General features: G+C 39.2%; 5 protein-coding genes across 6 annotated transcripts; all 5 read right to left on the bottom strand.

Annotated features, from left to right (window-relative positions):
- Positions 1-960: 960 nt before the first annotated feature.
- LOC107527038 (olfactory receptor 11H4) lies at positions 961-1,935 on the bottom strand. Its single transcript, XM_016199654.2, has one exon. The coding sequence runs from the start codon at positions 1,933-1,935 to the stop codon at positions 961-963; it is 975 nt and encodes a 324-aa protein (XP_016055140.2).
- Positions 1,936-8,155: 6,220 nt separating this feature from the next.
- On the bottom strand, positions 8,156-9,100 carry LOC107527002 (olfactory receptor 11H7-like). The gene has a single exon (XM_016199629.2). The coding sequence runs from the start codon at positions 9,098-9,100 to the stop codon at positions 8,156-8,158; it is 945 nt and encodes a 314-aa protein (XP_016055115.2).
- Positions 9,101-19,509: 10,409 nt separating this feature from the next.
- On the bottom strand, positions 19,510-27,194 carry LOC107527037 (olfactory receptor 11G2-like). Of its 2 annotated transcripts, XM_087815019.1 has the most exons (2): positions 26,198-27,097; positions 19,510-19,557 (listed from the first exon to the last, which is right to left on the bottom strand). In XM_087815019.1, exons 1-2 carry the CDS (start codon positions 27,095-27,097, stop codon positions 19,510-19,512), a joined length of 948 nt encoding a protein of 315 aa, XP_087671145.1. The 2 variants fall into 2 exon arrangements, with proteins under 2 accessions (XP_087671145.1, XP_016055139.2); XM_016199653.2 differs by lacking the exon at positions 19,510-19,557 and having other exon boundaries at positions 26,171-27,194.
- An 8,498-nt stretch (positions 27,195-35,692) lies between these two features.
- Positions 35,693-36,664, bottom strand: LOC107527036 (olfactory receptor 11G2-like). The gene has a single exon (XM_016199652.2). The coding sequence runs from the start codon at positions 36,647-36,649 to the stop codon at positions 35,693-35,695; it is 957 nt and encodes a 318-aa protein (XP_016055138.2). The 5' UTR covers positions 36,650-36,664.
- A 6,501-nt stretch (positions 36,665-43,165) lies between these two features.
- Positions 43,166-44,107, bottom strand: LOC107527001 (olfactory receptor 11H4-like). The gene has a single exon (XM_016199628.2). The coding sequence runs from the start codon at positions 44,105-44,107 to the stop codon at positions 43,166-43,168; it is 942 nt and encodes a 313-aa protein (XP_016055114.2).
- Between the last annotated feature and the right edge of the window lie 16,841 nt (positions 44,108-60,948).

Genomic DNA, 60,948 nt, shown 5'->3' with positions numbered 1-60,948 from the left:
TGCAGAAGAGGTCACTGGAACTGAAGGACATGACCCAGGGAAGGCTGGCCAGGAATGCAGCAGACATGATCAGGGCAGGCGGGGTGTGTGTGTGTGTGTGTGTGTGTGTGTGTGTGTGTGTGCGCGCGCGCGCACGAGCACAGTGGTGTCAGGTCACAGGGTGAGGGAGAGGACAGCCCCCCTCACTCCCGATTCCTGTAGCTCTCCAAGTGAGACAAGACCCAGGCCGCAGGCAGGAGGATACACAGGAAGCAGGAGGGGAGCCCAACAGTGGTATCTGCGGTCCAGAGCTGCTCCTGCAGGGGCTTGGAGTGGACCTGGGCGCGTGGCACCAAGGGTCCCCCGGCCGGCCCGTTAGGCCCCTCAGCTGCAGCAGTGTCAGCTAGACATGACCACACAGAATGGCCTGTAGGCTCTAAATAAAACTTTTTAAAAAGTCACTGCACCTTTAATGACAGGTATCCCCCACATTTTAAAAGTTCACGTTACACCACTTCGCTTTTATGAAAGACCTACATCAGTACCTGTTTTTGCTAACTAAAAGAAATCTGAAGATTTTCCCTTTTAAGTTAATGGTAATTGCTGCTTCCCTTTATACCGTATCGCCTTAAGAAAGGTTTCATAGAAACACTCTACTTTTGGATAGTGAGGGATACCTGTACTAGGTAAAGGCCATTAGACTTGTCCTAAAACTGATGATAAACCTTTCAGGAAAGTCTAACTTCCCTCATATAGGAGTCCTGTTTTGTTATTTCAATAAGGAGAGCATTTAAAAAAATTTCACTGCATGTTGCAGTCCAGTGAATTAAGGCTTTTGTAGTCAGCATAGGTTTTTAAGCTGGGTACACCTCCAGGAAAAAAAATATGGCCTCTAACTACTCAGAGTGAGACCATTGAAATAACTTACACATCTCCACCTTATTGTTTATTAGAACTTGGAAAGGAAGGCACATTTTTGGCTCATGAAATTTGACTAATTCTCATTCTCAATAGAACATTTCTCAGAGCAAGTTTCATGTCCTTATTACGAAGACTATAGATCAGGGGATTAAAGAGAGGAGTCATTACTGAATATACCAGTGTGAGGATCTTCTGCATCAAAGCTGGGATGCCATAGGTAGGGCTCACATACATTACCATGACTGTCCCATAGAAAAGAGACACCACAGCTAAATGAGAACCACAGGTAGAAAAGGCCTTTCTCCGGCCAGCTGCAGAAGGGACCTTAAAAACAGCCCTGAGCAACAGACAATAGGATCGAAGAATATACATAATAGTGAAAAAGAGGACAAGGGAGCTCTGAGTATAGAAAATAAATTCGGTAATGGGGGCTGGAGCACAGGACAGAGCCATCAGTGGGTCCATGTCACACAGGAAGTGATCAATGATATTGGATGCACAGAAGGGGAGTTGGGAGATGAAGAAAATGGGGACTGGGTAGCCAAGGAACCCAATGAGCCAGCATAGCGACACCAGCATGCCACAGAACTTCCCAGTCATGATGGTGGGGTAGTGCAGCGGGTGGCAGATGGCCAGGTACCGATCATAAGCCATTATTGCCAGGAAGAGACATTCTGTTGTGCCGAGGGAAAAGAAGAAATAGAACTGGAGGAAGCAGCCAGAAAATGAGATGGCCTTGGTTTTGGAGAGAATGTTGGTTAGCATGTTAGGAACAGTGGAGGAGACATACCAGATCTCAAGGAAGGCAAAGTTGCCCAGCAGAAAGTACATGGGCGTGTGCAGTCGGGGGTCCCACCTCACTGCACAGATAATGGCTCCATTCCCCAGCAAGGTCACGACATAAATCACCAGAAACAGTGAGAAGAGGAAAATCTGTATCTCCCAGCAGCCAGGGAATCCGAGGAGAACAAACTCAGTCACAATGGGGGTTGCTGACCTGTTCATGGGCCTTAAATCTATGAAGAAGAAAGACATGAGTGTTAACCCAGGCTGCTTTGTTTCCTATACATATCTTAAGGACTTTACTGAGAAGGAAACTTAAACTCTACAGGAAAATATAGGAGATATTTTGAGAACAGGTGGGAATAAATCCCTTTATTTTGAATTGATTGTGGTTCTAAATAAATCTCAGTATTTGCTAGAATCCAAGTGTATCAAGAATTTTCCACACCAGTGGGATAACCAGACAAATTTATTTCTTTTATGCTTTAATCCTTAAGAAGACCTTTTCTGATTTTGGTTTGTTTTCCTGAAGCTGATTAAGGGTCTTTATGCACAAACTCACCCATTTTCTTTTACTCAGCTTACATTGTTTAAAAAAAAAAAAGATGACACATATTTTGAGGACAACCGGTATAATATTGGGTTAAATCTTTGGCAACCAAACAGAATTAGTTGAATTACACATGGTTATAAAACTTACTCCAGGAAACTGGCTTTTAAGAATAGTCTAATCAACTGAACTGTCACAGGTGTCACTACACTCAAGACTCAAGGCTGTTCTTAAATTTTACTTTAAAGATTTTCTTTTAAAATATCACTTTAACCAGTTGAGTGACACCTAAAAAAAAAAAAAAGACCCAGCATATCAAATATCTTTGCTCTAAAGGATAAGTGAGAATATTATTTTTTGAATATCTCTATTTGCAAGTGTTTATTTTCATGTGTTTATCTACAAAACAAACTGTTTTACTTTTCATATTCAGATCCTACCTAGATAAAATAAAGAAAATGGTGTTTTCAATACAAAGGTTTAGTTCATTTACTAAATATCTTTAGGTAATAAGAACAAAGGGATCTGAGATCAAATGGGGTTTTATCTGCAGTTTTATCTTATAAAATTAATTTTGTTCTCTGAAAGGGAAGAGAGGACATTTTCAAATATTTGGACAAGCAGGTACTTTTCAGTAGTATTTAAGAACTTATATTTAACAATTGAACAAAAATGTACAAATCTTTGTGTTTAAAGCAACAGAGTAATCTTGCAACTGATTAATATTAAAAAACACATTGATTATGAGTCTTAAAAAATGGTAGTTTCAATATTGAGTTTTCTTGTTAAATTCAGATTTCTTGCCTTGTATATTGGAGGTCACCAGTCATAACTCTCTCAGGAAGGGAAGACAAAGAAACTTGAAAGACAAAGAACAGAGAAGAAACCGAGATTTGAATTTCAATACAGTATCACTAGTCCGCTGTTGGTGGTTTCTAAAGAAGCATTAAAAAAAAAAAAAAGAGGTTTGAGCCCTGGCCAGCGTGGCTCAGATGGTTGGAGTGTAGTCCGTGCACTGAAGAGTTCGATTCCCACTCAGGGCACACACCCGGATTGTGGGTTTGATCCCTGGTTGGGGTGCTTACAGGAGACAACTGATGGATGTTTCTCTCTCACATTGACATTTCTCTCTCCCTCTCTCTTCCTCTCTCTCTCTCATCAATGAAGAAGTTTTCTTTGGGTGAGGATTAAAAAAAAAATAGGAGGTTTGAACATCCAAATTCTAAAGTACAATTTTCCAATCAACGTTGAATTCAAAAGACTTTTTTTTGACATTTTTTAAACCATCTTCACTGAATAAGTGCTCAATAAATGATTCCCAGACTCTTATTTGTGAAGTATAAATAAATCACTTTCCCTGCCGCGGGCCATGAACTAAGTGCGGGCTCACAGAGTTAAACCAGGAGGCAGATCCGCCAGACCCGCGCTGCTGGTCCCTCTTTCTGACACACGGGCCGCGCTGGCTTAGGGTGAGCAACAGCTGAGGACGCCCCGTGTACACTGACAACTTCACACCTCATTTCATCTTTCCTACCACCATACCCCGTAAGGTTTATTAGTCGCAACATTATTTTTCCTGTAGCTTGAAAGTGTAGATAAGTAGTGAGATGATCAAAGGGCGAGGGGCTTCATGGACAAGCCAGAGTAATCAATTTGCACTTTAACCACTGATAGAATAAACCGACTCTATCAAGTTTTGCATAACTCCACCCTCCAAAACCTCCAAACTTACTTTCTGGGAATAGTTAGGGTATTAGAATGAAATACCCACCATTTTATGCCATAATCATACCGTTTCTCATGCTTTTGAGATTCATAAATTATCATAAGAGCTACAATCCTAGGGGACCTGCTTTTTCAGATATTCCTTTCCAATATAAGAAACCAAGCAAGCAAGCAATCAATTTACCAATGTACTCACCTCAAAAGTAATATCTTGATAAAATAGTCTTCTTCCAGCTGTCCCTCACTTGGTATACTGTCTTCTCAGGTAGTCTGAGAGAAGAATGTACCCCCTGATTGCTCCTGGAAAGTGTGAGATTGTTTTCAGAAAAATGTCCCTAGTAATCAAAATCATAGAATTTGGGGGAAAATGGCGCAGACGATCTATTTTAACTATTCATTTTACAGACAGGCTTCACAGAGGGTGCACAACTTTTTACCCAGTGAATATTGTGTCCTGTTTTCACATATGGAATGTTCACACCATCCCACTACAGAGAAACAATGACTAATCAGGTTTATAAAGGAAAAGGCACCCTGCAGTGCATCACAGCAGGGGTTGTAATGTGGACAATTAGTCTTTTTTCTCTTACATACAGCAATAGATTTGCTGGCTCAGCTTGGAGAGAGGGACAGGCACGGTGGTGCTGAACATCAAGGCATCTCCTCCTCGTTGGCTCTGATGAGGACAACTCCAGGTGAGGACACGCTGTGCGGTTCATAAGACGTCCTTCATTTCTGGAGGCTCCAAATGCTTGTGCTCTAGGAGTTTGCTGAGGCATTTAGCATGTGAAGCCGTGTTTAATATATATCTCCTCTAAGGGATTACTCTAAAAGTCCATGTCTCTCCCCAAGTGGTGTCAGTGGCTTCTTCAAGTGTCCCCTGGAGTGCATTCTCTCCAATCTTTGGGGCTCATCTAGTTCCTAGGGGGTGGCCAGAGTTAAGAAAACAAAAGGCAGGGGAAACACTAGGTAACTTTTAGGAGGCTTTCTATTGCAGAGATTGCATTCCATTGAGGAATCACCTCCTCTGGGGATCAGCACAATAAATGGAAGTTTTGCCCATGACTCTTAATTCTGAAACTGAGACATGTTTGTGAACATTTCCTCTCCAGCTTAAATGAAATGCTACAACACAGAACAATAGGAAATTATATTCTGTCAGTCACTTTAAAATTAAATCCATTAAATTTTCCTAGACTCTTTTACTGTGATGACTAGGAGGTTGGTACTAGATAAGAACTGCCTTGTGTGATCTGATCATGATGTGGAGTGACAATAATTGGTGTGGAAAGAAATCCAAGATGGCAGAAGCCATTTAATTAACTAATCTAGTCAAATTGTTGGTTTCTACTCTGATTTCACTTTCAAAGAGTGAGGAATTTGAAACCAGCGCAAATGTGAGAATTTTTTTTTAATCATTGATCTTTTGTTTTAATTCGAAAAAAAATGGGGTTGCTTCCAAGGGTCCTCTTAAACCACTTCTTTAAATTATGACTCCTAGGTTTCCCTAGGAGTGAGGTGACAGTGAAGATCAATGAGAAAATCTTCAATGATGGTTACTGGGCCACTTATGAGTGAACTGCTAGTGGTATTCAGTGACACTCACTGCCATTTCCCCATTGGCGTCCTTGTGAAATATTAGTTGACTATATATGAAAGGGTTTATTGCTGGGCCCTCAATTCTGTTCCATTGGTCTGTGTCTATTTTTATGCCAGTACCATACTGTTTTGATTACTGTAGTTTGTAGTATAGTTGAAATCAGGAAGTGTGATGCCTCCAGCTTTGTTCTTCTTTCTCAGGATTGCTTTGACTATTTGGAACCTTTTGCGGTTTCATACAAATTTTAAGTTGTTTCTATTTCTGTGAAAAATGCTATTGGAATTTTGTAGGAATTGCATTGAATCTATTGAGAGCTTTATGGACATTTTTTACTATATTAGTTCTTCCAATCCACAAGTATGGACTATCTTCCCATTTATTAGTGTCTTCTTCAATTTCTTTCATTAAAATCTTATAGTTTTACCTCTTTGATTAAATATATATAAATGCAACTGATTTCTATGTGTTAATTTTTTAAATATATCTTTATTGATTTCAGAGAGAGAAAGGGGGGGGGGGAGAGAGAGAGAGAGAAACATCAATGATGAGAGAGTCATTGATCGTTTGCAGCCTGCAACCCGGGCATGTGCCCTGACCGGGAATCGAACTCCGATTGCCTGGATCCTAGGTTGATGCTCAACCACTGAACCATGCCCGGCTGAGCTATATGTTAACTTTATTTCCTGCAACTTTACTGAATTTGTTGATAGTTCTAACAGTTTTTTGGTGCCATCTTTATGATTTCCTATATATAAGATCATGTCATCTGCAAAGACAATTTACCTTCTCCTTTTTAAATTTGATGCCTTTTACTTCTTTTTCTTGACTGATTGCTCTGGCTAGGACTTCTAGTACTGTGCTGAATAGAAATAGTGAGTGTGGACACACTTGTGTTGTTTCTGATCTTAGAGGAAAAGCTTTCAACCTTTCACCATTGAGTATGATGTTTAGTATGGGCATGTCATATTTGGCCTTTATTATGTTTAGGTATGTTCCTTCTAATCCAATTTAAGAGTTACACAACACGCCAAGAGCAGCCCTGGCAGGAGAGGAGCGCAGCCCCGAACACAGCGTGCGGTCCCCGCCGGGCTGCGCCATCCCTCGGCTTCCTCGCGGTGGCGCCCGGGAGCCTGCGGTTGCCGAGCGCGGGTTCAGCTCCACTCCCTGGGGGGCAGAAGAACCCCCGTCAGAGACACGGGTGCGCCCAGCGAGTGAGGAACTTGCTGTTTCATCATTAATGTGATTTGAACACTTTTAACGTTTCCTTCTCTCTCTGCCCCTAACATTTTCTTGAGGGCGACGTGGCAAACCCTGCCTGGGTCGGAGAGTTTGAATCTTTGGAAGCGCCGTGGAAATGCTCGTGCTGGTGGTTTTGCGTCTCTTCCCCCGCATTTATTTTGGGGGGGCAAGGAACTCCCTAAACTGCAGTTCCCTGGTGTGGGCAGTGCTTCTTTGGCCGGCTACTTAGGACTGCCTTCATCCCTGACTCTGGTGCCTCACTCCATATAGGCTCACTTTTGGGGGGACCTTACTTTACTAAGCGGTACTTTTGGGTGGAATCCCTTTCAAGATGGTGCAAAGTGATTCTCTTCCTTGAGCTCTAACTGGGCTGGCCAATTGTGGGTATCCTATATTTGCTCTGTTTTTGGTGGGAGCTCAGTTTGCTCCTTTATAGGCCATTCTGTCCTACCCCCAGAGCCAGCTCTTTTATAGTATTTACATTTTTTTCCAGGTGTCAATCAGGGACAGTGGAGGGTCCTTAGAACTCCAGGGAACAAGGTCCAACCTTCTAAGTGGTTCTCGTGATGTAATTCTCATTTACCTTAAGGGATTACATACTAACAACTCATCAAGGATACTTTACTCGTGGCCTCAATCAAACTTCCAGTCTCCCCGTACACTGTTGATGATGACAATGAGCTAAGGACTGTAAAACTGGCTCTACAAGCTCTTAGTGTGTCCAATATCCATGTGTGGGGTTTCTGCCAAAAACTTAGAACAACAAGCATTTTATCTGTTATGTGTCTTTGAAACAGAGTGTTAGACAGCCATGTAAGCAAATAACCAATTTGATTTATATCTCTTAATAAAGTTGTATAAACAGATTGCACATTGAAAAAGTAAAAACCTTCCTGGAAGTAAATATTGAGATTTTTGAGAATTATTATTATTTTAAATGTCTTTATTGATTCAGAGAGAGGAAGGGAGAGAGAGTTGAAACACCAATGATGAGAGAGTTGTCGTTGATCAGCTGCCTTCTGCACACCCCTGACTGGGGATCAAGCCCACAACCCGGGCATGTGCCCTCACTGGGAATCTAGCCCCGATCTCCTGGATCCTAGGTTGATGCTCAACCGCTGAGCCATGACCGCCTGAGCTAAGAATTATTTTTTTACCATGTGCCTGGTGGCAATCTCTTCCCATGGAAATAAATTTATGAAACTAAAAGTGTGTCAAAAACGATCAAATACACGATGAATTTTGCTTTGCACAAAAGGACTGTGATGGTTATAAGTAAAGCCAAGTCAACTGAGGTGGAAGAATACGATTATTCTTCCACTTGGAGACAGAGAGCCATTGGGTTTTACAAAACTTATTCATGAAGTTTGGAAAATTCTCATTCCACAAAGGACCTGACGGAGGGCGAATTTCATGTCCCTGTTACGTAGGCTGTAGATGAGAGGGTTTAGGAGTGGTGTCACTACAGAGTATATCAGTGTGATGATCTTATGCATAGTAACTGAGTTGCCAGATGTGGGACTTACATACATCACCATTATGGTTCCGTAGAACAGAGAAACCACAACTAAGTGGGATCCACAGGTAGAGAAGGCCTTTTGCTGCCCAGCTGACGAAGGAATCCAAATCACAGCTCTGAGCACCAGGATGTATGATCCTAGGATGTACAACATGGTGAAAATGATGATAAGAGAGCTCACAGAATGGAATACATGCTCTATGATAGGTCTAAGGGTACAGGATAATGCTATCAGTGGGCCTACATCACAGAGAAAGTGGTCAATGATGTTGGGACCACAAAAAGGTAGTTGAGAAATGAAGATAATGGGAATTGAATGTCCAAGGAAACCAACGAACCAACAAAAAGACACCAGGATGGCACAAAGCTGTCCAGTCATGATGGAGGAATAGTGCAATGGATGGCAGATGGCCAGGTATCGATCATAAGCCATGACACAGAGGAAGAGGCATTCAGTTGTGCCCAGGGAAAAAAAGAAAAAGAATTGAATGAAGCAACCAGAGAAGGATATGGTCTTGGTTTTGGAAAGAAAATTGACCAGCATGTTGGGGACTGTGCAGGTGACATACCAAATCTCTAGGAAGGAGAAGTTAGCCAGGAGAATGTACATAGGGGTATGGAGTCTGTTGTTCCACCTCACTGCACAAATGATGGCCATATTCCCAGTCAGAGTCAAGACGTAGGTGAACAAAATCATTGAGAAAAGGAGGATTTGCATTTTCCAGGGACCAGGAAAGCCCATCAAGACAAACTGTGTCACAGTAGACATTCCTGACTTATTCATTGTCTCCAGACTGTGGAGAGAAGACAGATAATGAAAAGTCACTTTGCTGCTAACGCATTTGAAACTTTTCTTAGGATAGGGAGCTTGGTTCATGCAGGCAAATGTATTGAATATTCTAAAACAAGTCTTGAATAAATCATGCCTTGTTCTGAATGAGTTCTTTGGCCCTGATTCTTTATTATCATACAATTCCAGACTGCTTTAACTATTTTTGTCAGTGGACATCACCAGTTAAATTTCATTTTCTTTTGGTCTTAAAGAAATCTTGGAGTGACCTCAGAGGAATGGTAGTGTGAGAGATCCCCATTGGTCTCTCCTCTTGAAGTTTCAGCAATTTGAACAGTTACAATTCAGTTGCATTTTTTAAAAAAACAGAACAACATATGGTTTTAGAGAGAGAGGAAGGAACAAGGAAAGAGAGAGAGAGAAACACTGATGTGAGCGACAAACATTGATAGGTTGCCTCCCATATGTACCCTGACAGGGGTTCGAACTCACAACCTGGGTATGTACCCTGACCGGGAATCAAACCAGGGACATTTTGGTGCATGGTACAATGCTCAACCAACTGAGCCACACCAGCCAGGGCTGAACAGTTATAATTCAACAAAGGGTTCCCTGCTCAACACACAAACATATCTGAGAGACCTATGCATTGAAACATCTAAACATGGGCAAATGGGAGTGAACTGGGAAGGTGAGAAGGGAGAAGAGTTCAAAGGCGCCATGGACACAGCCCTTCAGCCTGGAGCTCACTGTGGGGCTCATCCCAGAGAGGGGAGGAATCAGGTTGTGGATGGCATGCCCATCACCCAGGAGGAGCAAAGAGATTTAGCAAGGATTACTGCAGGAGTAGGTAGTATGAACTGTTGGTGGATTCCAATGACTTGAGCAGGGACAAAGCACAGAGGCGAGGCCAGGGTGGTCTGGTAATTGGCCTTTCAGACAGAGAAACAAAACCATGGAGCCTGGCCACCTTCCCTTAATCTCGCAGAGCTTGCCTCCCCTCACCCTTTGTGTCAGGTTGCACAACATATTATCTGCAAATCAAAGAACTGGTACTAGAGAAACACTTTTTTTTCTGAGTGAAGAGCACACTCTGTGACTAATCCCAGGGCCACGTGGGGGTTCAAGGGGAACACTGTGGAGGTCCACTGGCTGCCATTGCTGGGGGAGCATAGCAAAAGAAGGCAGCCAGTTTCCCCCAGCTCACCCTACTCCCACACATTGCACCTGAACTGCTAAAGCAATCTGGCTGCAGAAAACAGAACTGGGATTTCATGGATTTGAAGCCTCATCTCCCACCGTATTCTCCTAGAGGTTGGTACCCTGGGACTGCCGGAATGACTGGATCACAGGGGTGGTGCCCACCTTCCAGGGAACACAGGCCATTTTCCACCATGCTGTGGAGATCTGGAAAGCCAGAGAAGTGCAGGAGAGCTAAAAACTTGTGATTTAGCACCAGCTACTGGAGACTAGAAAGACTCCTTATTGATATACTAGAGAGATGCCACTTCTACATAGATGCCTAGACAGAGAAGGAATTCATCAAATACCATGAGTAACCAAGGTAATGAGGCAGCTCAGAAAGAAAATGAAAAGTCTTCAGAAAAACAACACTTAAAGACATGGAAATATGTGATTTAAATGACAAAGACTTTAAGATAGCAGTTCTGAAAAACTCAACAAGATGCAAGCAAACACAGATAGGCAGTTTAATAAACTCAGAAATAAAATCAGTGAACAAAATGAGTACTTTACCAAAGCTGAGGGAATTTACCACCAGAAGTCCTTCATTGCAAGAAATACTGAAGGGAGTTATTCTACCTGAAACAAAGAACAAAAGGTCACAAAACTATGAGTAAGATCACCAATGAACTCACAGCATAAGCAGGGATAATTTGTGACAACAAACACATAGAAGGGGAGGGGTAAGGATCTGAATTTGCAAAGGATGAAGAAGATCAAATGCATTCAAAAGAAAAAGAATTAATGGGTATATGAAACTTTCCTTTTCATAAACTTAATGGTAACCACACACTAAAAGCCCCAAAACTGAGACACACAACTTAAAAAAAGCAGAAACAGAGGAAAAAAGTACGGAATACTGACAAACAAAAACAAGAGACAGAAACACAAAAGAAAAGAACCAATGGATGCACAGAATACCAGGAAACAAAAGATAAAATGGTGAGAGGAAATCCTCATACATCAATAATTACCCTAAATGTAAATGGACTGAATTCACCAGTAAAAAGGCACAGAGCAGCAGATTGGATCAAAAAGCAAAACCCAGCCAACCCAACCATTTGCTGCCTTCAGGAGACAAATCTAGCTGCAAAGGCTAAGTTAGACTCAAAGTGAAAGGGTGGAAAATGACTCTTCAAGCAAATACCCACAGAAAAGCAGGTGTAGCCATACTTATATTTGACAAAATAGATTTTAAGAGACAAAGGTGGACATTTTATAATGATAAAGGGGACACCACCTCAAGAAGACATAAAACTTATTAATATATATGCACCCAATCAGGGAGCACCGAAAAATGTACAGTAACTACTAACAGAACTAAAGGGAGAAACAGACAAACACACAATCATAGTTGGGACCTTAATATTCCATTGACAGCTCTAGACAGTTCATCCAAACAAAATATCAGCAAAGAAATATCAGCCTTAAATAACACATTAGACCAAATGGACATAGTTGACATTTACAGAGCCTTTCATCCCAGAACATCAGGTTATATATTCTTTTCCAGTGCACATAGAACATTCTCAAGGATAGACCATATGTTGGGTCACAGAACTAGCCTCAACAAATTTAAGGAGATTGAAATTATACCAAGCACATTGTCTGACCACAATGCTTTGAAATGATAAATAAACTGCAAAAGGGAAGTAAGAAACCCCATAAATATGTGGAGATTAAACAACATACTACTACTAAGTGACTGGGCCAAAGAAGAAATAAAAGGTGAGATCAGAAGATATATAGAGACAAATAAGAATGATAGTGTGACACATCAAAGCTTCTGGAATGCAGCAAAAGCAGTAAACACAAAAAATTTTATCATTACAGGCCTATTTCAAGAAACAAGAGAAATCTCAAATAAACAACCTAACATCACATCTTAAAGAACTAGTAAAAGAACAAAAGCAGCCTAAAGTCAGCAGAAGAAAGGAAATAATAAAAATTAGAGCAGAACTGAATGAAGTAGAGAACAAAAAGACTACACAAAAATTAATACAACAAAGAGCTGGTTCTTTGAAAGAGTAATAAAATTGACAACCCCCTGTGTAGACTCACTAAGGAAAAAAAGAAAGAAAAAACTTTATGTAAACAAAATCAGAAATGAAAGAGAAGTTACCACAAACATCACAGAAGTACAAAGGATCATACCAGAATACTATGAAAGACTGTATGCCACTAAACCTAGAAGAAATGGATAAGTTCCTAGAAATATATAACCTTCCTAGACTGAATCATGAAGAACAGTACAATTTAAATGGGCTGATCAACAGTGAGGAAGTTGAAACAATCATAAGAAACCTCCCCCAAAATAAAAGTCCAGGACCAGGTGGCTTCATTAGTGAATTCTACCAAACATTCAAAGAAGATTTGATACCTATCTTTCTCAATTCTTCCAAAAACTTACAGAAAAGGAAATATTTCCTAATACATTTTATGAAGCCAATATAGTCCTGATACCAAAACCTGGCAAGGATAACACAAAAAAAGAAAACTACAGACCAATATCTCTGATGAATACAGATGTGAAAACCCTAAACAAAATACTAGCAAGTCGAATACAATACATTAAAAAGTAATACATCATGATCAAGTCGAGTTCATTCCAGGGGCACAGGGATGGTTCAACATATGCAAATTGATCAATGTAATACATCACATTAACACAACAAAGAATAATAATTATATGATGTTATCAATAGATGCAGAAAAAGCATTTAATAAGATGAAACATTTATGATTAAAACACTCAATGAAATAGGTTTAGAAGGAAAGTACCTCAACATAATAAAGGCCATACATGACAAACCTTCAGCTAATATCGTACTCAATGGTGAAAAACTGGGGGCTTTTCCTCTAAAATCAGGAAAAAGACAAAGATGTCCACTCTCACCATTCTATTTACCACAGTACTGGAAGTCCTAGCCAGAGCAATCAGGCAAGAGAAAGAAATAAAAGACATCCAAATTGGGAATGCAGAAGTAAAAGTGTCCCTTCTTGTAGATGACATGATTCTGTATATAGAAAATGCTAAAGATATCACCAAAAAACTATTAGAAACAATAAACAAATACAGTAAAGTTGCAGGATACAAAATTACTGTACAAAAATCGACTTCACTCCTATGCACTAACAATAAAATTTCAGAAAAAGAAATGAAAAGCCCCCCCAGAATTTCTTTTGCAATTGCAACAAAAAGAGTAAAATATCTAGGAATAAACTTAACAAAGGATGTGAAGACCTATATACTTAAAACTATAAAGCATTATTTAAAAAGATTGAAAAAGACATAATAAAATGGAAAGATATTCTGGGTTCATGGATTGGAAGAATCAATGGCCATATTACCCCAAGCAATATACAGATTTAATGCAATCTCCATCAAAATCCCAATGACTTTTTAAAGAGAAGTAGAACAAAAAATCATCAGATTTGGCCCAGCAGATGTGGCTTAGTGGTTGAGCATCCACCTAGGATCCGGGAGATCGTGGTTTGATTTCCCGTCGGGGCACATGCCTGGGTTGTGAGCTCGATCCCCAGTTGGGGGCGAGCAGGAAGCAGCCGATCAATGACTCTCTCATCATTGATGTGTCTATTTCTCTCTCTCCCTCTCCCTTCCTCTCTCTGAAATTAATAAAAACATATCTTAAAAAAACATCAGACTTGTATGGAATCACGAAAGACCTTGAATAGCCAAAGCAATTCTCAGCAAAAAGAACGAAGGTGGAGGTATCACACTCCCTGACTTAAATTATACTTCAGAACTATAATAATCAAAACATCATGGCTTTGGCATAATAACAAATACGCAGACCAATAGAACAGAATTGAGAGCCCAGAAATAAAACCACATGTATATGGAAAAATAATTTTCAACAAAGGAGCCAAAAACATACAATGGATAAAAGAAAGCCTCTTCAATAAATCATGCTGGGAAAATTGGAAAGCCACATGCAAAAGAATAAAACTAGACTACAGTTTGTCCCCATGTACAAAAATTAATTCAAAATGTATCAAAGACTTACATACAAGATCTGAAACAGTAAATTGCATAGAAGAAAACATAGACACTAAACTTATGGGCCTTGGTCTTAGAGAAGATTTTATGAATTTGACTCCAAGGACAAGGGAAGTAAAGGCAAAAATAAATGAATGGGACTATATCAAACTGAAAAGCTTCTTCACAGCAAAAGAAACTGCCAAGAAAACAAAAGGCAATCAGTGGAATGGGAGAAGAGGTTTGCAAACAACAGCTCCAACAAGGGGTTAATATCCATAATATATAAAGTAGTCACACAACTCAACATCAAACAAACAAACAAACCAATTATAAAATGAGCAGAGGACCTGAACAGACACCTCTCCCAAGAAGACATACAAATGGGCAACAGATACATGAAAAGATACTTAACCTCACTATTAGGGAAATGCAAATCAAAACTACAATGAAATACCACCTCACAGTTTTTAGAATGGCTGTTATCAACAAGACAAGCAATAACAAGTGTTGGAGAGGTTGTAGGAAAAAAGGAACCCTCATTCCCTCCCTGATGGTGGGAATGCAGACTGGTGCAGCCACTATGGAAAACAGTACGGAGGTTCCTCAAAAAATTAAGAATGGAGTTACCATGTGACCCAGCAACCCCTCTTCTCAGTATCTACCTGAAAAATTTGAAAACATTTATTCACAAAGATAAGTGCACCCCTATGTTCATTGCAGCATTATTTTCAGTAGCCAAGACATGGAGAGAACGTAAGTGTCCTTCAATAGATGATTGGGTAAAAAAGACGTGGTGCATACAGACTATGGAATATCACTCAGCCATAAGAAAGGATGAAATACTGCCATTCCCAGCAACATGGATGGACCTTGAGAATATCATGCAAAGTGAAATAAATCAGTCAGAAAAAGCTAAGAACCATATGATTTAATTCATATAACACTGAAACTCATAGACACAGACAGCAGTGTGGTGGTTACCAGAGGGAAGGTTGTGGGGGGCTAGTAAAGGGTAAAGGGGCCAAATGTATGGTGATGGAAGATGATTTGACTTTGGGTGGTGGGCACGCAGTTCAATCAGTATACAGAGCATGTATCTTAGAAATGTATATTGGAAACCTATATGATCTTATTAAATAATTTTGCCACAATAAATTTAATTTAAAAAAGGAATCTGGAAATGAGGCAAAAATGGTTTGTCTTATATCTAATTTTCTTCAGTGAAAGCTGGTCATATATAGCAATTAGTGCTATTCACTTCACAATGTGAGGACACATATGCCATTATTTAAAAACTGGTTTGAATCTGGCACTTTTTACAGGTTTAAATGATACGAGCTTTGACACTATTTCAAATTTTCTTCACGCCTCACCCTGAGCTATTTTCATTAAGATAATTTCATTTCTATCATTTTTTTTGAAAGTCAACAAGGAGAAAGTCAACAAGGATATTTATTTATTTGAAAGGTGTAGTTTTATTTGTTTTTATTGATTTTTAGAGAGAGAGGAAGGGAGCAGGACAGCCTGAAACCCAGGCACGTGCCCTGACCTGGAGTTGAACCAGCAACCTTTAAATGCACTAGAGGATTGGATGACTCCCAACCAACTGAGCCACAACAGCTAGGGCTCAACAAGGATATTCAGATAAATTCCTTATACATATTTCTCTTTCATATTTGAAAATATTTATATTGTACTACAACTCATATATAGTGTGGTATTGAATTCTTTGTCTTTAGAGCTGAAAAGTCACAATTATTTACCTCATGATGATTAATTTCACATGATAATCTATCATGCTTCATATGCATTTAAAATATATGTAATTAAAGATGAACATAACATGTGAGATGTACGGAGAAGAAATCACCAGGAGATTCTCTTCTATAGCTCTCTTTACTGGTGTCTCAAGTTTCCATTAAAATTCACTATTGGGAAGATTTAACTTTAGTCTATTTAAAAAATAGGCCTCCATTTAAAAAATAACACAAATCAAGGGAATCAAAGATATTTAAAAAATAATTATTCACCCATATTCCAAAATTTGCCTTTATTTCCTTTAGAACACTATCACCAATGAAGATCTCTTTTTAAGAATCAAATACAACTCAGATAAAAGAGCACAATGATAACTTTAACATATTAAAATCCCTAGAAAATTTTTAACAGGTGCTTTTAACTTCTTGACTGATAAGAGAAGAATTTTGCTTAAAAATAATTTTTATTGAAGTGGTGTAAATAGAATATTTATATACTCACTGAACATAAATAGAAAAAAACCACCCTTTTATTCAGTGATTTTTAAAAAAATCCTCCCCTGAGGATGTGTGTTTATTGATTTTTAGAGAGAGAGGAAGGGAGAGGGGGAGAGAGAAACATTGATGTGAGAGAGAAATATCAATCGGTTGCCTCCCATAGGTGCTCTGACCGGCTGATGTGACCCACAACCTGGGTATGTGTCCTGACAGGACAATGTTCCAACCAACTGAGCCACCTGGCCAGGGCTTTGGTGATTTTATATTGAACAAGATAAATGTATTTATAATAATGCAGCTGTTATGGGATCACTAAATTAAAAATGCATAAAGTGAATGACAAACCTACTCATCTAGAAGCAAACATAACCTTCCTATTGAGATGGTTATGTTAAAGCAGGTTGTAGTCTTTTGAACAAGAAACCAAGAAGAGAGGAAACTGAAAGATGGGGATAAGTTCTTTTAATTTTTCAACGGAGATGATTATGGAGAGCTAAACTGACCTGCATTGGTTGTTTTAGTGAGACATCACGGAAAAGTGATTCCCCACTGTGGGAACTCTGTGCTTTACAAATAAGAGACCTCCCCTCAAGCAGACAAGAAAGCAGTGAGGCAGAGAGCAGCCACTTACCCCCGGAACAGCACCAACAACGACTTAGACTCAGGTTCACAGACTGACTTGGACTCAAAATCAAAATACACAAGACTTAGCTCCATGTGTTTGAGCTATAGACTACTCTATTTGACAGTAAAAAACAAAGACCCCACAGAAAAACTAATAGGGAAAGCATGGTAAATGAATTTCACAGATGATCACTTCCAACATAATTGTAAGAAGCAGTTCCTAATATATTCATGACTAAACCCTGTGTAAATCTTAGTTTCTCTAACACACTGATTTGATTTTACCCTAATTTTTAAAAATTTCACATCTGCTAAAGGTGTAGATGAGTAATAGAATGAACAAAAAGGAGCCCCCCCCCCCCAAATCTGTATTTTCTCCTGGTTCCTGTCACAGTGGATAGAGCTAGTTCCAGACTACTTTATTCAAAATATCTTTAAAAGTCATACCATTCCTGGGGCCCCAGCTACTTTCTGAGAAGGGGAAGACCTGTGGATGACATCGGCACCGTTTAGTGCACTGATTTTGGAGAGCATGAGTTCCGTGGTGATCTAAATACTCTGAGAGATTTTTCTTTTGTTCTTGAGCTGAAAGAGAAACGAAATTTTTGATACTCAACCTGTTGAGCATATTGAGTGAACAAGGATATAGGGGAATAGGCCCACCTGTGATGTATAACAGCAGCACCGCCCATCAGAGAAGACGCCTCCTGTGTACCATCAAGCTCTGCGGGGAGGCCTTGAAGATACTCTTCCGCTGGCTTTCATGTGGAAGCCCCGCGTTAGCACTTCATGATGGCTTATTTTACTTCCCTTGCACCACAAGATCCTAGTGACCTATTTCCTGTAGGGTGTGTTGAAACTATGGGCTCGTCTTAATTTATGCCATTATAGCCACTGTTGAGAATTCTCTGGTATCTCTTCATGTGATCCTATAACTTTCCATGCTTTCCCTAGGTACCTTTTTACTTCTTGCCTGGGGGGGGGGGGGTGTTATTATTATTTATGATAAGTTGCCCCGTAGGGATTGTTAAAAATAATGTGCTACATTGACTGTAGGAGGATTCCCTGGTCTCCCTAAGTTTGTGTTTCTCAAGCAAGATTATGTGATTTTGTGCCACACGATACGCAAAACCCCTGATAAAATGCCTCCCTGAAGGACAATTTCACTGAGAGAAGATAATTTTGTATTATACCAAATATATTTGTATTATGGAAGAGAAAGTATAGTCTGTGATAATTTTTAAGATAAAACTTAGATTTTTTAACAAAAGATTGTCCCCAAGTGCCCCATGTTTTCTGACCACTTGTCAAACGTGCTACGGTAATGGGAAGGTTTGAGAAACACGGTATTTCATCACTTACCACCAGCAAGCCTGTCTTCCCGGCACATGTAATTTCATTCTCAGTACGGCCATACTTAAAAGGGTCTACTCTCATTTTAACCCAGCTGATGGCTTTTTTCTGTTTCATCATGGGGTTTGGCCACAAAAAGTGGAATTCATTCTTGGGATAGTTTTCTTTGAATACTTTGCTGAGACTTTGCCCTACAGCTTTCTCAGGGGCATAAAAATATGTTTAGAGCATCGTTATTCCATATTGCAAGCAGTATTGGGGCTGTCACAATTGATTTGGGGAGGAATAACTATGAGTAAAGAAGCTTAATTGGGAGAAAATATATTTAAGGTAAAGTAACAAGAGTGATCATTGTGAAGTGCAGGGCTGAGGCAGTGGATCAGTAGGAGAGAAGACTGCATGGAACAGTCTATTGAGGAAAGGTTTGAATGGCAGAAAGAAGAGTTTGTACTTCCTCTCTAAGTGATAGAGGTATGAAACATTCTGATTTTGGTGTGATAGCCTCAAACAATGCAAACTATCCACTACTGGGTGTTTTGTTTTGTTTTGGTGGCTTCTTGACCCCTTGTCTTTAAGAATATTTATTTTTTGAATTTAGAAGAAGGCACCCTCTCTTGAAAGGATCCAGGTATACATGCATTTGATCCCTTCTACCAGCTAGGATTAAATCAGAAAAGATACATCACCGATAAAGAACATATATACATATACAATAACATCATATAATTACTTAGTGAGGTCATACATGTTTAAAATGTTTTATTGAGCATTTATCATCAATAAGTTGAACTTGAACTGCCAAAGAACTGTGAAAAATAAGTCTCTCCCCTTACTTAAGTGTGAGCCAGAACATGACTTGTAGCCGTTCTCAATTGTTATAAATAACTAAGGTCAGAAGTGACAAATTCTCCTCTTTCAAAGGCGTCTCAGTTTTGGTTAATCCTTAACCCCAGGACTTTCTTTAGGGCATCATTCTTGTCTTTGTTTCGGGGACTGTGGATAAAGGGATTGAAGAGTGGAGTCACATGGTAACTCTATCTTCGGTAATATAATAATGTTGCAAGAATGTTTCAGGGATTGTTGGGCTGAGGGAGATCTGAGTAGTAAACGGACACTGGAGTCAGCAGTTCATATAACATAACATTATTATATTACTGATGATACTGTGGATGAAATCAAATGTCCAGAAACAAAACCCACAAAAATTTGCAAAAATATATTAATATAAATGATATCCCACTGGAGCTAGCATCCCTTTGTCTTAGAAAAATGCAGTGATGCCTAGACAGGGAAAAAAGTTACCCTTCATTATGGGGGCTAAGGGTGAACAAAGCCTGTATCTTCTCATTGATGGTTTTCTTTCCTTCACTGGAAGGCCTGACCCTGAGAAAGCTAGGATATACAAAGTTAAACTGCTGAAACTCCCTTTCCTCCCGTCCCGAAATGCTAAAAAGAAACACTTATAGCAACAGGTCACTTCTGTTGGGCAGTATGATAGCCAGTGAAAAAGAAGCACAGCCTTATATTCAGTCGTTGAGGTGTGGGCCTCATTTAACATTGATACTTTCATCAAAGGTTATATAAGAGGCTTCAACCACCCCAGGCACCCAGATATTTCACCCAGAAGAATAAATTCAACAGATGAATTTTATATATTGATTACTTTAGCTGTAGGGTAGCTAAAAGAAATGAGGTATGAACCTCATGAGATTTCTAAAAGGGGGTGCAGGTGAATGAAGAGGAAGGGAGTAATGTTGAGACTCTCAAGGGTGCAATTAAAACTTCATCTTGGAGATTATTGGGAAGTCTTCAGTCTCCCCTTGGGCTATGACCCCCTCAAGATACCTTGGTGTAACATCTTTTTCTTACTGTAATTTTTATATAATTTAGGTTAAATTGGCTCCTAAAGTAAAAGCAGGAATGATGTCTTAAATACAATAGTGAGATGCCTGTGCAGATTTCCAGGGAACTTCTTTTTTCTTTTTCAGGACAAGTCTTTTTCACTGTGAAATATGTACACAATGTACATTGTTTAGTGTGTTTTCTTTACATACTTGCCATTTTTGAATTTTTGCTTCTAGTCCTTAATTACTAATAGACTATTTGTTTTCTATTTGTCCTGTTGACTCTTTGTTTTCTTATTTTATTTTGGATTATTCAAGTATTTTTATTATTTCATTTTTCTCTATGACCTTTTAAATGGTTTTAAATATGTATTATTTGTGTTTTATACATAACATAAAAATGATCATTTAAATAATTAAAGTGTACAGTTCTGTGGCATTACGTACACTCACATTGCTGTACAACCATTACTGACATTCATCTCTAGAACTTTTTCATTGTTCCAAACTGCAGCTCCATACCCATTAAACAGTAACTTCCCGTTCCACTCTATTCCAGCTCTTGAACATCACCATGCTACTTTCTGTCTCTAAAATTCACTACTTTAGGTACCTCATATAAGTAGAATCACACAAAATGTTTCCTTTTGTAATTGGTTTATTTCACTTAGTGTAATCTCTTCAAGCTTCATTCATGTAGCAAGTATCAGAATTTCCTTTCTTTTCAAAGGCTGAATAATATTTCATTGTTAGTTCATTAGAGTCCATATATGAGTGAAATCATATGGTATTTGTCTATCTCTGGTTGGCTTATTTCACTTAGCAAAATATTCTCCAGGTCCATCCATGCTGTCACAGGGGAAAATTTCCTTCTCTTTTTAAGGCCGAGTAGTATTCCGTTGTGTAAATGTATCATAGCTGTTTTATCCACTCACCTACTGATGGGCACTTGGGCTGCTTCCAGGTCTTGGCTATTGTAAATAACGCTGCAATGAACATTGGGGTGCATGTGTTCTTTCAAATTAGTGTTTCAGGTTTCTTCAGATAAATTCCCAGAAATGGAATCACTGGGTCATAAGGCAGTTTCGTTTTTAATTTTTTGAGGTAACTCCACACTGCTTTCCACAGTGGCTGCACCAGCCTGCCCTCCCCCAAGCAGGTCTGCCTCAGGCGGGCCTACCTGCAGTGTGTGGGTGTCGGAAAGATTTCCCCACACGAGTCCAGATGGGTTTGAGAGTATGTTTACTAATGCTGGGGACAATGAAACAAAGGAAGAAATTAGGGTAAAAGAAAGAATAGGGAGAGCCTAGGCAGTGCTCCGCTTGTCTCTCTAGAAATGTTATAGGAAAGAAGGGAGCCAAGGCGAGGCTGCTGTTAGCTCACTGGGAAGTGAAGGTCACGGTGACAGAAGTGAGCCTGGGCCCAGTTGCTTTCGCTCACTGGGAAGTCAGAGAAAAAGGGGGCCTTGGAGGCAGGTTCAGGTGATCAGCCTGGGTCGAGCTGCCTCTGCCCACTGCTCCCCTGGCTGCAAGTCTCAGAGGGACTCTTAGAAATGAAAAGTTCATGCGCAGTAAGGGGCATGGGCGAGCTCTAGAGAGAGCCTGTATTGAGTTTTGGCCTGAGGGCTTTCTTTCTTTCCTTTTTTTTCCTTTTTCTTCCCTGCAGGTGAGAATCTTAGGGGAGAGTTTCAGTAGAATATTCATCAGCTTTTCAGGAGCATTTTTATTAGGCTGATGCATTAAAATGAGTGTTTAGGGAGTTTTGGATAATTCTTTGGTCTGTTTTACTTTTATCTTAGGTCTGTCTGGCTTTCATTTTTTTTTTTTTTATTTGTTCCCCAACTTCCTCTGTCCTTGGGTTTAGCTGGCACAAATGGCACTAAGTGGGTCTTTGCTCTCTATCTGCCCAGGCCAGGGTGATTTAAGCTGTGTATTCTCTGGTTAGGGAGGAGGGTATGAACCATTTGCTCTCAAGCGTCCTTGGTGGGGGAAGATAAGTTCTTGTGATTCACAAGCCGGCTGCAAGCTGCCCAAAGTGTTTGGCCTTATTTAATTTTCTTGACTCAGTTTCCCCATTTCACTTGCCTATGTATTTTCCTGGTTTCTTACTGTCCTGCTACAAGGTGGCAGAAACACTGCCGTACAGGCAGCCATTCAGCAGAGGCAGGTAGTTCTGTGCAGGCTTCTCCTTGAGGTGCATTTTGTGGGAGAATCTCCTGTGGAGAAATGGCTGCTAAGCTCTGGGTTTTGTTTGATTTTGAGCCCAGCAGCCACCAGGAGACCCTCTTCCCTTCTTAGAAGGCGCCTTTCTCAGGGCTCGCAGTGCTCACCACTTAGACTTTGATAAAAATTTTGACTTATGAGTTTCCTATTATCTCTTCAGATTGTTAATATTTCAAGTTTTGTTGTTTTTTAAATTTAGTATGTTTCTTTATTCTTAGCAGGATGGTAGATTGAAGTAACTCAGTTTTCTATTACTAAAACCTATGTGTTTGCCTAAAATTTTATATGATATTTCAGTTTGGACTTTAATTTACCTCATATTTTATAGTCATACTTTTTGGGCAACTCGTTACTAATTTCTAGGAATGGTTAGTTACATGGTGGTTTACAGAGAATTTCTAGAAGCACTTCTACTCTGTAACCTGAGGTGCACTTACAAAGAGACAAAGTGCTATAATTAGCTATACTTGAGTCCTTTCCACATGACACAAATCCATGCGACACACGTGCCGCTTCTTGTGATCTCCCATAGTATTTAGTCTTCTCACTCATTGCACTTGGGCAGTTTAATAAACATAAAACCCTTGCAATTTATTGTACATTTCTACCATGAGACTGTGAGCCTTAAGAGGGAAGAAAATAAACTTTTGTATCAAATTCATTTCCTGGCTCAGTGTCTGGTAGCGTAGGTACTCAAAAGCGTAGGTACTCAACAACAACCATAAAAATGCATAATTGAACAACAAGGGAGAGGATATCTAAATATAAGTGTGACAAACTAGTTACAGTTTGTAACTGTATTTGTACAAGTCTTAAGAGGAGAAGGACATTTTTCATATTTTCTCTAAAAGCCTGAATGAAATAAAGTTCAGGTACTCTTAGGACCCTGCTTCAACTTTTCTATAAACGAACAGGCTCCTGAGGAACCCTGCAATTGTGCAGGGCTGGGGAATGATTTTTTACATCTAATTTTCAGAAAAATTTTATAAACTTATTCTAAAAAAGTTATTCTTTGTTTAAAAACGACTGTATTACTACTTATTGTTTAAACAAATAATACAGGCCCATGGTACAGAATTTTCAAAGCTCATAAGGGGGAGTATGAAGAAAATAAGTCTCTTTGACTCTTTTGTTCTTTAGACACCAATCTCCTCATGGCTTTCAGGAGCTAGTCTACACATTTACTTAAAAGTTAGCTACCCTCTGCTACTCACCTTGCTCTTTTTACTCAACAATATATCTGGGAGATATTACTTAACATTACATATAGAGTGATTTCATGTTTTATAAAATTGAAGACATCCCATTGTATGACTGAATCATGGCTTGTTTGATTAGTCTTCTATTAACGGGAACTTACTTTTTTCCCCCAACATTTTGATATTACAGCAATGCTGCAAATGAACATTCTTGTGTTTTCATCATCTCCCACATGCATGAGAATATCTATGGGCTAAGCACCTGAGAAGTTGAGTTGCTGGGTTACAGGGTTATATTTTGATAGAAATTGCCTATATTGTTCAATATAGTTTGTAAAACTTACACTCCCACCAAGTAAGTGTGACAGAACCCATGTCACCATCCACAACCATAGTGCTATCAAACTGCTCGATCTTTGTTATTCTAATGGGTGAAAAATGAGATACCATTATAGACTTATTCTGCCTTTATCTTTATAAATGAATTAAGGCTCCTTCCATATGCTTAAGAATCATTTCTCTGTGTTATTTGTGTATATCCTTTTGCTTATTTCCCTATTGGGATGTTGTTTTGTTCTTACAGTTTACAGAGTTTCTGTCTATTAAGGAAACAAACATTATTTAACTGGCAAATAATTGAAAAATCCTGAATTATTGATGGGTAAATAATTGAGAAGTCCTAAAGATAGGAATATAGGATTAGTTAGTAAAGAAAAAGCAACTTGGGCTAGTAAAAAGGGTGGTGGGTAGGAAATTTTTTTTTTTTTTACCATTAGAATTATTAGCCTCAGCAAATCACACCTGATTCCCAATTCGTATTCTTCATCTGCAGAGTCAGGTAGCTGAATTAGTAAAGATGCTCTAATAACAGGATGATGTTTTCTTCAAGGCCTAGGAAGCAGTTCAAGGAGAACTAGCTTAAGTTACTAATGCAAATCCTGAGTAAACATTTTACTGATCTGCAATTGCTGAGCACCTCCCATTAAAAAAAAAAAGGACTAAATCTGTTTTCTGTGGCCCTGTTTTAACCTTTCATTTACCGTAAGAAGCCTCCCACCCCCATCTCCCAGCCTTGCTTGCAAGGTGGAATCCTAGGAATGAAAAGAAAAACAGGTCTACGTCCCAAACTTGTGTTCATACCAACCCCTATATGCATTTGTCGCTGATTTGTGGCTCTTACGTGGTTATATTTATTCTGAAAGTGAGGAAATAAGTGAGAATGTATGGCATTTTGACATAATGGAAAATAATTTTTTGTTATGGTCATGACTAAGCAGATTGTATTAAACTGTTCTATAAAAAGTAACCATAAAATCTGGACAAAATACATAAAACAACCATTTGAAGGCACTGGAGAGCAGTCAACACAGGCAAGGCTTCAGGGGCTACAGTTCCAAGAAGGGAGGGGCAGGAGACGAGTTCCACGTTTCCCTTGGGTGGCCTTCCTTGAGGACATGCCAGTTCACTGGGTGTGGGGAGCATGCAATCTGGAGACAGGTGGGAAAGAATGGGAAGAAGGAAAAATAAAGTCTCAGCAGGAAGCAGTAGTTTCGCTGAACTGAGGAGATAAAGGATTTGGGGTTTGCGCTGCCGGACTAGCAGAGTTTGAGAGACAAACCCTGGAGAGTGAAGGACCACAGAAAAGTGAGGCTCAAAATATGATGCAAGCTCTTTTCAAAGCATTTTTGGATTTCTACATCATTCTTGTGCAAAATGAGATTTCAAGAAATCTAGCAGGAGGCAGAATTGGGGGTCTGAAGAGTTGAGCAGAGTTTTCAGGAGTCATGGGGCTCAAGGAGCACAAAAATAGGAAGTGAGGGGCCGCTAAGGTGGAGGGATCCTAAAAACAGTCTACCCTTGTAGTTGGATCTCAGAAAAGCTATGTTCTTGGAGTAAGGATTATGTCCCAGAAGTAAGAAAAAAAGTGCATAGACCATTTTTATAACACCTGAAAATAGTACTTAAATGAGATCAAAGTCACCTGCCTCTACTGTATCTACAGCTAGAAGAAAACTTAACTTTTGTTGAGTTACTACACCCATTATCTTCACCATTTTTAAAATATAATGTCCAGTGTTCAATTAAAAAAAATTGAGGAATGCTAAGAAACAAGACAAATGATCAAAAACCAAGAGAAGAAATAAGCAACACACACATGTTCATAGGTGATTGAGATTTTGGTCAATACTAAAACGAACAATTATCTGAATAAAACAATGTTTTTTAACCTGAAAATAAGCTAAAAGCCCCTTTTAAAAATGTTTGCAAATAAATCTAATACAAATTTGAGCTCTAATTGCCTAAGAGCCTTGTTAACACTTTTTATATTCTCAGAAGTTTCTGCAGGGCCTTTTTCATATCTTTGTTCCTAAGACTATATATCACAGGGTTAAGAAGCGGGGTCACGACAGAATAAAACAGAGTCACAGTCTTCTGCATCCCAGCTTCATGCTCCAGTGTAGGGCTCCCGTACATGACCAGCACTGAACCATAGAACAGTGAAACCACAGCCAGGTGAGACCCACAGGTGGAGAAAGCCTTTCTTCTCCCAGCTGCTGAAGGGACTTTCAGGACAGCTCTTAGGACCAGAGCATAGGACCCCATGATGAAGAGAAAGGGGATGATGAGGGGCAGAGGACTTAAAATGGAGAAGACACGCTCCACCACAGGAGCTTTTTTGCAAGTGAGTGCTAGAAGAGGAGCTGGGTCACACAGGAAGTGGTCGATAACTCTGGTGCCACAAAAGGACATTTGGGAGATGATGATGATGGGAATCAAGAACCAGAGGAAACCAAATGCCCAGCAGCTGACCACAAGATTGGTGCAGAGACGTCCAGTCATAATGGTTGGGTAGTGTAGAGGCCGGCAGATGGCAAAGTAGCGATCAAATGCCATAGTCGCCAAGAAAAAGCATTCCGTAGAGCCCAAGGAGAAGAAAAAGTAGAACTGGAGAAAGCACCCAGAGAAGGAGATGACCTTGGTGTCAGAGAGGAAGTTAGCCAACATGTTGGGGACAGTGGAGGTGACATAGCAGATCTCCAGGAAGGAGAAGTTGGCCAGCAGGACGTACATGGGGGTGTGGAGTCTCTGATCCCAGCGCACAGCACAGATGATAGAGCCATTGCCCAGGAGGGTCAGGAGGTAGGCAACGGAGAAGAGCGCGAAGAGGAGGCCCTGCCCCTCCCTGGGGCAAGGGAATCCCAGGAGAACGAAGCCAGTGCCGGTGCTGGAGTCGTTGGAGATTTTCATGGGTCTGTGAGCTGTGAAAAGGACATCAAATCATTGAATGCCTGTGTGTAGACAAGTGGGGACCCAAATTTATATTTAAACTATCTTGGGAAAGAAAATAAAGACACATATCAATAGTGACTTTTTTCTTTTAAGACTAAATATTTATCTGGGTTGCTTCTTTCTTTTCATTCATATTTTCACTATGGACTCAAGAAAATTTTTTTGTCAGAATTTATAAGCTCTTGAAGAAGCGTGATGTAGAGATGTTTAAAGATTATATTAGATGTTACACTTTAGTAGAGTCTCTATTATTTCTCTGTCCTCACAAAATGCAATTTCTTTCATTATCAGAACAAGTGACACCAATTGCAGTTGTGGCAGAAACTGAGTCTAATTGTGTAGCCACGTAACATGAACTGATAGAATTTTTTAAATTACTTCTTTTGCGTGACTTTTTAAAACTGGCCTTATTCAAACTAAATGATTAACTTGTTAATTTAATAATATTAGACACCAACTTCATGTGTAAAACAGTGAAATCAACTAGAGGAAATTTGCCTTAGTTTCTATGTGTTAAAACAGCAATTCTCGCAGAGAAGTGAAATAATAATTATTTTTTAAAGTATATCTTTATTGATTTTGGAGAGAAGAAAAGAGAGGGAGAGAGAGAGATAGAAACATCAATGATGAGAGAGTCATTGATCAGCTGCCTAGTCCGCATTCGGGCATGTGCCCTCTCTCTGTCTCTCTCGCTTTCCCTCTCTCTCTCTCTCTCTCACACACACACACACACACACACTCTGTTGTGCAAAGGTGCACACACACTCATAAGCACAGCAAATGTAAAGTAGGGTTCAACAAGCAGAGTGGTAGCAGGGTGTACCCCGTTCCCTGTCCTTTCCTGATCCCACCGGGAGATGTGTATATTTGGACAACACCCACACTAGCCAGCATTTCAGTGGAGAGGGACCCACTTCTGTAATTCTCTAAGAGGTCAGCAAACTTTTTCTTAAATATTTTAGGCTTACAGACTGTATAGTCTCTGCCACAACTACTTACCTCCACTGTTGGGTGAAAGCAGCCATAGGCAAATGAATGCACATGGCTGTGTTCCAATAAAACTTTATGTCCACTGAAATTTGAATTTCATATAACTTACATGTGTCGCAGAATGTCAATCTTATATTGCTTTTTAAATTTAAATTTACAATGTAAGACACTTCAGTTCATTGGCTGTACAAAAACAGGGAGCTGGCCAGATTTGGTGCATGGTTTGCTGAGCCCTGCCCTACACATTTATAGGGACAGGAAAGCAAGGACCATCTATTCAACTGTGGAACAATGGAAGCTTCTTGTCTAGCAAGTGACCTTGTCAGAAAGGGAGGAGACCTCTAGAGGTCAGTAGCTGAAATCAGCCTGTTCTGCTGAGCTAACAAACCTTTGGGGCCAGATTTCCACTAAATTACAAAAATAATTTTCCAAAGCCATCAGGATTTACCTCTTTCTCTCTGTCTTTACACACACACACGCACGCACACACGCACACACTCATATACATCTTCCCTCCTCCACACAACACTTTAGTAATATAACATTGGTCTTTTTTCAGTTTTCAGAAGCAACCAAGTACTTTCCTGACTCAGGGTCTTTGCTCTTGTCCTTCATGTTCATTTTTTTATCCCCAGTGCACAGCACAGTCTGAGGAAGATAGTAGGAAGTTTGCAAATATTTGTCAAAGAAATGATTGTCTACACTGTTACAAAGATAGGAGATATAGATAATAGATATTTGCTAATTACTTCATTTGAACTTCAAAAAACATGTGACATGACATTTTAGGAAATGAAATATACAAGAGAGCCTCCAAAGGATGTGAGGCTACCAGAGTGTTGGCCCAGACTTGAGAGGAATTCCACTGAAAGGAAGTAGTGGGAGATGGAATGTTCTGGGTGGCAGAATATGTCCCAACCCACCCAGATGTTACCTCTCTGACTGCTGAAGATAATTATGGTCTCACATCTCTGGATGTTGAAGTAGGACAGAGAGCAGGGTGGAAATTCTAGATTCAGCATTGCAGCAAATTTGCTTAGTGGCTCTAGTGGGGTCTTTAAATCTCTATAAGCTTTGTTTTCTTTCTATGAAAAGGGAATAGGATTGTATGGTTTTGTTTTTTTTAAAATAACTTTTCATAATAAAACGCTTACTCTTATTGTAAGTATGCCACAAGTACACATGGCATCAAGACTTTGCAGATCTATAGGCAATCTTTTTGTTACAGTTATGTCTCAGATGAAAACATCAGTTGGATAGTTTGTCACTTATACATGAAGCCAGCTCCCTCTCTGTAATTCTTCAACTTTGAGAGTCTGACAAAGCTGTTCTAGAAAACAAAACATGTGTGAAAAATGATTCTCTATGTGCCATCACCATTTATGTTGGACATAACTAAATCAACAGTGGGTGGAAAAAAATTTCCAACAAGTATTGTTGCTCACCCAGCAGTGGTGTTTACTTGGTACAAGGGTGAGCCGGAGCTGTCCAAAGCCACAGTTCTGAATAGGCCGCAGGAAGCACTGTGGCAGTTTCAGTACAGACACAACGGTGTAAAAGCCGTGTTTATGTACACACAGGACACTTGGGCTGACTTACTTCACAGAGGCAAAAGAGCCAACCGCATCCTCACCCCCATTATATCTTGGAGACATTGGAGTAGGTCCAATCTAGGTTAGCCCTGTCCTGAGCTATAAAATATAAGACGAGAGAAAGGTATTTCTCTGATTTTTACTTTTTTCCAAGAAGACCCAGTGGTGTGGAAGTGTGATCGACCTGCTCCCACAGCAGCACATCTGCCTGCTTCATTTGGCTTGGACAGGAGGTTTTCACACCTGTCCCATTTCTGCAAAGCCCGTGAAAATAAGAACAGTTTTCTCGTTTATGACAAGTGGTAGGCAGCTAAAGCATAGTAGAGAAACAAAGGATTTGGAATAAGGTTAGGGTTTGAGCCTAAGGTTTGAATTACAAGTCATACTTTGCAAATTTTGGAAACTTTTTCAGTCATATAAGCCTTCCCCCAGTTCCTTCAACTGTAAAATGGGCACAGTAACACTTTCACCACAGGACTGAGGACTCTGAATGAGATAACATATGTGGAAGTGCTTGTCTGGGGCCTGGCACCCAGCAACGCTTAGGAATTGTCGGCCACGTGGTATGTAGCTGGAGCAAAGTGAAAAGGAGCCTTATTTGCAGGGTAGTGGCTTTTCTAGCCCTTCAATGTTTATTTTCTTACCTAAGCGTTACATCATCTCCTTTCATGGATGAGAGGGGAACCCAAACCTGAAGTTTCTCTGACGGTGTCAGGTCTTCCTGGGAGGAGAGGTGGTCTCTTCTACAATAACTGTAAATGAGTGAAGGAGTAGAGAGAGAAGGTGAAGATCTCTCAGAGTTTGCTGCAGGATGGAGGGATTATAAGCAGAGCCTCCAGGGAGTGAGCCCTACTCCATGAGGATCAACTTATCACTTATAGAAGGACTGTGTCAGGAGACTGTTCTGTGTTAGCTCTTCCCTTTCCCTGGGCCTGACGTCTCTGGAGACCCTGATGACTACTGCTTTTGTTTTCCAGTAAGTAGAAAATATTACCCTTTTCCTGCCCCAAACTTCTCAGGGACAGCATGAGATCGAGTCAGTCTCTAAGCTGCCCCAGAATACCTACCAGGTGTCCAAGGGACTAACTCTAGGGAAACAAAACCAATTGTAAGGAAGCAAAATTTGTCACCCCAAAAGGTGTCTGTCTGGCATGAGAATGATTTTATTTTTAAGAAACAAAAGACTAAGGAAGAACCTTTGACCTTCCCCCAAATCACCTAAAGGAATTTAAGATAGGCCCTTTCCTGCCTTAATTCCCTTTGAAATCCCAGACTCTTATCTCTCCCCCTTAGTCCAGAGTGACATATATACCTCATTTTCCCTTATGTGTCTTTGGAATATTCTTGCCTATGTGAATTCCCCATGAATAAGTATTAAAACTTGATTTTTCTCTTGTTAGTCTGCCTTATATCATGTTAATTATTCAACCAGCCATAAGAACCAAGAAGGGAAGGGGTAAATTTTTCCCTCCCCCACAAAGCACAAGGTGTAGTGGCTCCAATGCAGGAGGCTATTCACTGGGCCTCTAGTGAGTGGTGTCAGTTATGGGGTTGGGGACAAAGCTTCCTCTGATTTTCCAGAAAGAAGAGATGGGCTGGAGGTATGATAAAACCTCAGGAGTAGAGGGTTGTACAGTTACAGCAGGAATTAATCTCCTTCCAGGATCATCTTGGCTTTCTTATAAATCTTTTCCTTTCTTGTTTGTGGTGGCCCCACGAGCCTCACGCAGCTCAGGGCTCATTTCCCAGGTCCAAGGGGGGGCAGAGCAGGGCATTCCATACTCCACTCCCGCAGCTGCATCTGGGAGTTGGGCTTTTCACCTTCCTCATTCCCATTTTCTGTCTATCACCAACTGTGCAAGGACTTTCAGAATCTCAAAGACTTGCCAGTCCATTTCATTTCCTTGTTTGAATAGCTTTGATGTTTCCCTCTGTCCACAATATAAATTCACAAATGGCAAACAAGGGCCCCTGTGATTTAGCCCTAACTTAATATTATCATTGTTACCGTTGTTGTTTTAAGTTTTCCCCACCATTTCTTGCAGATGTCCTGTGTCACAGCCACATCACGTTACTTAGTCACACAACGGAAGATCATACATTTGTGCTGAGTGGATGATTTGACCCTCTGAAAAGTTGACAAGAACACTCTGCATTGATGACTGGCAGTGGGAGAGTTAAGCCCTGTGGAGTGAGGAACCCAGGGAGATTAATTTACTTGGGGACGTAGAGAGGTAACTTATGAAATGTCCTCTTTGCTTTCTTTTCTTTTCTTTTTTTTTCTTCTTAGCGTCTTTCATTGCTCCCTTCAGCCCAGATATATTCTCCCAGAATTCTTGGAGGTGATGTTAGAACAGAGGGCATTGCTTCCCTGTCCATATCTCCTCTGTATTTCCTCTTTCTTTCCACTTTAGTGCAGTGGCCAGCACCCACATTTATTTCTCTGAGTGGTTTCTTTTTTCCTAACTGGGAAATCTGTCTTGCCTGCCTGCTCTTTGTTTCTCCAGGACAGGAGCCCTGGGAAGTTAATGACCTCCTCGCTCCCCAGAAGCTCTTAACAATGGACAGGTGGGAACTGGGATATCAATACTCCAGCTCCCTGCCCTTGCATGTGTAGGATAACCCTGGGAGGTCTACTTGAGCACCCTGGCATTCCCCAGAGGGATTAGCTCTAGTTACCCACAGGGGTAGCTGGCTTGACAATGCACCCCTTGTTGGAAGACTTCCCCTCCTCATTCCAGTCTTCTCTAACAGTGTTCCCTTCATTACCCAAATTAACTACTTGCGCTGGTCTCAGGATTTACTTCTGTGGAGACCAACAAAGTCACAGGGCCACGGGTATTATGGCCAAACCACTATTTGTAACGCTGCTGAGATGAGCAAATTTGTTTCAAGTTTCAAACAACAAGTTAAACTTTTTCCCCCCAGTTAAACTTTTGGACAACTTATTGATTTTGTCAGATGGGTGTTATTCATGATAATGTTTTTTTTTAAACTTTCTTTTTATTGCATTTTTCTTTTTAAAAAAGATGCATACATTTATTAAAACTTCAAAGACATTTAACAATTTATTGAAGCAGAAATTGAAATTTTAAATATTAACTTTAGAAAACCGAGAAGTCCCAGGAATTCAATTTCAAAGGCTTTAGAAAGAATTCCCTGTAAAAGGTGTTAATATTACATTCTTAGAGTGGTACTTGGAACACCTTTGATTTAATTTCAGTGTTTCACTCCTGACCCATTGCCTTGATAAATCAGCGGCAGCAGATGAAATTAAGGATATATGAAAGTCTCATATTCATATTTATCTAAACATAGCAAATAGCGCCGTGAGCCAATCACATAGCAAGGCCACCAGGCTTGGCAGTCCTGGTCAGCGCTGGCCTCCCTTCCTTCTGTTCTTGCCCTGGCCTCAGTGTGCTCTCTCCAGCAGGGTCCCTGTGAAAGTCAGGAGCGCCACCACGAGGCCCCGGCTGGGACTCCGAGGTCCTGGAGATTTTCCTGCGGCCACCTACTCCACAAGCTCCATGGGGTTTCCCTGATATCCGTGGTGGGGAGACCAGACAAGCTGGTAAGGCTGCTGTCTGGGACAGGAGCTCAGCACGGCAGCCTCAGGCGTGGGGGCGGCCTTGTGGGAGCAGCCGGCCTGGGGGACTCCCAGGCGCAGCACTCCAGGTAGCAGGTGGCTCAGCAGCCGTTCAACGCGTCCACCAGTGCCCGGCCTCTTTTAAATTTCTTTTTCAAATTACAGTTTACATTCAATATTATTTTGTATTAGTTTCAGGTGTACAGCATAGTGGTTAGACGAACATATACTTTACAAAGTGTTCCCCCTGATAGTTCCAGTACCCACCTGGCACCATACATAGGTATTACAATATTATTGACTGTATTCCCTATGCTGTAACTTACTTCCCTGTGACTATTTTGTAACTACCAATTAGTACTTCTTTTCTTTTCTTTTTTTATTGAATTTATTGGGGTGACATTGGTTAATAAAATTTACAGGTTTTAGGCATGCAATTCTATAATACATCATCTGTATATTGTACTGTGTGTTCTCCACCCCAAGTCAAGTCTCCTAACAGACATATAATGTGGGTTTTTAATTTTTATTTTATTTTTAAAAAATATATCTTTATTGATTTTAGAGAGAGCAGGGGAGAGGGAGAGAGAGAAACCTCAATGATGAGTCATTGATCGGCTGTAGCCGATGTAACCCGGGCATGTGCCCTGACCGGGAACCCTGATCTCCTGGATCCTAGGTCGATGCTCAACCGCTGAGCCACGCCCGGCTGGGCTGTGGGTTTTTTTAAAGAGTACTATTCATTCTGTTTGGAAAGGTGAATTATGAAAGTTTGTGAAACAAAAAAATCAAACAATTTAGCCCTTGAAGAATGTCTCTAAATATCTCATCTATACATATTCTTCATATCCCTTTCCCCTCCCACTTTTTAGGAGAAAGTACAAAATATGTTTGTTTTACCTAATTCTGCTCTCTTTTCCATTGGTCATAATGGCTGGAAAAGATTAGGTTGTGGGTAAGTTTTCTGTTTTTCTTTGTCCTATTTATGAAACTAAACTAGAACAGCCATTCAGTTTAGTGTCCACCAATAAGCTGTATTCAGGGTAATACCTGAGAAATACCTTGTTTTATTTTCCTTACAAAGACAAACAAACAAAAACTTTTGAGTAGACTTTGATGAGTATTTGACAGTTTGGATTCAGTTTCTTACTCGATTCTGCAACTCATTTATGCTGCACAGCAGCCTGTTTAATTTTCAGATGTCAAAGATTTTTTTATTTTATTTTAATCCGAGAGAGAGGAGAGAGAGACACACACATTGATTGGTTACCTCCTGCATGGGGTTCGAGCCTGCAACCTAGGTACATGCCCTTGGCCAGAATCAAACCTGGGACCCTTCAGTCCATAGGCTGAGGCTCTACCCATTGAGCAAAATTGGCTAGGGCATTAAAGGTATTTTAACAGTAGAAATTAACTTTCTTATAGAATTCTGATGGTTTTACATGTTCTTGAAGGAGTGATTTGGCTTTTAGAAAACTACTTTAGAACATTGAGTTTGTCACTTTACTTTTGATGCCTTTTTGGCATCAAAAACAGTCAGAGTACTTATATTTATCAAGAGGTTAAGAGCTTTCATTTTTAGTGCCTCAAGATCACTTTTAGAATCAGCTCTTAAACCAGAGCAGATCTTTTGTGGCTTATGCCCAACTGAGCCTACAACTTCCAGAAATCCATTAACAGCTAGTTTATCAACATTTTCTATGTATCTACCACTCTTCCGGGTTGTGAATAAATATGAAAATTGAAAAAGTAGAGAAATGCAAAGAACTGTAAAAAGATTTGTAAGGGCAAATACAAATAAAAAATAAAAGGCATAATTATCTCTGTTGAAAATAAGGGAAAAGACTTTCCCTTCTCACTTTAAATTCTAGGAAATAAAAAAACACTATAGTATATAAAGTTCACAAACAACATGAACAATTTTCTGTTTTAAAAATTTGATTGATTGATTTATATTGAATTTATTGGAGTGACATTGCTTCACAAAATCATATGGGTTTCAAGTATGCAACTCAACAAAACATCATCTGCACACTGCATCATGGGCCCACTGCCCAAAGCAATGAATAATTTTCTGAATGATGTCAGTCATTTTTTAACCAAGAAATTAAAAACAGATTATGTCCCCCCAAATCTTTTAAATCAAGACTCTTACTTTTATGCCCCCAGTAATTTCTTTTCTTCTTTATTCTTATTGTTGACACTGTTACGGTTGTCCCCATTTTGCCCCCCTTTACCCTCCTCGGCCCAGCCCCCACCCCCCTTCCCTCTGGCCATCACCACACTATTGTCAGTGTTCATGAATTATGCATATATGTTCTTTGGTTAATCTCTTCACCTTCTTTCATCCAGTTCCCCCCACCCCTTCCTCCCTTCTGACAGCTGTTAGACTGTTCCGTGTATCCACACCTCTACTTCTATTCCTAATAATTTCTTTATAGCACGTTCCATATCTTTGTTCCTCAGACTATATATCACAGGGTTAATGAGTGGAGTAACCACAGAATAAATCAAAGTTGTTATCTTCTGCATTCCGGCTTCATGTTCTGATGTGGGGCTTATATACATGACCATCACCGAGCCATAGAAAAGAGAAACCACAACCAGATGGGACCCACAGGTGGAGAAAGCCTTTCTTCGTCCAGCTGCTGAAGGGACCCTCAACACAGCTTGTAGAACCAGAGAATAGGACACCAGGATACAAAGAAAGGGAACAAACAGGAGCAGAGAACTTAAGGTGGAGCTAGTTAACTCTATTACAGGGGTTCTGGTACAGGTGAGGGCTAACAGAGGGCCTGGGTCACACAGGAAGTGGTCGATAACTCTGGTGCCACAAAAGGACATTCGGGAGATGACAATGATGGGAATCAAGAACCAGAGGAAGCCAAATGCCCAGCAGCTGACCACAAGATTGGTGCAGAGACGTCCAGTCATAATGGTTGGGTAGTGTAGAGGCCGGCAGATGGCAAGGTAGCGATCAAATGCCATAGTCGCCAAGAAAAAGCATTCCGTAGAGCCCAAGGAGAAGAAAAAGTAGAACTGGAGAAAGCACCCAGAGAAGGAGATGACCTTGGTGTCAGAGAGGAAGTTAGCCAACATGTTGGGGACAGTGGAGGTGACATAGCAGATCTCCAGGAAGGAGAAGTTGGCCAGCAGGACGTACATGGGGGTGTGGAGTCTCTGATCCCAGCGCACAGCACAGATGATAGAGCCATTGCCCAGGAGGGTCAGGAGGTAGGCAACGGAGAAGAGCGCGAAGAGGAGGCCCCGCCCCTCCCTGGGGCAAGGGAAGCCCAGGAGAACGAAGCCAGGGCCGGTGCTGGAGTCGTTGGAGATTTTCATGGGCCTGTGAGCTGTGAAAAGGACATCAAATCATTCAATGGCTGTGTGTAGACAGATGGCGACCCAGGAATATACTGAAGCCACCGCGGGGGCTGCAATAGACACATATCCCAATAGTCACTGTTTTTGTCTAAACCTGAAATACTGTCCTGGTTTAGTTATTGGACTGTAAAAGCACTAGAAGCCAGTGAATATCAGAGAATATGGAGATATTTCCTTATTATGAAATGTATAGTTAATACATGCTTAATATATAAATATATAGCATATTAAATCATTATAAATAAAATTCCACAGTAATTACCACTGAGGTCAAGAAATAGAATACACCTAGGGTCTCCCCTCACGCTTCATCCTAGTCACCGTCTCCTGCCTCTCTGTTCCTCCAAGTGTTAACATGCTCCTTTCCGTTTGGTAGCTACTTCCTTGCTTGCCTTTATTTTTAATAACTAAGTATGCAGTACCAAACAAGAGTAGCTAGTGTTGCTTGTTTTTGTACTTTACATAAGTGAAATCATGTTACGAATAGTAGTTTTGGACAGCTTCTTTTGTTCAACAGTAGTTTTGTGAAATTCATGTTGTATTTGTAGTTTGCCCATTTTTAGTGCTCTACACTTTTACATTTTATGAATAAACCACCACTTATGTAACCATTCTACTATAGGTAGACATTTTGGTTATTTCCAGTTTGGAGGAATGTTGCTACAAACATATAGTTCATTTTTCCTGACTTACACATGCACACATTTTTGTAGGCTGGATCATAGAGCATTCGTATCTTCAGTTTTAATAGATTATGTTAAAGTGTTTCATCCTTACTGCTCGATTTTTCACTGCCTCTGACAGTATATGAGAGCTGATTGTCAACATTCTTTCCTTTTTTTATGTTCAAAGTGATTATTTACTTTTTAAAATATTATTTTGTATTAGTTTCAACAACATCCTTTTCAAATGTTAATTTGGTATTTACCAGAGCCTGGGGAATGACATAGAGGCTGCATTTTAACAGCTTTGCTCTCTCTCTCTCTTTTTTCTTCTGGTAATATCAGCTTGGGTAGTTCTCTTCTTGGTAGTACTTTTTGGTTTTTTTTCGTATAGGTGGTTATAGCAGAGCTCTTCTGCTCTCAAAAGAGAGTATTCTGGAACTAATAAAGAAAACTGTCCCCAAACTTGACATTAAAAAAAAATTTTTTTTTTCTTAACCCTCATCTGAGGATATTTTTTCCCATTGCTTTTGAGCTTCCCAGAGAGAGGGGAGGCAATCTACAAAATTCAGGAGTAAAACATTCAAATTAATTATAGGAAATAGCTGCCACTCACTTCTGGTCCCCAGCTGTCCACGGGAGATACAGCTGAGGGGTCGGATCGGCATTAATCTGGTCTTGGTGAAATAGGCCTGCGGTTGTCTGGACTGGGAATATGATGCTGCAAAACCCACATAAACTGTGAGATCTGATGCTTTGGATATAATGTTAAGATACATGCAGCAGAACACTTGTAAAGAAGAGAAAGCTTACATTTTTTGCTGTCTCCCCCAGTCACGCTTGGGAGCACCTCAAGGCAGAATGACTTTAGACGGTTATACATTTGCATAATGGCTTTGTTTTTCTGAGTTTAAAAAACCCCAACCTTTGTTAAATAATTCTACATCTAGACCTTGGTTTCAGTCATTATAGTCTCTGTAAATAGGGCATGAACAGAAACATAAAAAATAATTTATTTTCTATTATTTGGAATAGAGCATCAATTGATCTGTAATAAATTATTTTCAAGTGTTGGCATCGTTATCCAAGAAGTCTGCCAATGGTCATTCTGGAATATTCAAAACCAGTGAGACCACCCCGGGTAAATGGCAGAAAGGGTCAGGGGAGAGCTAGTTGAATATAATGTATTTTTTTGTTTGTTTTTGGAGAGCAAGAAAATCTGTGACAGGGGACTAGCAAACTGATTAATATTTTGGAACTTACATGTAAAAAAGCTTCCCTCTCTGAGTCAGATCTAGTTTTGGATTTTATATTTCTATGACATGGGGGACTCAAGTGGCCAATAAAATTTCCCATGATCCTGCTAGCTTATGTCTTAACTTATATTACTTCAGGTCTTTTAGTGGCTGAGCTGTGGGATGAACAGGTTTTGGTTCTTGTACCATAAACTTACATTTTCTAAAAGTCCTCTCCTCTTTGATTTTAAGGGTGTGTGACTACGGTCTGAGATTAAGTTTCAGACATCAAGTATTCATCTTTTTTGAAAGTGAACTTAAACCAGACATAAAATATCTAATACATATTTCCATTACTTTACACTAGCCTCCTTTAGGATGAAAATATCCAGAATGTGGTCTTTTCTGGAGGCACCATTTTCCCAAATGCCCTGTTCTTTGAATGGGGCTGTTGACAAATATGGGCCATGAGAACACATCGACTGTTAATGACTTGTAGGAGTGACTCAGGAGAAAATTTGCTATAACATGTGAAGGTCACTTATGGACTTTAAATTCCACAATGTTAAAAAAAAAAGCCCCTTTTAGGCTTATAACACTAACTCAGAGGAAAATCACTCAGTTTTCATAGGTCAAAATAATTTGTTACTAGCTGTGGTCAGGGCATTTAACCAAAGTGTTCTACAAGATGTTTCTAAAAGGTTATTTTGTGTGATAATCGCTTTGTCCGTCATCTCAAAATATTTTTAGTACTTTGAATGGTTTAGTTAATGTTCAAGGACTCATTTTTCCTGCTCTAGTCTATTTTAATGTCACATCTCTTCCTTTCTTTTATCCCATCACATCCAACTCATCAGCAAGATGCTTCTGTTTCTAAAATATGACTAGCATAATGTGCTTTTCTTTGTCTTCACTGTTATCTCTGAAGTTCAAATTCTCATCCTTTCTCCCTTGTACTCCTGTGGCGGCATCCTAACAGAGCTCCTTACCTCCGCCTACCCCTGCCCCCTCCATTTCCACACAGCAGCAGAGTACTCCTTAAAAATGAAAAACAAATAAAAAAAAAAATCCACAACAAAAAATTATTGTGTTAGACTTTTGAGTAAAACCATTCCCTCTCAGAACGATTCTGTCAGACAGTCTTACAAAGCTGTTTAAGAAAACAGGGAGGTGTTCTAGAAAACAAGAATGGCCATCACCATGTCGTGTTCCCTCTAATGTATTTAACCAGACTGTTGTCACTCACCTTAGGCTGGTGGAGTCACCCCGCATCGACTGCAGAGGGCGCTGTGCACATCTGTACAAGGGCATCTGTGTTTATGCACCACCTAGGCTGCTTGGACTGAGTTTATTAACAACAATCACCCTTTTATGGTTTACTTGTTAAACTGTCAACTCCAAAAAGGTTGAGATAGACTATGTTTGAGTGAGTCAGGCCATGTCAGTGTGAGGAAGACATTCCCTGACATTTTAATTTTCCCTCAAATTTCAGTATAGTAGAAATCTTAGTATGTCCATTTGTTGGCCCTCTCTCCATAGCCAGTCCAGAGATGTCTCTTGACAACTCAATTCCTTCCTTTAGCTAGTTTGCATAGTTGCAGCGAGGGGGCTGCCACATCTGTAACACTGGGAAATCTATTTCTGGAAAATACTTAAAAGTAAGGATAATTTCCAGATTGGAATGAGTGGTAGGCAGCTGGGCATAATACAAAAAGCGTTGAATTTAGGGTTTTCTAAGCTATAGAATGGGCATAATTATGTCTTCTTTAAAGGGCTGTTGTAAAGATTATTGAATGAGATAAATGTCTGTGGAAGTATCTTGACAATTGCCTGACCATTGCTGAAGAAGTATTGGTTGTATGTGTATGGCCATAGAAAATTCAAAAAGAGCTGTAGGTAAAAACTAGTATATTATATTTTTTTACTTCTAAACACTATATAACCTTATTACCTGGATCAGCAAAGGAAAGTCCAAACTGAAACTTCCCAAATGTTTCTCTTTTATTTTCATAGAGAAGAGATAGTCTTCTTGCCAATAACTGGAGAGGAGAAAGAGGTGGAAATGGTTATGACAAGGATCCCTGACTGAGTTTGCTGAAGGATGGAGGGGTTATAAGCAGAGCCTGCCAGGAAGTGAGCCCTGTTTTTCCTGATCCTTAACAGTGTCAAGAGATGTTATTTACTTCCCTTGGGGCCTGCCTTAATTTCTGTTGTTTTTTTCTGTGCAAGTTGAAATAAGACCTTTCCCTTGCTTTAAACCCCTTACAGGTAGAATGAAATATTAACCAAAGTCTTGCAACACTTAGAGAAGCATTTATTCAATAAAACAGCTGAATCTTGGTAAGAAAAGTGAACTTTGCAGCATCCTAACTGGCCTTATTCCTACCCCCTTCTCCCCAGCTCCACATTAGCCTTGAAAACCAGCAGCCCTACAACCACGGTATCTGTGGAAACCAGCAGACTAGCATTTATATGAAATGTTCTAAAGAGGCAAAATACATAGGGACAGAAAGTAGACAAGTGGACTCCAGGGCTGAAGAGAGAGGGGACCAGAGAGTGACTACTAATGGGAATGGGATTTCTTTTTGGAGTGATAAAAATATTCTAAAATTTGTTAGTGGTGATGGTTACACAACTATGTGAATAAACTAAAAAACATGAAATTGTTCACTTTTAAAGGGGTGAATTTTATGATATACAAATAATATTTCAATCAAGTTGTTACAAAACAAACAAACAAACAAACAAGCAAACGAACAAACAGAAAGGTTAGAAAAGTTTATTTCCATCACTGGATTGTGGTCTCTCCGAGGGCAGGAAAGAAATATTGTTAATCTGGGTTACTCTAAAGTTAGTACAGTGCAAGGATAGTTTTTCATATTTTCTTTTTACTATAGTTTTTATTTTTACTATGCATAATCTCCCAAACATAAGAATGTGAAAAATATTCGAAAGAGACTTACCTATCTTGGATATAATTTTTTTGGCAAAGTAATGATTATTATACTTGTGTTATAACATGTCTTATTGCTATCTAATATTCAGTTTGATTGATTTACACCAAGATGGCTTTTGAAAAGAAAAGGAATGTGGGTGTAAGTCTCATTCTCTGTTATTGTATAGTTTAGAAATTCCTAAATTTGAATGCAGTGATTCCCAACCCCCTCTGTGTATGACAACCTCCTTGAGAGCTTTTAAAAATACCGAGCCTAGGCCCCAACCCCAATTCTGAGTTGAGAACCACCGCTCAGGTGAAGGTAGGTGTCAATAGAAAATCCTACATGTGGTGTGATTATTGTGAGCCTTTTAGAGAACGTGTTGTAGATCAGTGGTTTTCCAAATTTAATGTGCATAATAATCCACTGAAAATAAAATGCAAATTCTGCATCAATAGGCCTGAGACGGGGCCCTGAGATCCCGCCTTCTAAAAGCTCTCTAGTGGGATCACTTTGTAAGGTATGTGATTGTCTAACCGCTATGCTATACACCTGAAACTAATACAAAATAATTTTGAATGTAAACTATAACTGAAAAATAAAATTAAAAAAATAAAGAAAAATAGTTTGCAATAAAAAGATAAATAAAGGTTTCCTAGTGATGCCCAGCTGATGGTCTCCAAACCACATTTTCAGTGGTGAGGGTGTATGCTATATTTTAAAATATGCAGTAGTGGAAGCATGGTTAGTAAGGAGAAAAATGAAATAAAGTAGTTATCTTATTAGACAAAGGGATTGATGAAGAGTAGGAAGCATGTAATTTCTTAGACATTAACTTTCATCTGGTGAGGATTTCCATTGATTTGATTTTCATTTAATGTTTGGTCCAACTAGTTCAGGTCGATTTCTCATTTTTCTGGGAAGGTTCTTTTCATTTCATCCATAGGACATAAAATACAGGCTGTTACAGAGTTTGCATGGTTTCTTTATATGTTGTCCCGAATGTCAGGAATGATAGAATCTAGTGAGGAAATATGAACAGTATACATTTTTTAAATTTGATATTACTGACATTTAAAAAATATGTTTTTATTGATTTTTTTAGAGAGAGAGGAAAAGGAAAGGAGAGAGAGAGAAATATTGATGAGAGAGAACATCGACTGGCTGCCTCCTGCCCCCTCACTGGGGATCGGGCCCTCAACCTAGGCATGTGCCCTGATCGAGAATCAAACCGGTGGCCTCTTGGTGCATGGGTCAATGCTCAACTACTGAGTTACACTGGCTGGGAGACATTATTGACATTTTTGTGCTAGGTATTGTGTAGGGTTCTGGGGTTACAGGAATTAATAAAGCACAGTCCCTGCTCCTAAGAAATTTGTAATCTAATAAGAATGGGGAGGCATGTGGAGATGGATTTGTGAACAGCTAACTACAAGAAAGAAGGAAGGAGATGTTAAATAGAAGTTCATACAAGTAATGTGCTATGGAAGAGGGAATTAATTTCACTGAAGGAAAGACTTCATTAATGTCCTGACATCTAGGGTTTTGGAATGGCTCCTTCAAAAAGTTCTATTTTCCAGTTTCTTAACTGTTCACAGTCTGAACTCATCTGAGAATAACTCACTAAATCACAGGCCAATTTTAGGAACCTCTTAGAACTTTCTTCAAGGCATCCTTCATTTCTTTATTCCGAAGGCTGTAGATCATGGGGTTGAAAAAAGGGGTCAAAACCGAGTAGAACAAAGTGGTGAACTTCTGCATGCTCTCTGCTTGTCCTGCCCCCGGGCTTACATATGTCATCATGACAGAACCATAGAATAAAAACACAACAGCCAGGTGTGAGGAGCAGGTGGAGAAGGCCTTCTTCCGGCCAGCTACGGAGGGCACCTGCATCACGGCCCTCAGCACCAGGGTGTAGGAGCCAATAATATAGAAAAAGGTGGCAAAGATGAGGAGGGAGCTCATGGTGCCACACATGAGGACAGTCCCTGGAACTGGGACACAGGCTGAAGCCAGGGCCAGCAGAGGACCCAGGTCACACAGAAAGTCATCAATCACATTCGGGCCACAAAATGGTAGCTGGGTGATGAATATCACCGGGATCAGAAACCAGAGGAAACCATACACCCAGCAGAAGATGACCAGTCTGCCGCAGAACTTAACAGTCATGACGCTGGGGTAGTGCAGGGGGCGGCAGATGGCCAGGAACCGGTCGTAGGCCATGATGGAGAGAAATAAGCATTCGGTTGTGCCCAGGGAGAAGAAGAAGTAGAGCTGGAGCAGGCACCCAGCGAAGGAGATGGTTTTGGCCTGGGAGAGGAAGTTGGCCAGCATGTTGGGCACATCCGAGTTGACGTAGCAGATCTCCAGGAAGGAGAAGTTGGCCAGCAGAATGTACATCGGGGTGTGGAGCCGGGGGTCCCAGCGCACTGCACACACGATGGCCATGTTGCCAAAGAGGGTCAGCATGTAAGTCACGAGGAAGGTGGAAAAGAGGAAGATCTGTATTTCCCAGCGGCAAGGGAAGCCCAAGAGGACGAACTCCCTCACAGGGTGAGAAAGATTCCTGGCCTCTGAGGTCATTTTCTTCCATCCTGTGAGGACTGCAGCAGAAATTACATATACAAAGGGAATTTAGCCTCCTGACTCCTTCCCAGGAGAGTGAGCATGTTTTCCTGCTCATAGGGGAAGGGGCCCAGACCAGTGGTTTCTATTTTTGATTGGGTACCCCAACAATGCAGTTGTTGAGTATACTCTTATATATGACCATTTATTTTTAAACTGTATACAAACCACTGTCAATTGATATAGTAAATATTGGTAAATATTTTGAATAAAAGCTTTTTTAGAATAAAATAAAAATAGGAATTCAGATATTTCCTTTCCGCATCCTTCACTGGGTTGCCTGGTACACTCGACTTTGAAGAACATTGGTCTGGACAATACAGATAGGCGGCCGGCTAAAGCTAAATCGAGATGCAAACTTTGACATGGGCAATTCAAGTCTAAAACAATTAGACTCGACAAATATAATGAGCAAAACAGTATAAGGAGGGAGGAAGGGAGCAAGGAGCTTGGTAGCCAGATACGAAAATAACTAAAGTGACTTTAAGCAAGTTACAATTTGGCTACATTAAATGACCAATATTAGTATCTATTCACTCTCTGTAAGAGAGTGTAGTACATGGGCTCCAGACTTTGATATTATCAGAATCATATGGAGGAACCTTTGAAGGGTGTAGATTTCTGGGCTCCAGCTCGGGTTTGGGATCCACTGGTATAGCCGAGCATGAGCTTTGAGATTATAGACCTTGTCTCTGCCACTTCCTGGGCAGTATTTCCTCATGGAAGGATTTAAGCTCTGACACTATGTTACTTGCTCTGTAAAATATGAATAATAAAACCTCCATAGCAAGGATGACATGAGAATTGCATAAAATAAAATAATATATGCAAAAGCAGTTTACAAATTATGAAATGCTACAGAAATGTAAATTATTACATACTGTTCAAGGATTATTATGTTATTATTATAATGCTAGATTATAATTATCCCTTGTTAATCTTTATAAATTAAACTGATTTCCAATGCCAAGGATTGTTTTTGCTTGTGAAATTTTAGCTATGTGACAGGCTAAGTACATGTATATATGTGCATGTGTGTATGAATAGAACACTCAGTCCTCTCAGACAGCACCAGGTACAACTCCCTGATAAGCTTCCTTTCAGGACCATTTTTTGCCCATCAAACACACCAGAGCACTCATTTTCTTTACAGACTGCCTTCGTTGTAGGGATACCATTATAGTTTTAAATGGTTTTTATTCCTGGTGGCCAACACATGGAAACTGAAGTGTCCTTTGGCAGATGATTGGATAAAGAAGATGTGGTCATATACACAATGGATGAGTAAGAAAAGGTGAAATACTGCGGTCCGAGACAGCGTGGATGGACCTTGAGAGTATTAGGCTAAGCAAAATAGATCAGACAGGAAAAGTTATGAACCATATGATTTCCCTCATATGTGGGATATAAAACTGAAAGCAACAAATGAACAAATAAGAAAAACAAACAAAAATTCACAGACACAGACAACAGTGTGGTGGTTACCAGAGGGAAGGGGGTAGTAAAGGGGAAAGGGGGTCAAATATATGGCGACAGAAAAAGATTTGACTTTGGGTGGTGGGCGCACAATACAATATACAGATCGTGGATCATAGAAATATACACTTGAAACCTATAAAATCTTATTAACCAATGTTGCCCCAATAAATTGAGTAAAAACATAAACGACAGGATCGTTTCCCTGATGGCTACACTGTAGCTTGCATTAAGGCCCCCTGGTGGAACCTGCAAGCTTCCTGAGTGATCCCTTCCCGCACTCACCGCACTCACCCGCACCCCTCCCGCCTGGGAAATGAGGGTCAGACTGAGCTCAAACGATCCTAACAGAGGAGCACCGACAGATACGGTTTCAACACAGGCAGCCTTGTGCAAATCAGGTTTCTGGTGGAGCCTTTTTTCTTTCTGATATTCTTTGATTCTGTGGCTTATTCAGCCCTGGAGAAAGCCTGACTATTTTTTTGAATGCAGGGGAATAGCGAGAAGTCTTTCTGAATTTTAGGCTTTGACCTAGGCAAAAGTTTAACCCAGAAGAAATTTGGAATATGGGTCTATCATCTCTGTTTCTCCTATTTTTTTTTCCCCCTACTTTCCCATTTTAGAAGCTCAGAGCTCACATATTCTGCTCCTGTTTTCTTAACACCAATTCTCCAGGGAAAAATAAATCCAATAAACGCATGCATAAACTTAAGTCCAACATCTGTGAAGATTTTAGCAGTTTTCATTTCCCATGTTATGTACAAAAGGGCACGTGACCAGATGGCACACACACCGAATTTACTGGCGTGGCATTTACTGGGGGAAACTTGTAGATCTGGAGCAATCACGGGGCATGCAGGCCCCTTTTGCTCATTGTAACTACAATGGGGCTCAGAGATCTAGAATACTCCATTCCAAGAGGGCACCCCGACCTTTGAACTGTGAGTTTTCTTTTAACTATGTGATTAGGGAAGTGCTAACCCCTCCCTTAATGCAATCGGGGCTGGGATATAATTATCAAGAAGAAGAAAACTTGGCTCTAGCCCTATTTCCAGGCTCAGAGTTTGTGGCTGGGGAAAAGGGGCACCAGCTCTTCTCCTGGTGTGACTGGGGGCTGCGGTTCCAGCTTTGCAGCTGCAGTTGTAGAAAATGCTAAGCCGATAGCAGGATTCTCTACATCAGCCATGGGACAGAGTAAATTGCCTTAAGCACCGGGCAACAGCTGCTCCCCTTCCATGGAGGTTAGCAGGAGGCAACTTCCTCTATTAGTTTTGAACAAAGTAACCCTTATGTCTAACATGTCTTTTGTTTTTTTGGGGGGTGTGTGTGGCTTTCTTAATTACTCTGTAGGGGAACCATAAAAGGATTACGGCTTCTATTTCATATGCGAGGAGATACAGACTCAAAGAGGTTAAATCCCAAACCAGTGAGTGACAGGGTCAGGACAAGATTCCATGATTTTTAGCTCCTATTTTACTGTTATTTCACCATTTTAGAGGACCTCCAGTATAAATGTGTCTAAAACGTCACGTTTCCAGGGGAAAAGTTAATCAGATTTATAAAATGAGTATAGATATCACCACAGGACCACTATAGACATCACCACGTCATCTGAGGGGGAGGAGGTGAGGCCTTCCTAGTGCCCCTCAACCATACCATTTTTCTTTTTTCATTTTTATACAGCTATTTTATTTTTTATAATAAGAATAGTTAAAAGGCATATTCATACTTCAAGAGCAGACAGAACTTAATGTATTTGCAAATGTGGTCATAAAATGGCATCAACTGGCCACTGAAAGTGAAATGTTGCAGATGTCATTTCATGGCTGTAGTTAAAAAAAGAGAGGTGAGCCCTCTCAAATAAGCTGAAGTGAGAAGGGCAGAGCAGGCAGTTTAGTTGTAGAGTTATTTTACTCCTTCCTGACTTTTGTGATCTGCAATATTCAGCTCCCCATCGTTATCCATAACCCCAGGCAATTCACCCCTCATCCATTCATACAAAATCAAGATAAATGAAGTAAAATAAAAAGAAATTTTAAAAAAAGAGAAGATAAACTGTGAAGTAACAATAAAGGCCAGGGAGGCATGTAAAAGGATACAGGCACTCATTTCCTTGCATTTTGGGATGTTATAATTCTATCTGCTGGACACTGATATATCATTACTTTCATCATTTAAGAAATTTCACCAGTTTGATATTATTTCATTTCTACCACTGCCTTCCTGACCCTTCCAGTTGTTTTCGTAGCCTAACGGATAATTGATTCAATGAGTTATGTCCTAGGGACTCACTAAAGGGAATAGTTGAATTCTGTCCCATGTTCACCTGTTTCCTCCTGTACTCTGAAGGAAAGGGAAAAACTGTGAAGTCTAGCCTTCTATTTCTTGAAATAATGTATTGCTCACATTCACTGGCCTCAGAGTTATCATGGAGTAGAGTGGGATCTACACAATCACATTTTTTTATTGATCTGAACTCACTGAATCTTGGAGCAGAAAGAGACTTGAGGGTTTCTCTAACCTCTTCGTCAACCAGCAGTAACAGCCCCTCTCTTCCACCTTCTTGCTAGTTGGTTATCTAGGTTCTGCTGGAATAATCCATGACAAAGAGCTCACTGAAAAGCACGCAGCTTTCATTTTTAGAAGTTGTAATAAACTTCCTTGTTCTCTCTTACATTCCTGGGCCACTTTGCCTTCTAGATTTATCCCCCTGGTCTTCCCTCTGCCTCAGGGAAGAGAGGTTAACGCTGCTGATGTGCCCGTCATATGCACACTGTTAGGATTTTGAACATGCACTGTCCTTCCTACTCTGCCAACAGCTACAGAAGGAGAGACTGAGCCACACGAAGGCAGCGAGTGGCTGTGCCGGGCAGATTTGTGTTCTTTCAACTACATTATGCTGATGGCTCAAAATAAGTCTACACAGCAGCACTTAAAACGATTTGAGGAAGGTACTCACGTGTTCTTCGAGTCTTCTCTATTTCCACTAAGCACTCTTGGTTTCTCCAACCGATAATGACCTAATTTCCAGGGTGCTCAGCATCCTGGCTCCTTCTTGTGACTGTTTATATCTTTCTGAAGATGTGATCTTACTAAAACCGAACTCAACACTCCTCATGCTGTGTGACTGACACAGTGCACAGTAGTATTATTATAATCTCTACAAATTCATGCTGACTTAAATTGGCGTTGGCAGTAACTTTATACTTTTACTTATATTGAATTTTCATTTTACCAAAGCCCTTAGAGTCTGTTCACAAGAATTTCTTTAAAACCAGATTGGCCCCATCTGATGCCTGTGTCACTGAAGTTTTAAAGTGAGGGAAGTTAACGACTGAATTTCACTGAGCGTTTCAGTCTATTAAGATCTTAAGACTTTCAAGCAGTAGCTTTCTTTTTTATTTTTATTGCCTATAATTTGATAAAATTTCTTGTGTGTTTCACATAAGTCTTTGATTAAAATATTATATAGAACATAAGAAAATGCTTTTTTAGATCACTTAAAACTTTTTCTACATTAACATCTATTATTATCGACACTTGTAGATAGATGGCTAAGCTAAAAATAAATAATACAGGGTGATGAAAATGACTTTGAATCTCTGGAAAAGATTCTGGCAAAAATTATTAAACAGATAGTCTATGAAAAATTTTTAGAAACAGCTTTTGGACTTTAATTTGGTAACCTTGTTCAAATTCAGTTTTTAAAAACACCATTAGTTCTTTAAAGACACCATTAGTGGTTTTGAAAACATATCTGTAAATCTTCTCTGGACCCTGGGATATAATTTGCCTATGCCTAAAAAGTTAAGCTTATTTAAAATATTTGAGTGTTGCTTTACTTTATTTTCACGTCAATCCCTCCCTTTTTTCAGGTGAAATTATTTTAATAATGTATATTGTTTAACCCAGTCTATCCTAAATAATGTCATTTCAACATGAAATGAATTTTAAAAGTTACTAATGTCTTATTTTACATTTTTAAATACTGGATCTACAATATCTGGTATGTGTTTTATACTTACAGCACATACCAATTCAGACCACCCACATTTCAAGGCTTCTCCTTTTGCAAAGGAGATCTTCCTGTGGGGCTGTCCCTACTCAAATAGATGGGTTGCACCACCTTCTCTCTCCAGAGGGCAGGAGAGGGCCCAGTCTATTCCTTTCATCTCATAAACTTTGCCAGGAAGGAGACTCTCTCACCACAATGCTATCAGCCAGTGCTAGAAAGACCTTCTTGTTTAGGTATCAGTCCAGCAAAAAGCTCACTTGGTTCCTTAGAGAAACTTATTCATTCTTTATAATCACTTTATTTCACTTGGCTCTTTGTATGCTTGTCTCTTTCTCTCTCTCTCTCTGTTTATTTTTTTTTTTATTAGTGTTATGTCTAAGATGACAACATGACTTGGGATTTCTTACCCTGGAAAATTTAAGAACTGGCTATAACACTACCCATCAGATATAGTTTCAGTACTTGTATAATTAAAGAACAGTATTTCATAACATTTTCAGTAAAATACTTTGAAATAACAGCATTAACTTTTCGATCATTGTCCACCAGGACCTTTAGTTCATGTTCTATTAACTATCACTTTGCTACCATTTATTGAACACTTATGTGGTAGGTACAATCTTTTCAAGCTTATCTTTTAAACTTCTTTTGGTTTTATAGCTGATTGCTGGCCTAACCTATTTTAAAAAGTCAGTGCCTACTGTATTCTTGTTTAATTTTCAATGCAACAGATGCTTTAGAATGTATATTTATGTTCCTGCACGTTCAAATATCTTAACAATTAGAAATATTCTTCTTTGTAAAATTAAGGGGCATTTTAAGAAGTGAATATGAAATCTCAGTGTAAATTGTGGGAATTAACCTTTTATCACCTCCACATTTCTGGATGAAGGTTGTTAATTTAAATGTGAAAAGTATAATTTTCCTTTTGCTTTTCAAATTAGCATAGATAAATAATCATGATACCAGTGGTGGTGAAGGTGCAATGAAATGACATTCAAAACTGTTGCAGGGGATATAAACTCATACTTTTTTTTTTTCCTGGCAGGCAATTTGGAAATACTTAGATCTTTAAAATATTCACACCCATCAGATAACAATCAGAAGTGTAGAAAAAATTAATAATAAGCAAGTTCCTTATAACAGTGCACAAGGATTTCTGGCACAATGTTAAAATACAGGTTTTGACTCAAAAGGAATGGATGGGGCTTGATTCTAAATTTCTAATAAGTAATAGGTATTGCTGATTTTTTGAGTAGTGAAGCTTTATAAAGTTCTTTATACTTAACAGAGTTCTTTGTAGCAAGGTTTCATGTAGTTCTTTATATACATTTGTGTCAAAAAAGTTTAAATAATACACAGAAATAAAAAAAAATTCCTGAAAAGAAATAAAACTTAAAATTAATAGTAGTAAGTGTTTCAAGGTCAGGTGATAGGTTATCTAATTTTCTTCTCCATACATGACTATATTTCCCAAAATTTCTGTGAGGAACATATATTACTTCTATAATCTGAAAAACTAATCATATAAAATACCGTTTTCAAAGGCACTTCCTCTTCAGGATCCCCTACCTTCCCGAAGCATTCTGTGTGACTCTGCCGGTCCTGGGATGGCCGAGGTGCTAGGGAGCCCACGCCTCGGGCCTGTTTGACTTACCGCCAGGGTGTCACCTCCCCTTCATTTGCTACTTGGTTTGCAAGCCCATGAAGCCAGCCTCTGTGCCAGGGCTGAGGAGACAGGGAACATTTCCAGCAGGGCACCCTGAGGCCCGTATTTTACTTTTGGGTGACCGAGACCATTTCATGAACTCAGGGCGGGGATCAGACGGTGAGCTGGAAAACTGGAATGCAACAGCCATGGCCTCCGGGAGAGGACTCCTGCTGTTACTTCTTTCTGCCGGAAGGAGCCGTGTCTCATCCTCAGTTTACTTTTCTTCCCTGAAAGAGACAAAAGGAAAGTGACGGCAGTTTCCAATTTGGGTTTTACTTTTCTTCAGTACCTTTTATTTGAAGGAGCACCCTGAAGTTTGGAATAAAGGTCACAAACCCATGGCCACAGTAGAAAGGATGCAATGAAGATAATATAAGAATTCTTTCTTTCTTGCCTTTTCGGGCGACAACATTTGAGTGTAATGGTTTCTTTTCAGTTAGGAGAGGTAGGAGGGTGCTCCCTCGGACTTACATTTCCACAGTGAAAATGTCACGCAGCTTCTTCTCGCCCGCACTCGGGGAGCAGGGCCTCGCCCTTGTGCAGGCGGGCTCGGCCCTGCCGGCCTGCTCTCGGCTTCCTCGGGCGCAGAGCCTGGCCCTGCTCTTGTCACCTGCAGCCCACTTGGGGAATTTTTTTTTTTTTTTTTGAAGTTGGAAAAGATGTGTTTTCCCCCCTCTCCAGCAGTGATAAGAGCGAAAGCTTAGATTCTCCACTTGTCCCCAGTGACACTGTTCCTGGACCACCGCCAGCTTCCCTACAGGGACTCTGCTGACATTCCCTCAGCTGGGTGACATTACCCCAGGGCCCGTCCTTGGATGAGTTTATTTCAAACATCTGATGCTCCTTGTCTCGTATTAGACCAAAGATTCGACTCCGTCTGTTTACGCTGTCCACTTGGCATGCAATTCTGAGCCTCTCTGAGTAAAGGGGACACCTATTTTGTTTACTTATTTTAGAATTTAGGACATGCTGGTAGCTGCCCTTTTACTTTGCCATTCAAATATTAACAGTTAATATTTATTGAAAGCTTATTACTTGCCAGAGAGTAAGATAAGTAACTTTTATGAGTAAGCTCATTTAACTCCCATAATAATTCAATATGTTAGATATTACTGTGATTTTTATTTTATAGGTAAAGTTATTGAAGCTTAGATAAATTAGTTTGTTCACAGTGTCACATCTTATAAATGGGAATGCCAATATCCGAATTAAGCTGTCTCTGAGAGCAGAGCCCGAGTTCTTAAATACTAAACTATTTACCCTGAATCTTTACTTGGCAGAGAAGGAAAACATTACTTATTGGTAACTCATCTCGTGCCAGCCACCGTGGCAAATTTTTACATAAAAATCATTTTATTTAATTCTTGAAACACCCCGTGTGCCAGGTACCAGTGCTGTAATTTTAAAAAATTCTGATTATCAAAGTAATATGTGTTTAAACAAAATATGGAAGATTCAGAAGAGTTAGGGAGCTAAAAATTAGTGATAATTTTATCAAGTATTCAGGTAAAAATTTGGCATATTTCCTGTGGTCTTTTTTGTTCTAACACTTGTTCTTTAAACATATGAAGTCAGACAGCATTTGCAATTTAGTCTCCTGCTTACATAAGCATTTTTTGTAATTAAAATTATTATAAATATTTTTAAAGCTGCAGAATGGTGTTACTTTTATAATATTCCTCTAGTGTGTATTTAAGCTATTTAAATTTTTTTATCTTAAAATAATACAATAAAAAAACCTTTGGGTTTAAATGTTTGATTAATTTTAAAATATCTCCCTAGAGTGACCGCTTGAAATAAAATTATGCCTATATATGTGTGTATTTAATTTTCTCAATGCATATTGCTACATTACTTTCCCAAATATATTTTCAAAAGATCTGATGATGAATATGCCATCTTATGGTACACTTTTCAACAAAAGGATAGTAGTTTAAAAATTTATCTCTACATTAATAAAAGAAAACCATTTATATCTCATTTTTATAGTTGCATTTCTTGTTACTAATTATGTCATTTGTTCAGATATAGTTGAACATGCTGAATAAGTTTAAGATGTACAGCATAATGATTTGACTTACATATAAGTGAAATGATTGCTACAATAAGTTTAGTGAAAATCCATCATCTCATAAAGATACAAAAAAAAAAAAAAAGAAAAGGAAGAAAAAGGTTTTCCTTGTGATGTGAACTCTTAGGATTTACTCTCTTAACTTTTTTTTTTTTTTAATTTCAGATTTTATTTCAAAGTTTCCCAAAAGAAATAAAACAAAACAAGCTAACAATCTGATCAAATGTACAGTTCAAAAATGTCTTTTGGCATTTAATAGCATGTCCTAGGAAAGAAAACTACAGAGTTATCTTTTTTATTTTATTTTATTTTTAAATTTAATTTAATTTTATTATTATTTTCTAATATATCTTTATTGATTTCAGAGAGAGGAAAGGAGAGAGGGAGAGAGTTAGAAACATCAATGATGAGAGAGTCATTGATCGGCTGCCTCCTGCACGCCCCTGCTGGGGATGGAGCCCACAACCCGGGCATGTGCCCTGACCAGGAACCAAACCCTGATCACCTGAGTCCTAGGTCGATGCTCAACCACTGAGCCACGCCAGCTGGGCCAGAGTTACCTTTCTTTAAAAAAATTATCTTTATTGTTGAAAGTATTACAGATGTCTCTACCCCCCTCCCCATTGATCTCCCCATCCCACATCCACCCCTCAGGCCATCCCCACACTATTGTCTGTGTCTGGGGGTTATGCATTTATGCTATAAGTTCTTTGATTGATCTACAGAGTTATCTTGAACCAGACAAATAAGTTACTACTGGCAAGTTTGTGGCACTAGTAAAACAAAATAAAAAAGTACTTTCGACAATAAAGATAAATTAAAACATAAAAAAAAGTAACTCTCCTGATCATATAGATATCTCTATGAAAATCTTTGTTTTTCAATCTGTACAAAAGGTCTTTCTTGATAAATTAATTTTTTTATAATTTAATGGTTGTCTACTATGCAATGTTTAACTATTTTTTTTTAATGTACAGAGGTTATGTTTCCCAAATCTTACCCAGACAAGTATGGCACTTAGTTCACATGTTTTGAGCAGCAGATTTGCCCTCTCCTCTAACCGAACTATCAAATTTCTGTCTTAACTGCAGAAATTTGCAAAAATATCAAGTAGTGAGAGACCAAGGTTTATAAATGTACTAAGTACAAGGAGGGCACTGCGTTCTCTTAACAACTTTATATATAACAGGCAGCAGTGTTAACTACAGCTATCATGTTGTGCACTATGTCTCTAGTACTTATTTATTTTATAACTGGAAGTTTGCACCTCTTGACCACCTTCATCCAATTTCCTTTCCCCCTATGGTAACCACAGATCTGATCTCTTTTTCTGTGAGATTTTTTTTTTTAATTTTTAAATTTCACATATAAGTGAGATCGTATTATAGTATTGGTCTTTGTCTGTCTGACTTATTTCATTTAGTGTAATGTTCTCAAGGTCCACCCATGTCCCAAATGGCAGGATTTCCTCCTTTTTAATGGCAGGATAATATTCCATCACATATATTATTACATATAATAAGTGTATATATATATTTCAAATATATATAGAAATATATAATATTATGTAACCAATTATACATATAATTGGAATATATAATAATATTCATATATATATTTCACAACTTTTTTATCCGTTTATCTGTTGATGGACACTTAGGTCATTTCCATGTCAGTTATTGTAAATAATGCTGCAATGAACATGGTGGTGCAGATTTCGACATAGTGTTTTCATTTCCTTTGGATATATTCCCAGAAGTGGAATTGCTGAGTCATATGGTAGTTTTATTTTTAATTTTTTGAGGACCCTCTATACTGTTTACCATAGTGTCTGCACCAATTTATAATACCACCAATGGCACACGAGGGTCCCCCTTTCTCCCCATCTTCACCAGCATTATTTCTTGCCTTTTTGATGCTAGCCATTCTAACAGGTATGAGGTGATATCTCATTGTGGTTTTAATTTGCATTTCCCTAATGATTAGTGATATTGAGCATCTTTCCATGTACTTGTTAGGCATTTGTATATCTTCTTTGGAAAAATGTCTATTCAGATCCTTTGCCCATTTTAAAATTGAATTATTTGTTGTTTTTCCTGTTGAGTTGTATGAGTTCTTTATATATTTTGGTTATTAACCCTTATATGATATATGGTTTGCAAATATTTTTTACCATTCCATAGGTTGTCTTTTAATTTTGTTGATTTCTTTTGCTGTGCAGAGGTTTTTAGTTTAATATAGTTGCACTTGTTTATTTTTAATTTTCTTGTTTATACTTCAGATGTCATATCCAAAAAGTCATTGCCAAGATCCATGTCAAGGAGCTTTCCCCTACGTTTTCTATATGAGCAGGGGAGATATTAAAATTATGAGACCTTTCAAGAAAGGCTGAGTTTTTCATCATGCAAATGGCTAAAACCTGTTTAGAAATTTTTAAGACACAATAAGACCTGAAGTTTGAGACATGACAAATTTTGCCAAAATGGGTTTCCTTTTATGTCAGGAGTTTTTCAGAGAGTAATGTTCATTTTTATGGTAATTTTATCAAAGAGAAAAATCATGGGGCTGCCCCCATCTGGCCACCTTGCACAGATGATACACCATGCAGTGAAATTCTCAACTCAATGACTTCAACACATCCATTCATTCAGCACGTATATAGGAGCCATCTATTGTGTGAAGAAAAATAGACTAAAAGAAGGATTCCTTCACACTCATGCTGGTGAGATACGCCCAACCTCCACTGGAATGCAAGGGTCCTGTCTGCAGGAGAAAGCATAAATTTCTAGAATTTAACCACTCCTGGTTTTGACAGAATTATTATTTAAGGAAAATATATCTCCTTTGTCTCCCCTCCCTTCAATTGTTTGTTTTCTCCTAAGGACCCACCCAAAAAAGAACCCTGGGAGATGTCTTGATTGCCCTACAGGGCACACAGTTTTTTCTTTTTGAATCCCCTGATCATATAGTAATTATCCTCCCAGTAACAGCTCTTCAGTATGGCACCTTTCTATTTCATAATTCCCCTCCACGGCGACTCCAAATTGCCTCCCACCCTCTCTAAATCACGGTGCTGCTTTTACTTACAATCACATCATCTCAGTGACCAAGGTCTTGTACTTTATACTGTCCTCTCTTGTTTATTGTAAGCTTTGCTTGAAGCGTGTTTATCCAGGTGGATGCTAAAAAATGGTCAGAAGGGCGATGGTGGTCCAGTCTTCTAGCTCTTATTTGTCTTGGCTTAGAAAAGGGAAGGAAGGCAGGAGGAAATGACAGTAGCACCCTCAGCAGGCAGAGGAGGGGGCAGACCTTCTGAGTATCAGTTGATCAAGCCCTCTCTACACTTCTTTATTTAGACACCTACTTGGGTTGGATTGATTACGGGCTTTGGAATCGTGCAAACCTGTGTTCAAATGTTGTCTCTCCCATTTGCCACCCTACGGCATGGGAGACTATCGCCTATTTCTGAAACCTTGCATTTCAGCAGCTTCTTTGGAGCTTTCCTCTGGGTAAAAACATTTTAGCAATCCAGACTGAAGGGACACAGCTTCCCTTCTACCCTCCCAGCTTTAACACATGCAAGGCAGTAGAGGAGAAGGCCGTGCTTGGATTTGTAAGTTTTAACTAGAATGGATTTTTTTCACAGAAAGTATTTTCCTGACAGTGGTTAATTTTAAGAAACCCACAAATGTCTATTTAGCAAAATCTCTGGAACTGAAATGCCGTGTGAAGGGACTGAAAGAACAGAAGGCAACAGGTTGGGAATCGGAGCAAGAAGAAGACTGTATAAGAATAATATAAAAAAGGGCTCAATTCAGAGGGTAAGGAAAATTAAGGTAATTTTGAAGATCAATTTAGGCTTCTGCAGGCTATTTGAGAATTCAACGATAAAGTTTTTATTGAGAGATTCATTCTGAGTTCTACACAATGCAATTTTAGAGCACTTTCAACTGTAAGTTAGCACCATGGAAATGCATTAAACCCATATCATTCATGAGATTGAACACAGAGATAAGAATGTGTATGGAAGCCAAATATTCTCCCTTTAGGTTTAAACGATGACTTCTTGGGAAGAAGGAGCTCATATTTTGCTTATGGTAATTAGGGCAATAAAATGTGTCCAACACACTAAACACTTATGTTATGATAGACACTATGTTAAGTGCTTTAAAAACATGATTATATTTAATGTTTCATTAACTCCCATGCTAGATATTGTTATTCTGATTTATCAGATAAAGAAACTGAAATGAGAGAGAGAGAGAAAGAGAGAGAGAGACTTGTCCAGGTTATAAATCTCATATTTAAAAGAACTAAGCAATAATATTGTAATAACTATATACTGTGCCAGTTGGGTGCTAGAAATATCAGGGGTATCACTTTGTAAAGTATATGATTGTTTAACCACTATGCTGTACACCTGAAAATAATACAAAATAATATTAAATGTAAACTGTAATTGAAAAATATTTTTAAAAATTAACAAAATAAATAAACTAAGATTTCATTTTAGCTCTTCCTGAATTCTGACTCTATTCTTTTTTAAAATAAAAAACAAAAAATTCATCGTGGTAATACTGACACTTCATTCTTAAACAATCACTTGACTTTCCACTTAGAAAACAATAAGTTGTTAAGCTCTGTGTTTTCACTAAACTATATATTCAAAATGAAACTTGAGGGAAAATAATATGAAATACATAGGAAAGAAAGATGAATGGGTGGAAAACTTGTTTTTAACTAAAAAGTGAAGTATGTGGCATCATTTTAAAAAATAGTAAACTGAGAAGTTCTGCAAATAGGACTAAAAGGCCATAGAAAAAGTGAACGAAGGGGACTCCACAAAGGATAAACTGAATCAAATTAATTTAATTTAAATGTTAATAAATCACATGCTACTTTCCTTAATTTACACTGGGAATTGCTGAATTAGCATTCAATTATTCATGAGCTGTCTTTTATTTTATATACTTGTGCTTCTAACTCAATAGTATAGTCTCCTTATTTTACTTTTCATTGCTGTCAATCCAAAGCTTTTAAAACAACATTCTCTGAGTTCAAACTTCTCTGGCACCCATATAGCATAATAATAATTCTAAAAAACCAGACACTGTGTTTCTCACACTAGAGTCATTTAGGGATGTAAGTTTTTTAATGAAAATTAATTAATGAATTAATGTATTTATTTAGGGCTGTGAATTATTATTGTGACCTATCAAGAGTCTATAATAATGTAGGTAAATAGGGAGAATTCATGGAACTTGTGATGCTGACTGAAATGATAGGGTAAGCAACAAAATAATTCAAGTCCAGTTTTAGGGCATAAATCCCTTCCTGAAGCGTATTAGCTGTGCTTGAATTAAATTAAGGTGTATAATGATTTATCTCAATCTCTATTTTTCTTATAGGCTAAAATGAGAAGAAAAAGCTCTAGAGGAACTGTTTAAAGTAATATTTAAAGTAATATCACTAATGATGTTTTCTATTTGTCTTCCAACAGTGCTATTTTGATAAAAATTCTTCATGTTGACTAAATATTAATATTCCATTTTATTCTTTACTTATATATATAATACAACCTACTTTTGATGGGAAATGGAGATATTAAAAAGAGCTGAATAAAATAGGAGGCTCTTAATATGTAGTTCTGATTATGTCTGTGCACATCACAGGTTAGAAAAAAATGCATGTTTCCAATAACAACAATGCCCTGAATTCATTAATTCATACCCCCGGGTCTCCTGTGTAGTCAAGAAGCAGGGATTCTTCTTTTTGTTTTGTTCTCCATCATTTACATCTTGACTTTGTTGGGCAAGAGTGTTATTATGTGTGCTGTGTGGTGGAACTACCAACTCCAGACACCCATGTACACCTTATTGGCCAACTTCTCTTTTCTGGAGGTCTGCCAGATCAGTTCCAATGTGCCCATGTTGTTCAACTTGCGAAGACCAAGACCATCTATAATGGCCACATCCCACAGTTCTGCATCTTCCTTTCTCTTTTTGTGCCACAGAACTCTTCTTCTTGGCCTTCATGGCATTTGATAGGTATGTTGCCATCTGCCACCCACTGCACTATCCCATCATAATGGCCTGGAATGTCTGTGGAACCTTGTGTCTGCTTGCTAGGTGAGTGCCTTTCTTTGGTTGGTGACACCTGTCACACTTATTTCCCAAGTTCCATTTTGTCTTTCAAATGTCATTGATTACTACCTTTGTGATCTTGGGGCAATACTGGCCTTATCATGTGTCCCTGTCCCCGAGACAACTCTGACTTGTAGTACTTTCAGTGCTGTGATAGCATTTATCACTTTGTGCTACACCCTTGCTCCTACATTCTGGTCCTTCGAGCTGTGGTTCAGGTTCCCGAGGGTTCAGGTAGGAAAAAAGGCTTCTCCACATGCACATAGAAGCATATGATAGGATCCTTGTTTTCGAGGAATTCTTGACTTATGGTGGCACAGATGTGTTAACAAGTCCAGTGAAAAATGCTGAGAGAGAGGAATTCATAGGGTGTCAGAGGAGCACAGAGGAGTGTGTGACAAGAGTATAGATTTGGGGAACATAAGTGGGAAGTGTCAGAGAAGGGTTCCCAGAGGCTATTTCAGCTGAGTCTTGAATTACAAGTCTTCTGGATAGGAGGGAGAGTGGATGGTAATGTTACAAACAGAAAAAGTAGCATATGGAACAGACCTAATGTATGAATAAATGAGTGTAAAGTGAATGTGGGGGTCCTGGAAGGAGATGAACTCATAGAGGTAGGAACTTGGATATACTGAAAAGGTTGAACTTGATCCTGTTGGTGAGAAGGAAATATCTAAGGGTTGAAAGCAAGGAAGTGGGGTGATCAGATTTGCATTTTAAGAGTCCTGGTGTCTTTAAGTTTAGTTAGTTTGTTTAATGCTCCTTCTCTCATCAAATGTGTTGTAAGCTATCCAGTCAGCTTTAAGGAAAAGATGAATTCAAATTAATTGTATTGTCTCAATATTTTGAGAATTTCACAGTTTCATGATGAACCCCAGTTTGAAGAGCCAGACCAGTAGCACAGTATGAAAAGCTAGGCCTTGGTGGTAAGGATAGAGAGAAAAGTAACAGTAATGAGGAAAGCTTTGAAACCTCTTTGGAGGGAAATGTGGCCCCAATTACCAAAATTTAAAATCCACTCACTGTGACTAAAAATTTTCACTTATCAGAATTTGCCCTTCAGCATTGTCTCCTTAATTTCCCCTGCTGTTTTAGATTTGAAGGGAACACACCTGCAAATATATTTTTTGATACAGTCACCCAGTGATTGTTTTCTTTATGCACTTATCAAAATGTAAATATTTTATGCACAGTATTGTTCTCCAAACAAGGTTATTTTTTAGCAGGTCAAATATGAAAGGCATTTATTTACTCTTCACTTAAACTCCAAATGGATGTTCCTGATTGACAGGCGATTGTTCTTCAAGGGATGATTCTGGAACCCAGGCTTTTTCCATCTTTGCCTTTATCATCCTCGAAACTCAGCTCCCAAGGTCAACATGC

This window comes from Miniopterus natalensis, chromosome 1 (genome assembly GCF_054644295.1).
Source record: "Miniopterus natalensis isolate mMinNat1 chromosome 1, mMinNat1.hap1, whole genome shotgun sequence".
Taxonomy (NCBI): Eukaryota; Metazoa; Chordata; class Mammalia; order Chiroptera; family Miniopteridae; genus Miniopterus; species Miniopterus natalensis.
The sequence above is the reverse complement of the archived record's forward strand: the minus strand, read 5'-3'. Positions and strand labels throughout refer to the sequence as shown.

Bases quoted from the DNA above. Each gene is read 5' to 3' on its own strand.
- LOC107527038 (XM_016199654.2), bottom strand. From the start codon at position 1,935: ATGTCTTTCTTCTTCATAGATTTAAGGCCCATGAACAGGTCAGCAACC.
- LOC107527002 (XM_016199629.2), bottom strand. From the start codon at position 9,100: ATGAATAAGTCAGGAATGTCTACTGTGACACAGTTTGTCTTGATGGGC.
- LOC107527037 (XM_087815019.1), bottom strand. From the start codon at position 27,097: ATGAAAATCTCCAACGACTCCAGCACCGGCACTGGCTTCGTTCTCCTG. The intron at 19,558-26,197 runs GCCCTGCAGAAA...AACAAAGACAAG, and splicing joins GGAACAAAGATATGAAAAAG to AATGATGCCCTAAAGAAAGT.
- LOC107527036 (XM_016199652.2), bottom strand. From the start codon at position 36,649: ATGAAAATCTCCAACGACTCCAGCACCGGCCCTGGCTTCGTTCTCCTG.
- LOC107527001 (XM_016199628.2), bottom strand. From the start codon at position 44,107: ATGACCTCAGAGGCCAGGAATCTTTCTCACCCTGTGAGGGAGTTCGTC.